We start from the raw sequence: 71,586 nt of genomic DNA, 5'->3' as shown, positions 1-71,586 counted from the left end.
CTAAAGCAACAGGGTACAACTATCATGCTTACATTTAAATCAAAATCACAATTTCCATTATATATGTGAACACATGAACCTACACATTAATCAATTTAACCAAAGCTATTTTGACTAGTTGCAAAAAATTATGCAAATGTAAAAATTCATAAAACTTTCCACACAGATATGCATGTAGCTCTTTCACAGTGATATCTGAGTAAATTCAAACTCGAAGAGTAGTTGTTAATTTATGCAGTAAATAAATGTAGCTATTTTCAACACAAATATCAGGCTATACAGAAATAATTCAAGCAGATTTATGCAGTCAGTTGGAAAATTTGCATAAAATCTGTTTGGGATCATACTAATTGCATTTGTGTTATGTAAATGCCATTTTAGTACCTGGCAGGTTCACAGTTTGAAGAGAAAGGCGAGAGGGCTGGGAGAGGTCCGAGGCCAAGCTCAGATTCTGTCCCGTCAGGAGTCAAGTGTTCACAGTCTGAGCCTCCATCCAGAGGCGGGCTCTTGCGGAGTTCTGGAAGCCCATTGGGTGTCTTTCCCATGGGCTGTAACGATGGCCAGGCATCTTTATTGATATTATTGGAACTATGGACCAAAACAGAGAAATGGCATGAGAACTGGTATGTTAGGAAGTAGATGAAAGACAATTGAAAAATAAATGTGGACAAAACCACACTAACTGTACCGAACATCATTCTACCAATCAGTACTGTTAAACTGAGCTTAAAAGAAAAACCTTTAGGGATTAATACACAAACAGTATCTTGTATATTCTAACAGTACTCTGCTGTTAAGATAGATGATCTAGATCAAATAACTAGCTCAAACCTCTGTACAGAGCCTGATTTGCTTTTTGTCTTTTCCCCAGTCCCAGTGGATGTCTGTAGGAAATTCGGGTTCATTTTGTAGAGCTCTTGTAAAAGTTTCTGTTCGTATTCTTGATGCTTTCCTGCCTGTAATTAACAAACAGTCCACTTTAGATTTGAGTTTCTTTTTAAAAATCCAGAGGTTTAAAAAAAAAAAAAAAAAAAAAAAAGGTACAAACATTACCTGCATCTCCTCTTTTGTGAAACTGGCTGCCTCGTCACCTAGCTCATGTAGATACATGCAGTCTGGTTTGGGACACTGCATGCTTTTTAGAAAGTAACTGCAGTACTTTGTTGTACCTAAAGATGCCTGCATTGTAAATGACAGGTCAGTTTCTTAGAACAATCTAATAAAACTAGACTTTTAATGATATAAATCACCAAGTAGCATTATGTAATTTGTTACCTTAAGAGTTCTGCCGTCTACTACTACGTTGTTGACGCATTGTATAGCTCTAAGGGCATCTTCTGACCGAATATAAGTGACATAGGCACTAGCGCTAGGACCCTGAAGGAGATGGGGCAAAATAAAATGGCAAAATCAGCAAGTTATTCAGTTTGGAGGAAACTGCTTTTATAACATAAAATGAGAAATTAATCCTGCCATAAAAGATCACTGGCACTCATTTGATTTATTTAGCTTGAGAATAAACAACAGTAATGATCACCTGTGAGCCAGCATATGAGGTGCTGTTGTTGATGACCACTTTATGGATCTTCCCAAACTTCCCAAAATATTCCGGCCTCTTTAAGACCTGTGGGATGTGAAGAAATCATGCTAGTTTACACAGTTTGGCAGAAACAAAAAAATAAAGTCTTAAATGGGAGTCTAAACTGAGCTGACCCTCAAGCGACACACCAAAAAAACGACAAAATTATTTGCCATATTGTCAGGCATATCCAAGTTCAAAACCTGATGACACGGATGCCAGAGGCATCCACGTTGGGAAATCAAGAAACAAATCCTCTCTGGGTGGGAGAGATGTTCATGCACTGGCCCATCAATTAGCATGATGCTAGCCAATTGTAGGCATCTGCGAACTCATTTACATGCAACCTATTAGCACGTTTCGGAGTGTTTTCTGAAAACGATGCGGTTGCTGGCTTCACATACATAACAAAAGCACAGCCTAGACATTGTGTGAAAAGAAGGAGGGGCTGTAGTCCTTTTCTGTGTGGAGAATAAAATAAACACTGAAGCACTACAAGAAACAAAACCACTGGGTGAGCTCTGGAGGTATCGATTCTATTAGAGGTCCCTTGTGTTTGAGTGTCATTTTATGAACACTGGAGGAACCTTGTTGTTGAGGATGTTTCTTTGTGGCTCTTGTTCACTCAAAGCTGATCCCTTCTTTACCAACTCCACCACCAAACATCTCAAAATGTGAAGAAAACAACAAAATTGACACAACAAGAAAGCAAAACTCAAATAATAAAAAAAAACATTAGGTTAACTCTAAAATTGCAAATGAAAGTGAAGATAGAACTGGAAATGTAATTAAAAGTAAAATAAAATGTACTTCTTTCATATGGAGAATACATACTGCTGTAGCTTCAGAGAGCCAAGAATGTATCTGAATTTATAAGCCAGTGCATAAAAATATTCTGTTTGGGGGGAAGACAGCTTTTGTTTGGGACGTGTTATCAGTCAAGACACATTAGCATATGAACCCATCAGTTTTTATATCTCTTCTGTGCTTTCTTAGGCAGCAGGGCATTTTTTTTTTTTTGCTGTATTTGCTTTGAGGGGTTTTGCGCTGAGGTCTGAGTAAAATGTGTCGAGCTTTTTCAAGCAGAAATGCACAGTGCAGTTTTAAGGCTAAACTACAAAACCACAAAAACATTGCTCTGGTCTGAATTCTTTCCAAGCTCTTAATCTCATTCAGACAGTCTACATACAAGCAGACATGTTCGCACTCTGCCCTTCCATTTCTCACTCTGCATAATTTGTTCTGTGTGCTGGAAGCTATTCATGGTGCATGATGTCAGTGGTGATGACAATCGGGAGACAGAATGAAAGAACATGCAAGAGAGAGTAAGAAAGAGAGAAGGGGGGGGGAGATGTGTTCCGTGGGCATGAAGCAGACTGACAGCGGAGGCTGAGTGAAGCTACAAAATGTTCTTGTTATGAAATATATGACAAATCTCTATAAATCTATCTCCAAGAAGGCTCTTGCTAAAATCTCTCCCAGCAACTGAGTGATAAATATTCAAATTTCACAAACATAACCCTGCTCAAAGACAAGTGGCTAAAGCAGCAACAGGAAATCCACTATATTAATTCCTCTGTCCAAATATAATTACAAAAAAAAAAAAACAACAACAAAAAAACCCAGTATTATTAAAATACTATACATTGTATTGCAAATAATTCAGATAGCAATTATTAACACGGCGTGTAACAAAGCTTTGTTGAAGTGGATGATGACTAAGGTCATTTTTATAAAGATTGCTTAAAACTTGCATTATCCACTGTTATGTCTCTAAACAACACTTTTTACATAAAAATGTATAGCTTATTTTCCTAGATTAGATGTGGTGTGTGTGTGTGTGTGTGTGTGTGTGTGTGTGTGTGTGTGTGTGTGTGTGTGTGTGTGTGAGAGAGAGAGAAAAAAAACAAAACAAAACAAATAAATAAAATCACCTCTGGGTCAGCAAGCCTCTGCGAAAGCCCCACAACAAACACCAAGTTCCTCTGGACAACACGCACACTGGCTAGGTGTTTGCGGTTCTCTGTGATCTTCTGCTTGCGCTCATTCTGCTTCTGCTTTTTCTCGTTCTTTATCCTCTGCAGCTCTTCCTGAGACAGGGGTTTGTATACAGCTGGGTCTTCTGGATAGGGCTAGAGCACGAGGAACACACAGTTACACTCACTTAACCAACAGCATTCAATCTGACTGCACTTTATTTGTATAGAATAATAGAATGATTACATCACTTCACTAACTGGTAAAAAGCTCAAAGTTTGGTGTCCAACTATTCTCTAGACCAGAGGTCGGCAACCTTAAACACTCAAAGAGCCATTCGGACCCGTTTCCCACAGAAAAAAAAAACACGGGGAGCCACAAAACCCATTTGACATCTAAAATGTAGATAACACTGCATATATAATTTTTTACCTTTATGGAAAGTATAGAAAAAACTGTAGTGTGTTGCATTTATGAAATCAATGACCTGCTACCGAGTAAACGAAATTTTATTTCTGCGGGGAAACAAAAATATTTTGAACTGTTTGAACTAACCTTAACAAAAAAGATGCTGGGTTGAAGGTTACTTTCAAATAAAATGTTCAATGTCTAATTGAGTCCTCTTCGGCTCTCAAGTTTCAAAGACAGGCAAGCGTGACATCTCCAACCCCCCCCGCAACCCCAATTGTTTTTATTGGTTGTTGCGTTAAATCTTACGCAGATAGTGCTATAGTCTGATTGGCTATTGTGTAGCATCTTTTTTGATTGGCTGATAAGTGTCAGGCTCGACTAAGAACTGAGACGCGCTTGATTCCTGCCCTGTTCCATATAGATAGCAGTGCGGACTGATACATTTTGGGTGCTGCGACATATTAAATATATGATTGTCAAAACGTTTTTCTGCGTGAGAAATACGATGTGTGGCAGGAGAGCGTGAGAAAAGACCGAAATGTGTGACTGTCACTCTCAATGTGTGAAACTTGTCAGCCCTGCATGACATCAAAATTTTAACTTGCCGGCTGCAGCAAACCAAACCTGCGTCCGCTTCTGTGTGTCGGATTTCGCAAGTCGGCAGTGATGACGCATATTTTGAGCGACAAAAAATTAAACACGGTTTATTTTAATGTTACAAAAGCATCATAACCTTAGAATTTAGAATTACATTTTTTTTAAAAACTAACTAAAATAAAATAAATTTAAATGAAATATTTATTTTCCAAATCTACAGGGAGCCGCAGCAGAGGGATGAAAGAGAAACCTGCGGCTCCGGAGCCGCGGGTTGCCGACAGCTTGGTCTAGAAAAACCTTATGTTCAGAATAAATTGAGATTTTAACATGTAGACACTCTGGGAACATCATTTGATAATTGCTGGATTTTTGCAGAGAGAATGTTGGAACTCTGGTTTTCTTGCAACCTTTTCCTAGAGAGCTTCAGAGCAATGAAATACAGTAATCTCTCATGCATTCGCATTTCAGGATTCGCAAAATTTTCCATTGAACCTAACTAATTTGCATTCGCGATTTTTCACACATCTGTGAAATTTGCGAAATCCTTGAAAAACCCTGTTGTTTTTAACTTTGTGAGTGCAAAAGAAAATGGCAGCCAATGAGTTAGTATACTGTAGGGTAACATTAGTATACCATACTGTAAATGTGTGGCAAATAGCCGATACTGTTCTCTATTTTTACGTCAACCATTTTTTTAAGGGTAATGTATTAAGCTAACTTTTAAATGAAATTAAAGTGCTTTGGGAGCATGTTTTGGGTCATATTTAGAGGGTTAGACTCCAGAAATAAGCATTTTTAGTGACTTGTACCAAACATTTGCGATTCCTCCTGCGATGGGTTCTGGAACCAAACCTTGCAAGGTATTACTGCAACGCAATCACTGTAAGCCCGAGGCAACAGAGCACAAACAAATCTATATACCAGCTATCAGAAATCTACATACCACCTATCAGAGAACACTTTTCTAGACCAACCCCTGTGGAGCGCTTCCCTAAAAAGTGCTATATACAGAAAACCCTCTTACGGAGAGATCTTCCCTAAAAAGTGATATACAGAAAACATTTATGGAGTTCCTGATGCTAGATAAATATTAAGGCTTTATTAAGGCAAAATAAATAAATAAATAAATAAATCTATATCTAAAAGCTATAGCTTTATATATATATATATATATATAAAAATGCACCACATTCCATCCTGCCTCCAATTTAGACAGCATAATTAGCCATTTCTCCCCACTAATAAAGATTTTTTTTTTTGAGCTACAATCAAGCTTCCTAATTTTAACCCTGTTGGGAGAAGGCCCTCCAAACTCTAAGTTAACAAGGAGCCGTACCTTCCTGCAAGCAGGACAGAGGCCGTTTTCGTCTGTGCGGATGCGGTGCCAGCAGAAACGGCAGATTTGGTAGCCGCAGGTGCAAGGAAAGAAGTTAACGTCATCGATCTCCAGGGGCTCCATGCAGAGAGGGCACTCCATTGGATCGTCTTTCACCTCAGGGCTACGGGACATCCTATGGCACGATGTGGCAAGCAGCGGGGGTGTTTCACTGCAGAGGAAAAACCGAGTGGGACACTGAAGAGAAAGACAAATGCAAGAAGCAAGATGAAAAGCATTACATTACCGTTAACAGAAAGAATTATTGAGATGACCCGATAAACACAATACACTAATGATGTAATGACATGAGGCTCTGAACTAAAATGGTTGTTAATTTGAATTCATTTGTATTTTCTGAAAGCTTCAAACAAGCACGATTACAATGCGTGTAGGAGACATTACTCATGAGGTCTACAATTGTTTTTCTGTGGTCAAAACTAAGATTCAGGCCTACATTCACCCACAATACACAGATCCTCAAGTTTAACAAATTTTTGTTAATTTGTGTCCTTGGTTCTAAATCTCGTTTTGGTGTTTGATGAGGTTGGTCTAATTACAGCCCCATGACATTCATCACTCTTCAACTGACATTATTGAATTTCTTTTGCTATAGTCTCTTTCTCAAAGACAACTTGTGAAGACCTGGACCTAGCGCTGCCTAACTACTTCATCCTACAATGAAATGTAATCTTTGGAGTTAATAAGCCTCATTAATGAATTGTTTCAGCCTGTGCCTTTTGGGGACAGATTTTCTGAGAGCCAGCTTTAGTGCTGATTGAATAAAAAGGTTACTTTCTGGTTTTTATTTTAGCTAACCGTATTTACATTAGCTCCAACATCACCTCCTAACGACAGCAGTCATTTCACGTTTTGAAAATGCCATTTCAGAGAAACAACAAAACCACCGTTTAGTACAGAACATGGCAAGCACAATTAGCCAGTGAAGAGGTTTCTCTTAGTCAGACTGCTTCCTGTATTAGCAATAACACTGACACAGCCTCGCCAAAGTGCTGATAAATAAGCTGTCTGACAGACTCCAGGTCACTTTGACTGGCATATCAACATGACATTTGGACCTACTCATCATTGCCTCCTCCAGCATAATATGTGCATTTACTACACTTTGCTATAATCAGTGTAAGGTGCGCTAGTGTGACAGCAGGACGAAGAGAATGAGTGGAGGCGGGACAGAGAAAAGGCAGCTAAAAATATCAAATGCACACCAGCTGTTGAAGCCAGTGGCAGCGCCTCTGGTCTCTTTAAAAGGTCAGCAAAGATTGAGAGCTGGGAAAGACGATTACAGCTCCTCCCCTCACCCTGCCACGATACATGTAGGGTCATCAGTGCTTCCTTCAGCCAACAAGGTCCCAAGCAGTCAATGGCTCAAACACACCATGTCCAGAACATGCCTGAATGGAATTAGCAACACTGACTAGGGTTGGGGTTTTTACCCCATTCAGATGTCCATGATTTCACATCCCAAGATTCAAGCCTCCAAGACAACCTCTTATAAATGAAACAAACTTGCCACAGATACACGCATGTAAATGTATAGAAAGATTTTTACTGTTAAACGTAACGCAAAGCAGAATTGAGTCCAAAACAAAACCATTCTTTAATCGCTTGACTTTAGCAAACAGGAATAAAGTTTACTGACCTTGATCGTGTTGCAACAGCAGCATGTGAGAAAAAGAGTGTACGCTTTTCAAAATAAATTAGTAAGATAACTAAGGGGGATGAGAACAATGAGATGTTTTTGTTTACATGCACAAGAAATTTTGAACTATCAATGCCAGAATATGCACAAAGCAGGAAAAGAGAAAAAGTCATATATACACATATATACACACACATGAAAGCTTTTAAATCAGCTAGAAAAGACTGAGGCTCGATCTCCCTCGCTGTGTTCTATATTCACTGTTCCACACTCTATTAGCGCTGGTGTAGCATTTTGGTCCACCACTTACTTGCCTTCCAGATTATAACTCCCCAGGAAAAGTGCTCCCTTACCCCACACAATAAGGATTTGGTTGAATTTTCCAGTTTTTGCTTGCTGCTGACCGTAGCCATTACCGTTTCCCAGAGATAATACGATGAAACATTTTGTACAATTGTGTGACAAATTAAGGACGAAATGGTGGCTCTTATTCTGCAGGAGGCATTTTTGCTGGCATGCTTTGGGTCCAATTGTCCCCTTAGAGTGAAAAAGTCACTAAGAATCGATATACATTTCTATCCTGATTGGAGTGGTCCCTTTCAAAATTACTCTGCTTCCATTCATGGGGTACAAGGGATCACTGAACAATTTGGGGAGTATAAAAAAGATGTAAAACATATCCTATGGCCTTCCCAGACAGTAACTCTCTAGCCAGGGAAATGATGAGAAATTTTAGAACAACATGCCCTATATGACCATCAACACATCATTTGGAGGAATATAATTTGGAAAACAATGATTATTAGGGTACAGCTCTAGAAACATGACTCTAGAATCTGGGTCAAGTTGCACTTAATGTTTTCGAAGCTCATGGTGGCGCAAGACATTCATGTTGGATTTTCACTAGGCAAAGCAAAGTATCAACATATCCAAATGTAATCTTATTCCTCATTCGAATAAGTATTACTCACGTCAATCTGATACTGAATAAGCGGTTCACCTCAGCATTATTTACACAATAAGATTATAATAAATAAAAAATAATACACTATCATTACACACTCTGGAACCATTTCACATTCACTGTGTTTCATGTATTATTATCCCATACAAACACGTACCTGTTTTCATTCACACTCTCCTAGCTCAGTATAAGAATAAAATGATATTTTACCCAAAGATGACAGAGTCTCGGAAGAAAACACTTTATGGCACAGATACGGTTTCTGATAAGACTATGCACTGTATAAACCAAGAGAAAGCACTTCTGCTATCTGGAATGCCTGCATGAGAAAATGTTATTTTTATTAGATAAAAACTGCTCTGAGAACAAACAGCTACACAATGAGAGATATTTACTCTTTCAAATAGGAATATATACATATTTAAACTCACATTTCACAGCACAGGCAAACATTCACTGCTGACTCCGGTGCTGAAACAGCATATTACCAGCTTTTACCTCAACATGATCATAAACAGCTGGCGAATTATTAACTGAACAATTGATTTGGGTTGATTTTGCATCAAATCACCTAACAAATATGAATGTTTTGCTGTTGTTTATGATGTATGTGAATAACAGATCATTAGGAATGCCTGTACACCTGCTCATTTGTGCAATCATCCATTCAGCCGACTGAAGCAGTGGCACATGTCAAGCTTAACTAAGGCTCTTGAATTGTATAATGTTCAAATCAAACAACCGAATGCGGAAAATGTGGTTATGAAAAACGAGAACCATCCGGTGAGCAGGAGTTGTGCCAGCAAAAACGCCTTGTTCATGAGAGAGAGCAGAGGAGAATGAACAGGAAGGCTACAGTAAGTCATATAACCGCTGATTACAACTACGAGAAAAAGCTCTCAAAATCCAGGACACTTCAATCCTTGAGGTGAATCAGCTACAACGTCAGAACACAACAGGTTACACGCCTTACAGCCAAAAAGCAGAGATTTGAAACTACGGACACCACAGGCTCGATAAGTCTAAAAGACTGGAAATATATCCATGAAGAATCGAGGTTGAGTTCACTGTACCAGTATAGTGTTGGATGTTGTGCCTAAGTAGGAGTCCTAATGTACATGATGCTCTAATAAAATTTAATGTCTTTCCTCTCACCTCTGCTTCTTGGATGCATGATTATGCTCAGGAATAAGTCTCATATCACTTCATTTCCAGTGCACGAACCAGCATTCTTCAATAATAGTGTGATCATGAGTATCTCACAAGGAGCAGAGAGACACAGTGGAGTCAAGCTGACTCGAAATGAGATTTGGTGTTAGCTGTACATGTTTCTGAAAGGCAGATATCTCAAATATGCAAACTACAAAGTCACTGCAGACCATCAGAGCCTAAAACCCAGACAAAACACAGAGGCAAACATGCAAGTAATAAGACAAGCCTAACTAAGTATGCATGGAGAATGGAAATAAAAGGCTTGTGTACAAAGAATACTGCAGCCACTGCAACTTCTCATTTTTTCTTAATGTGTAAACAAAGAGGAAGTGCCACATGTCACATACACAACAAAAGAGTCATGTTATAACATGATGTAAGTTAGCAGTCTGCTTTGATTGGCAGTGCACTGTCTGGACAGTCTATAGGAAGACAGAAATAAACAAACCAAAGATTCTGTGCTTTACCGTGCAATCTGTATCTAGTTTCCTAAGGTCAAACAGCTACTGCATTAACTGGTTCGATTTTTCAGCAGAGTTTTCAGTAACTGAAATCCTGCACCTTTACACATTGTAGTTCTTCAGTTGTTGTTCTTTTGCTCATTTTGTGTGCAACATTAGCACAACACAATAATGGAGAATATAGTGTCCCAGACAAGCAGGTTTTATGACAAAAGACTTCATCATGGGGAAAGTGGAAGGCTTTAGACTTGTCAAGCCTAGACATCACCAGACCTTAATGCAATTCATTCAGGGTGAACTGAATGAATATGGTCTGAGCACCGTGAGAAGACTCTCAAATCACTCTGATTCTTTAACAATGAACTAAAAAATACCAATATTATTTAAGGTGGCATTATTTTTTAATAGTATGTATAGTAGTAAATTTAATCATTATTTCATAATTAAAATAACATAGGGCATTTCTCAATCTTCCTATTAAAAACCAAATGGCTAATCAAATTATGCATTATCAGTAAACCTACACACACCAAGAGTGACAACAGACCGCAAGTAGCTCTACTCAAACAAGCATGACAAGACTTAGCATACTTGTTTTTATACAAAGGGCCTCCTTTAGACAACTACAAACTGCACTGTTTGAGAACGGTCACACATTATAATTGATCCTTGTTGTGATGATTAACCTTGTATCCACCGTGAGCCAGAACCAGAGCGGCCACAGCATGTGTTCATATGGGGCTAAGGACATTTCTGCACCTTTCTAATGCCTTCCCCTGATATCAGTTAAACATCTTAAACTTTCCCTCCCTGCCAAGCTATAACCTTTTAGATGGATATAAAGATCGTGCAGTAATTGATATTAGTAATAGGATATTTGAAACAGTCCATGGATCTATACAATTCAGCAAGTCCAACAAATAAATATAAATTTCCATTAAAGGTTGATTCCACTTAAACTCTCACAAACACATTGTAATAACATTGTACACAGCTTTTCCAGGAGTGCCAATAATTTCAGAGCCATCTGTATAATGAATATGCATACTTCCACCACGGGGGAGTACTTTACCAAGGGCACTATATTAAATCTGCGAGAAGAAAAGATATAAAAAGAAATCTAAAATCAGCCTACTGCTAGAATACGTCTCCATCAGCGTACTTCTCTCTCAGAGAGCTCGCTGATCATATCCGCTTTAACACAAGGTTCTTTCACAAATGTACGTTTATAATGTTTACATTTACAAATTTATAGACACTGCTGTCAATCAATATTCTGTTGTGGCCACGTGGAACGTTTTTCCACATTGCCTGCATGAGGAAATCTAAGTTCCATTGTTGACTGCAGCTGAAATCACAGCTGAGCATCTTCCACGTACATAGATGATAAATAATCACCTGTCACCTGCTAGTTTTCCAGTTTAGCGAAAAATGGCAGCATTTTACAGGCCCTGACAAACAGGGATTCATTTGAGTCTCTATATTCCACTCATACTTAAGCCAAGTTGAGACAGAACGAACTTTTAGCATCATTTCGTCCCAGGATGTGAGACAAAATCCCCCACAAAATCTTGTCTGATGTTATAACCTGAGCTATTTTATCCTATTATACCACAAAGATCCTCTAAAGATAGTCTGGTGATTAAACAAAATTACTATTTTGTGCATCACTACCTTTTTTCCACCGTTTTCAATACTGTAGTCACGGTCATCCTGAGTTACACACAAAACTTTGCCACAGTCCTCCTTTTAAGAGACTTACAAAGGAGTGCTGTAGTTCTGAGATTTTAACAATATTTCAACAACAGTGTGGTTTTACTCTTTGTAGTGGTTTAAAATTATTACTTGTAACACTATCCAAGATGATAAAAAATTATTTTATAACAGCCTGTGCAAAACCTTGTTCTTCATATCAGATTGCACAATGAAGACAGTTACTGCAGTGTGCCATACTGGGTGTGCAGTGACGCAGCACAGGTTTGGAGCTCCTCAACTGGTAAGAATAAAAACAGTTTCATACTGTAATAACATCAAATAAACTCTAATGCTAATGTGCTAGCTACACATCTGGAAGGAGTAATTCCCCATCTATGTCTTTTTCTGATATGACTAATGAGGCATTATAGAGATATTCTCTTTGCTGTTGCGAATCAACAAATCTCAAATGTATTTTAAGCTCTCCTCTGAGCTCGTTGCAATCCTATGAGCAACGTTTTATTGGTGGATTGCAGATTAACGGTGTGACACTTTTCTATCAACACTTTCTGACACTGAGAACTTTGGCTGTCTTCGGTCACAGTGGCACTAAATCAACAGTCTGTGAGTTTTTCATCACTCTTTCGAAGGACACCAAACTCAACTCAATCACAAATTCAGCTGCAGGGTCAATCCTCGATAAAGAACTCAGAAAAGCAATAAAAATAAAATCAAGCTAACCAAGAAGATAGACAGCCTCAACCAAACCTTGGTAAACAGACAGACAGTCTGGACCTGCAAACACTGCGAAGTCGTGTCTGTATTTTATTCTTGACTGCACACTGAAAAGTCTGAAATCATATTTATTTTTAAATCAAATCATATTTAATTTGTTTCTCAGGCAAAAAGCTATAGCGTTTCGTGAAGGCACATTGACAGATGGCTAAGCACAACAGCTCAAAGGCGATTCACAATTAAACCACTAATGAAAAAACACACACACTCCCTATCAAATATTAATATCCGCTCTAATTTTGATAAAGCAAAGAGCGTTGTGTTGAAGCTATCGTTACAGACAAGGTTGGGTGGGGGTGTTAGCCCGCTAGTTAGCTAGCAAGCTATCCATTACAAGGGCTGGAAGACAACAATCACAAAATATTCTACTATTATATCACACATAATTGGTAATAGTGAGTAAGGACGTATAAATATAATAAAGGACTTTTTGTGTTGTCAAACATACCGGTGAAGGCTAGTTGCGAGTTAGCTAATGCTAACTGATACGGGTGTAGCAGCTGACAGTTAGCCTGCTAGCTAGATTGTTGACAGTACAGCAACACCGCCAAGTACACGTCTACATAGCAAAAATAATAATGAATATATTATTAAAACGTGTATAAGAAAGAGAACAAAAAGAAAGAAAACAGAAGTAAACTAAAAAAAACGACTAAAGTCAAATAAATTAGTAGGTGGTTAAACTAGTAGGTATTTTAGCCATTTTAGCATCGAGGCCTGTATGCTGTTCCGGTAAAGCCCGAATACAGCCAAGTAAATTCCTCTGAAAAGCACAATAAAATTAGTTCGAAATAGAAGAACACTCGGTTCATCACACAGGATAAGTGGGGTGTTTTGTTTAGTTTGGTTTACAGCAAATTCTTGCATAAAAGTGTACACTAAAACTTTTGTCGTTGCTCTGTCTACGGTTGCTGGCGAGCAGTCTGCTAGCTAATGCAGCTAGCTTTAGGGATACTCACCCTGTCTAAAACTGTTCTTCTCAAGATTTATTCACAGCAGTTGGGAAGGTGATCTAAGGAATCTTTCTGAGCTCCGGAATTTTAAACTGGGACCACGGATTTTTTTTTTTGGGAATCACTTCTACGCGCTTAGCTAAATGAAAACACCAAGGCGTTTTGATAGCCTCTATAACCATGTACAGCGGCTGCACCTTCAAACCTCCATCTTACGTGAAATGGGAGGAGGGAGTGAGGAGGGGTCGAGTTATAACTTACTGAGCATGCGTCAGTTCAAACGATTCATGGGTAATGTAGTTCTTTTCATGTAGTAAACATAGACATTGATATTGTTTCCTGAAATTAAGCTCGTTTCTCGTAATGAGCATCATTTTCTACACAACAGAACCAGTACAGTAAAACAACTTACTCAAAACCCGTGATTCATTTGCTGAAAAGGTTCGCACTGAAGACTTATTATTAAAACTACACAACAAGTGAAACGGCAGCGCCTGGCTCATATATGCGACTCGACACAGAACGACTCAAAGAACCGACTCTTTATCGTAATGTAGTTAATTAAAACATTATCCGTGAGCTTACCATGAACAGTGAGTAAGTTTTGTTTTAAATTGGAAGAATTACAAGGGACAATTTTGTTCAAAGCACATTCATAAATAATTAGTCAGTTTTTAAATAAAAAATGAATGAATAAATAAATAATATAATATAATATAAAATATTTAGTTCACATTTAATGTTTATATTATGACTTAACACACCAGCTCATATATGGAACGTGTAGCTGACTGCTGGTGTTGTGTATTTTGTATGTTTGTAATTAGACAAAAAAACAACAACATACATATATATATATATATGTACAGTGGTGTAATATTTAATATTTAAGTAATATTTAATTTAAATATTAGTCAAAGATAACACAAGTAATCACAACATGCAGTTTGTAAATTAAGGTTTTTATTATGAGGAGAAAACAAAATCCAAACCTGCAAATAAAAAAATCATGAAAGGGCAAACACTTTTTTACACCACTGTATATATATATATATATATATATATATATATATATATATATATATATATATATATATATATATATATAGATAGATAGATAGATAGATAGATAGAACCATTTGCATATCAGCATTTTTGGACAAAAATACATTCTGTCCCACTTTGATGGCAGTAAGTAAGGCAGTAAATGTCCTAGTTTTGGACAAATTTGAAATCTTCTTCTCATAGAGCAATCTCTTAATTCTGGTTCTGGTTATTTTAACCTTTTTAGGGGGGGACTTGTCAGAAAGAACTAATGCTCCAATACCACATCACACAATAATAATCATGAACAAAGTCATGTGTCTTCATATGGCTAGTCATAGGCTACCAGCACATGTTTGGGATTGTTATGTCATAACATCAACTGTGGGGGACACGGTGGCTTAGTAGTTAGCACGTTCGCCTCACACCTGCATGGTTGGGGGTTCGTTTCCCACCTCTGCCTTGTATGTGTGGAGTTTGCATGTTCTCCCCGTGCCTCGGGGGTTTCCTCAGGGTACTCCGGTTTCCTCCCCCAGTCCAAAGACATGCATGGTAGGTTGATTGGCATACCTGGAAAATTGTCCGTAGTGTGTGAATGAATGAGAGTGTGTGTGCCCTGTGATGGGTTGGCACTCTGTCCATGGTGTATCCTGCCTCGATGCCTGATGACACCTGAGATAAAGCGGTAGAAAATGAATGAACATCAACTGTCACTCAATATGGTTTGATAAGCAAATAATTAGTTTTTATTAAAACAACAACATAAAATATTGTGTCAACATCATATGTGGTACTCTTATATGGGCCTTTCATAACGCTCGTGCAGGTGATCAGATCATCACAAACATATTTCATAACATGTTTTTAGTTCATGAACCAAAATCGATGTATTCACTAATAAAGACTTCATAAGCACGTCTCTGGATGAGGTCATCAGCCAAATGGTGTAAATATATATCTAAATATGTTTTATTACAAAATGGAAACCCACATTGGGAATTCAAATAGATATGAGGATTGCAATGTTTTGAACAATAACCTAAAAATACCAACACACAAGTCAATATATATATAGATAACCTGTTCAATACTAAATCATGAAATAAATACACTGTTATGTTAAATGTCAATTAATCTCTTCCACTTTAGAATTAGACAATTAAATAAGATAGTATTTTATGCTGTTATCATCTAACAAATATTACTTATTGTTTTGTCCCAATCTGATTTTTGTTTCATTGATTCATAAGAATTATTTTAGGAATATCCTAAAAACAAATTCAAGAACACACCTAAAGTTTTAGCCATAACAAAGCTGACATAAATGCTTGCTACATAATACACCAGAATATAGTCACATATTAACTGTATCACGTGTAGTACATATTGGTTCCCAGGCAAAATTATTTTGGTATAAACTTAAACATTACAGATGTGAGGGACTCAGATTTTCATTAACAATCTGTAACAGTTGCCTAGTGGTTAGCACATTCGCCTCACACCTCGAGGGTCGGGTTCGATTCCCGCCTCCGCCTTGTGTGTGCGGAGTTTGCATGTTCTCCCCGTGCCTCAGGGGTTTCCTCTGGGTACTCCAGTTTTCTCCCCTGGTCCAAAAGACATGCATGGTTGATTGGCATCTCTGGAAAATTGTCTGTAGTGAATCTGAGTGTGTGTGTGTGGGTTGGCACTCCATCCAGGGTGTATCCTGCCTTGATGCCCGATGACACCTGAGATACTGTAGGCACAGGCTCCCTGTGACCCAAGAAGTTCGGACTGTAAGCGGTAGAAAATGTGAGAGTGAGTGTTAATAAAACAAAAATATTTTTGATTATGGTGATTATTTGGTCTATATAATTTTAGTCTGTAAGGATTTTTGTCAGGTTTCTTGTGGTTTGCTTTGGATTTTTTTCCCCTGAGGTTCTCTTTTTTTTTTGTTTGTTTGTTTTTTCTTCCACTTTTTGGTTGTGTCTTTAAAGGAACCTACAACAAAGGTTTTTGTGAACTTTCATGGACACATGTGATACTCATCAGAGTTAGCTGGCTAACTTGTTGCTAACAAAAGATGAACAATGAGGTGTTCATATCTTTTTGTTCTGACCTGGATAATTGCCACTTAAGAATAAATTGTCGTTAACTATGTGCAAGTGAATACAAGATGGCCGTTGCACATTTAGTGTGTGCTCTGTCTACCATTTACAGCATGTGAGCATTGAGTGGTGGCTTGGTGACCCTAGGGTTGAAGCTCATGACCTTCTGACCATACCATCCACACTGAGCTCTCTGACCCTCAGGACATCTACAGCACGCGGTGCCGGACCAGGGCCAGGAAGATTGTAAAGGATCTCAACCATCCCAACAATGGACTCTTTTCTTTGTTGTGTTCAGTTTCTGCACACCTTTTTTGAACTGACACGTTAACTTTAACTCTGGACTGTCACTTTAACTCTGGACTTGCACAGCACAGTGTCACTTTACACACCTTATACACACCATACTGCACATAGACACTTTAAGGACAATCATTAAAAACCATACACATTTATGTATATGTAAATAAATAAATAAATAATAGATTTTTCACATATATTTTCATATTTTCACATTTTATATAGTTTTTATATAGTTTATACATTTTATTTATCTATCTCCTTTTGGTTTTGGTTTTATTTTTTATCTTTAATTACATTAATTTTATGCTTGAATACCGGACAAAGCATTTCATTGCATGTCGTACCCTGCATGTATGTGTATGTGACAAAGCAGTAAGCAGTATTGCACCATGTGTCCACTTTATCCCCATCTAAATAAAAAAACTAATATCTCCAATAAAACTAATGTTTCCAATAGTATATTAAATTGCTAAACTTGAATTGAACAATTTAGTATATTTAAAGTGTTTTGGGCTCTGTAGTGCCCTCTAGTGGAAGCTGATTTTAATGCTTCAGATGTACATTAACACTGTGCTAGAGATCCCTTTGTAAGCTCGGTGTAGTGTATTACTATATAACGAAAATACAACGCTAACCGGCAGATTTGCAACATAATTACTAAACACACCACAAATATTTCTGTATAAACATACATAAACATATATACTGCGACTTTTCATATTGTTTATATAATAGCGCTCGATCGCCCTCTAGTGGAGTTCCGAAGCAGTGAATGTTCGGCTTCGGTTTTCCGGAAATGGCCGAAGCGGATTTCGGGCTCGCCGGAAGATCCGGGTGCTGCTGGTATCGAACATAAACAGCAATGGCGGAGGCAGCGGCGGCGGCAGCGTCTACCGCGGCTCCGGTAACAACAACAGGAGGCTGGACGAAACACGTAACCTGCAGGTCAGTTTAAACGAATCGAAGCCGTGTTTTAAAACGGCTTATTGTTTTTGTGTCGTCTTGTGGCCGTTATAAAGCAGCAACGAGCGTCAGAAGTAACCGTTAACGTTTGCTCGATGTGTTTGTTGTGATACTTGATATCTAGAAACGCTTCGAGAGTAAACAAGACTTATCGCGGTTTGACTCGACAAATTAAACCACTTTCCTCTAGTTTTGGACGGAAATGCAGTCGGACATGTTTACTTTCACTATCAGTTTGAGCGACAGACGTGTATAAAGGGATTATATCGGGTTATAAACCGGTTTGGTGGTCGGCGTTAGTTCATTTTAACTCACTGACCCTTGCTAAGTTTATTACAGCATTTAGCAAGACGCCATTGTTAAGAGTCGGACAACAATGAACTAGATGAGGATTTAAAGCTCCTTGTTATGAGGAAACGTTTAATTGTTTATCTACATAAAGTATACTCATGATTCTAGTCATTATTGCTGAGGCTAATTATGGTTGTGACCAGGACTCACTCACTAAGTCCTCCTTTGTTCTGTGTAGCATCAGGAGAACATAGAACCTACACAGAACAAAGACAATCGTAATGTGCAACCAATTGACCAAACCACATCACAAAGTGACCCTAGAGTGAACACACTGGTGATACTTGACTTGTAGCAAGTACTTGACAGTGTGACTTGACAGTGTGTATGTGATGTATTTGTTCAATCGATTTGCACGTTCAAATGGTTTAAAAATGAAACATAAATAAATGTAAATGTGTAAACAATCATGAGTTCAGTGCTGTGTCCTTGACTCGTTTACATTTATGGCATTTAGCGGACACATTTATCCAGAATGACTTACATTTTGTTTCAATTTATACAACTGAGCAATTGAGGGTTAAGGGCCTTGCTCAGGGGCCCAGCAGTGGTGGCTTGATGGAGAGGGTTTCTAAAAAATCAAAATCAATTCTTTTTTTTTTGGAAAAACAGTTTTTACTGATTTAACATTTGCAACTGATTTGCATTTCTTGGCTGATGGTTTTCGGCTGTCTGTGCTACAAAATCAGCTATTGGATAAAATTGGGTTACTTGAAACTTGCAGGACTGTTCTAAACAAAGTATTGGTATATGACAAGGCATAAGCGCATACACACATACATATATAATTTTCTGGAGGAACCTAGACACCTAGACCATGCTGACACGAGGGCATAATTAAAACTTTTCTTTAGAATCTTTTGTGTTCTATCTTCACTGTCTAATCTGACATGGAGAATGAATTCTGGAATCAGAATCAGTGTACCCTCATCGAATACAGCATCTCAAACGCACCGTCTCTTCATTTGTTTCAAGGTATTTCATGCATGGTCTTTGCAAAGAGGGGGACAACTGTCGATACTCGCATGACCAAAGTAGCAGCAAGCCAGCCATGATCTGTAAGTTCTTTCAGAAAGGATGCTGTGCATTTGGAGACCGGTGCAGGTAAGAAAATATTTAGCTCTTCCACGTCTAGTGCTAGATCAAGACTGTTACATTTGTAAATGTGTTTTTAGCATGTACTGTTTATCTCTTTGTATTGTTTACTCTGACTGAGTGAGACAAACCTCAGGAGCAAGTGTAAGCAAATGTGTTGCAGTTTCTGTTGCATTTTTAGAAGGGTTGGTTAGGTGTCTAGTTCTCTGACCTGTGATTTATAGTTTTTGCTCTTGGTGTGTATTTTAACTTGGTCATCAATCCTAGGGAACTGTTTTTTGCAAGGACATTGAATGGTGTTCATGTAGAATATCTTGGGGCTGAGTTTAAATATATAAAGTGTGGAAATCACAACACTCTTATTAAGGTACAAATCTTTTGGTTTGTAGAGTTATCCAGTTTGTATGTACACTATAGTTTAATTCAAATTGCTTGTTAATAACTTGGACCTTGTGTGATCTGCTATTTTATAGATAAACATGTATTCAGCTGCAATAAATCCCGTTGATTACTCTGATAGAAACTGCTAGTTTGTGTAGTAATTCTTGGTTACTTGTGTTTTTGTGTGTGTGTGTGTTTTATCAGTTTGTATGCCTCTTTAGCCCAGATGATTGCTTATGTCTTGGAATGTTCAGTGATTCTGGCCTTTGTTGTCGATAGTGTGGCACTTGGATACATTGTACACTGGCTGGTTATCATGTTAAAAGCAGCTCAACCTTGATGATGCAGATTGAGAAATGTCTAGACATGTGTCCACAGTGTAGCTTCTATCCGATGGCTGAGATGTACTGCACGTTCATTTTGCTTCCAAATGTTTGTCACACGACCGCGTTGAACCTGACAGTTGGTGTGTGAGAATATAGTCGCTAGCCAGACAGTGTCGGTTGTGTTTGAGTCGTATCTGTTTGCGGTCAAGTGCATCCCCATAGTAACTGCTGCAGCAAGGGAATGCCTTTGTGTGTGGCGGCCTGCTTGGTGACAGCGTCATGTGACGTCAACCCATTCTCTTTCTTGCTTATACGCCTGCCCCCCCCTTTTCTCCTCCTCCTTGAGGTCTTGGAGTTTGTATTTGGTCTCTGTGCAGAAAGCCGTGTCTGGATGTATGTAACAGGGCTTTGTTGTCATGGTAGGTAGGCAGGCATTTCTCCACCAGGCTGTGTGATCTGCACATGCAGTGGAATGGAGTCTTCTAGCTTTCATGAAAGGCCCAAAGAAACCTTGCATGCATTAGTTCATTATGGATGGTCTCTTTTTATATTGTCTCTTGTCTCGTTTTTTCCCCCGTCCATGTCTACAAAATCCAGGTTGTGTGTCTCCTCTCCCAACCCAGTGTGCCAGACAGAGCAGCGTATACTGCGGTCTGCATCACAATTACATAACCCTGATGTGTTAACGCATCTATTCAGTCTCCTTCTTCATGGTTCCCTCCCCTCTTCAGCTCACAGTTCAACACCAAATGATGCAGTAGCTTTTAAAACCGGCATGTTTTTTTTTTCTTTTTTCCTACCCTCCTTTATAACCATCAGTTAGCATTTCATAAAAAATTTAAGGGAAATGTTTTGTTCTATTAGGAAGCAACATGTGCTTGTGTTTTGTTGGTTAGGCTAGTGGTGGATGGTGTTATCAGCTTGCACATTTCATAATGTCAGTCCCTCTTAGTCTGCATTGACTTTATTGTTTCAAGAGCAAGAACCTTTTCTTTATATAACCAGCTTTCTCGGATTGCATTAAAGTTAACAGAGTTTAAGTACATGTTAATGATGCCCATCAATACCGATAAGCTGCTGAGCTTTTGTTTTATTGTCTTCGTTGTTGCAGAATCTTTCTTTGCTAAAGATCAACATTGACTATTCATCAAGAACAAGATACTGCTGTTCTTCTCCTCCTACGTCCACCAAGCTGCCACTGCTAAGCCCTGAACAAGGCCTTTAACCCTTGATTTCTCAGTTGTATAAAAATGAGATAAAATGTAAGTTGCTCTGGATAAGGGCATCTGCTTATGTAGAGTTGACCAGTTACTGTAGTAGCAGTATGATTTACATTTACAGCATAAGCAGAGGCCCTTATCCAGAGCCGTTATCCATTTTTGTACAACTGAGCAATTGGGGGTTAAGGGCCTTGCTCAGGGGCACAGCAGTGGCAACTTAATGGACGTAGGAATCAAACTCACAACCTTCCGATTGGTAACCACAATGGTACCATATCATAATCACATATTCCATGCAAGTTTAAGAACATCTCTTTCTCCAGCTCTTGTGCTGCTAAATTCAAACTTCTCTAATGGCAGTAAACAAAAGGGATCAGCACAGATTAAAAAAGGTCCACAGCAATCCAAGTCCAAACTCAAGGCTGTCTTGTAACATGTGTGCAAGCAGAAGGCACTTCTCTGGAGGTTAACATGTCATGTGCTAGACACAAGCACCGAAATCATGCTTGGTTGTAATACCCTTAAATGAAATCCGGTACATCTCGTTTGATGTTAACCAGTAAACGTGGGAGACGTGCACACCTAAACACAAGCGAGACAATACAAAATCTTTGAGTAAATGAGCAAGCCTTCACTTAATGCATGTCCACACACCCACCACATCCCAGTAAGCTATCATTTTAATCTTCAGTGAAAACACGAAGCCAGTGCACAAAGAAGTGCATTAATTATGAAGAAAAATATTCATCTACAGTTGAAGTTTTTACATTATGGAAGAGGTCACTATCTAAGGTGCTTGGATATAAGCATGGTGCCAAAGAAAGAGTATGGGAATCCATTTTGGTTTAATAAACAAGAATAGTAGGTTTTGCTTTAATCACATTAAGGAAATAATAAATGGCAATAGGAAAAATTTTCTGTTGTTGAGAAGAGACCTTTAGCTGTAGCACAAAGTTGTTTAAAACTGATCATGATTTTTTCTTCTTCTTTTTTTTCTCAATGAATAATAAAAAAAATCACTGAATATTTTTGTGCCAGAGACATTAAATCAGGACCAGTGATTGATAATTTTGGGCAGTTTCCTGCGTCATGATTTTGACATTTAAACAATAGGCATGCTCATGTTCATGCTTAATAGTTCTGACTCTTTTTAAGGCATGATGTTTGGATGTCTTGTTCCATGTATACTGAAATTGACTGTTAGTTATGATAACAGTAGCTATGTAGAAAACAAGACTGTTTGTTTTGTTTCCCTTTAGTAGCATGTAAGTAACATTAGTACACACTCCTGTGCCGGTGATAACAGATATGATCTTTCATCAGTTTTACCTTGTGTTCTGTATCATATTTCATGCTTGTTAAGGACATGCAAGCTTTAGACTGATGTTTATTTTACTTTATAATTGTTTTAGGTATGAACACACCAAACCAGACAAGCAAGAGGAACTTCCTGGCCCCATGCCGTCAGTGCCGCTTCCCGCTGCCTCCCTTACCCTTGCTGGTGACTCTGGGTCTGTGCCCAGTGAGCCAGCTGGCATGTCCAAAGCCGAGAGGCCCAACGTCTCTGGGGGAGTGGACTGGGTCAATGCAGCAGAGTTCGTGCCAGGTCAGCCTTACTGTGGAAGGGGTGAGTGGATCATTTTTGGTGAATTAATTAATCGATTGATTGATTAAGTAATTTTTTTAAATCACGATGGCGGTTAGTTTAACTTGAGTAAAGTTGAGTCATATGTAATTCCTGCTAAGACAATAGTCCCATGTGTTCAACTATGTTATGTTATTATGGAGATGACAAACAAATGGAGATATTGTGCCAACTTCAGACTGCATGTTATGTACATGGCAGCTGGGTGAACTCCAGATGAACATACTATGTAACTGCAAAAAAACGAATCTGCAAAGAACTGACAAGCTTGTAAACTTCTGAAAGTGGTTTTGGCTTCTGTCTGAGAGGACTTTTTTATTTTTAAACTCCGAGAAATCTACTTTGCATAATTTTCCTTTGTTGACATAGTGCTAGTGAGTAATGGTTTGAAAATGATCTTGTCTACTCAGATGAGGAATGAGTTATGAGGCTTTCAGAATGACCATTATACCAAATAAGCTACAGTACCCTATGTTTTAGAAAAAGCTACTGATAACAAACAGCATTTAGATGAATTGTTTTATTTAATAACTTGCAATTATGGCCAAGATTTGGTTCTGTGCAACAAATTTTGTAAATCTTAAAAGATTTCTAGAATCCTAGGTTAGTATTTGATTGCTGGATTGACATGGTCACTGATGGCTCTGATTTAATGGCCATTGAGATCAGTTTTTTCCTCTGATTAAATTCTGGAAGTGTCAGAAGTTTTCAGACACTTACCTACAGTGTGAAAGTGTGAGTGGCAAACCAAGAACCAATAGGAGCGCCGACTCAGATGATGCACTTGGTGCAACAACTTCTAACCACTTCAGGGAAAATTGTGTTGTTTTTTTCCTTCTGTTTTAATTACCAAGGATTGTAATGAACAAAATGAAATTTGTTTGCTGGACAAGTCGTCTTGTGTGCGTCCGAGTTTGACGCGTCTTGGCTGTTGTACTGTCTTGACAGTGACACATGGGGATCACGTTCAGTTTGACAAGGGACAATTGTGAAGGATTATGAAAAATCGTAGCTTTAGTTATTACAATATTGAGCATCACCATATTCATGTCCATTATTTGTATGAGTGAATCAATGAAGAGAGAAAGAAAAATATGTTGTCATTAAAAGTATCCAACACAAGTGTGAGTGTATACATACATACATCTCAAGTATTTAGCTAATGTTTAGAATTTTAACAGATCAAGGTTTAGTAAATGTTTATTGGTCAAGATGAATTGCTTAGAATACCAATCTGGTGTAGTGGCAGTTCTTATACAGCTCTCTGTATGCCTCTTTTAAAACTACATCCACTTTTCACTAAAGCTCTCCAGTGTAAGTAAGTAACCCTAATATATCACACACTGCTGTGTTAGTTGCTGTAAGCAGTAGGCTTTCTTGTTCCAGCCTGGTTGCTGGATTTATGCCCCTCACGTAAAGTTATGGTCATTTCATTAAAGCATTTTATCATCAGATTGGTTTAAATAAATTTTGGTCTTTGGTATCCAAGCTAGTCTAAAAATGTCTTCTTTTTTTTTTCTTTATTATTAAATTCTTTTATTCTTTAATCTGGTTGGTCAAGGGGTGTTAAGAAATCCTCTGTACCAGCCACTCCAACTGTCCTCTGTCTGCAAGACAAATTGCAGGTTTCTATTAATGTGCTCATTCTAATGCACCATCGTGTCTGTAGTATCAACTTGCACAGTAATGGATTATAGCAGTTTTCAGACACAGGAAAGTTTTCCGGATGAAGAGCTTTGCACATTGCACTTTCTTGGTAACCTATCCAGCTGCAATTCTGTTTGTGGGGGACTGGGAGTTGTTGATTCTAAAAGTCTGGTGTATCTGCAGTAACACCGCTTGTCAGGCTTTTATTATTCCTTAATTATAGAATTGTACTATAGTAGTAGTATACAGTATTTCATAAAGTAAGTGTCTAATATTGTGATTATACTGCAGCAGACATGAAATTTTGAGTTGCTGGATATAAATAGTTACCTGTTTCACAAGGTCAACTTGTTTTTGGATGCTCTAACCCTGTTGTTGTTGGAATTAAATCTTGATACAAAAGAAACTGCCCTTATCCCCCCTCCCTTCCTTTAACATCCTCCTCCTTATTCTGCTCACTCGGTAGATCCTGTGATTGTGGATGGTCCAGGGCCTCTCATCGAGGACGAATATGAAAAGGAACAATCCAACAAGGAGCTGAAGAAGCAGCTGTGCCCATACGCAGCTGTTGGTGAATGTCGCTATGGCCTCAACTGTGCCTATCTGCACGGTGATGTGTGCGACATGTGCGGACTGCAGGCGCTCCATCCTTCAGACACCGCTCAGCGTTCTCAGCACATCAGAGTGAGTGTGGTGTTTTGGGGATTTTTAATCAATAACATTTAGAACCATATTTATGTCTTATGTCATGTGAAACAGTGGGCTTGGAATATAATGTGGTTCACACTGATGTGAAGTACCTCAGAGTTGTACTTATCACAAGCTACTCATTCCAAATCCCTCTGCCTTTCTGCACTACACGTTTCGGCTGAGACGTGGGCTGGCTGATGGTGTAGTGATTTTTACGAGGTTGTAGGGCTGTGGTAGCTCAGTGGTTAAAGGGTTGAACTACTGATCGGAAGGTCATGAGTTTAAATCCCAGGTCCAACAAGCTGCCACTGATGGGCACACAAGCAAGACCCTTAACCCCTTAAATGCTCAGCTGTAAAATATGAATTAAAATGTAAGCCACTCTAGATAATTGTCTGCTAAATGCCAGAAATGTAAATGAACTTGGCTGATTCATTAGTAGGTACATTTGACACCATGAGCTTTTCAGAAACAAGAAAGGTCGGAAAAATAACATTTTGCACAAAGCTGTCATTTAATAGCACATGCAGTCAGCCTGCTTTTAAACATGTTAAGAAAAAAAACACGTTTATCTTGGTTATGTTTTAGTCTGTATTAATCATTTAACAAGCTAGCACACTGTGTGCTGTTATTACATTATCTACAAACCTTATCCTTTGTAAGTTTGATTTTCAGGCAACTTAAACACATGAGCTTTTAATTGTCTGGATGGTTTGTAAGCAGTGCCTCCATTCAGTTTGAAGTTCATGCTGTGCTGTTGTGCATGACAGGCGTGCATTGAGGCCCACGAGAAGGACATGGAGATCTCGTTTGCCATCCAGCGTAGTAAGGACATGATGTGTGGTGTGTGCATGGAGGTGGTATTCGACAAGGCCAATCCCAGCGAGCGTCGCTTTGGCATCCTCTCCAACTGCAACCACTGCTACTGCCTCAAATGCATCCGCAAGTGGCGGAGTGCCAAGCAGTTTGAGAGCAAGATCATAAAGTATGTTTGGAAGTGAAGAGTACACATTGTCCTGATGTCTGTTTATGCTTTGTAATTGATATTGCATTGCTCTGCACTTGCTTATTTGTTCTCAAATACAATGCTGTTTCAGGTCCTGCCCAGAGTGTCGAATCACGTCCAACTTTGTCATCCCGAGCGAGTACTGGGTGGAGGACAAGGAGGAAAAGCAGAATCTCATTCAGAAATACAAGGATGGCATGGGGTACAGAGTTTATCAAGATCAATTTATCAAAATATATGTAGTTTGTTTGTTTGGTTTTTTAGATGATGTGTGTGTGTGTGTGTGTGTGTGTGTGTGTGTGTGTGTGTGTGTGTGTGTGTGTGTGTGTGTGTGTGTGTGTGTGTGTGTATATATATATATATATATATATATATATATATATATATATATATATATATACACACACACACACTTTATATATATATATATATATATACAGTGTGTGTGTGTTAGACGAGAGCCAAATTACAATAAAAGATATAACCAAATGACCAAATGCAACTACACTTCCATTGCCTTAGTGGCGTGTTTTTTTTTAATATCCCCCCCCCCCCCCATTTATTTTTCAATAAAGTTAGTTTTTATTTTTTGAAACTTAAACCCTGATTTCTGTCCATCCTCAGGACTAAACCCTGTAGATATTTCGACGAGGGCCGTGGAACTTGTCCATTTGGCGCTAATTGCTTTTACAAGCATGCGTTCCCTGATGGACGACTCGAGGAACCTCAGCCTCAGTCCCAAAAACAGCAAAGGCAGAATGGCTCCAATGCAAGGAACAGGGTAAGTTCTTTGGAGCAATGTGAAGGAAATTATTACACATTGAATTCTTTGCACAATTAAGGCTTCTTTATCTTTTTATGGGTTTCCTTCTAGCAGAAAAAGACAAACGACGTGAGAATGCTTTAGATAGTAAAATATTAACATTTTTTATGAGGGTTCTGAAAATTAGAGATTTTCTTGAACAGAAATTAGTGTCTTGTTTGCATGTCTTAATTGCAGTGTGTCAAATGTAGTTTTACCATTTTAAAGGCTGGTTAACTCAACAAAAATAAGTATACTTTTTATAAAGAAAAAAATACAATAGTTCCTCAAATATACCAACATTGGCTGACTGCAACAGTTATTTTTTTTATTTAAGTTGCACTTATTTAGAAAGAATGAAATGTAATTAAAATTAAATTTCATTCTAAATAAGTGCAAATTAAATAAATAAATTGAAAACTTTGAATAGTCTATAGGCTATGCAAACTTTTAAATTTATCGTTCATCCATTACCAAAGAACAAAAATATTAAGTGTGTAATTATTCTCTTATCTCTGTAATATCTTCGTTGGAATAATTTTATTTGATTTTAATGTTCTCCTGAACTGACACGTTAGTGTGAATTCCCTGCTTGTTTCTTTTATTCCCAAGTTAAACGATTATTTCATCCAATTTTAAAGGATTATAACCTTACAATGGGGAATAGATCACTTTTCTATCCATATCCATGTCTCTTACCACTGGTGGCATTTGAATCCAAACCTCGTTGTCGCTCTTTATTTATTTATGACTTGTCTGCCTATTTTACATTAGTAAGGACATAATCACTGTTGGATTCAATTGTTTATCGGAACAGTATGTTAGCATTCGTTTCTGTTTTGATTGATAGCTCGGGTGCATTGGGGATATTTTAATAGCTGATGTCTGTCCATATAATAAAACCATGTATGGATTCACTTTAATAATATTTCATGAAGCACTGTACTGTAGCACATTTGTTTCTTGCTCTTCTGTATTCCCACAAGATTTGTTGTTAAGAATAGAACATCTGCCAGGGAATAGGAACCTGTCATGAAATGTTGAACAGCATTATAAAGGGGGAAAAAAGAAGGTAAAATTGGTCCATCTAACTACCGCCAAATACATCATCTAATGTTTTGACGCACAATTTCACAGGGCTCGAGGCGCACGCCACTCTGGGATCTGTTTGACGAGCGGGAAAGCAGCGACTCCTTGGACAACGATGATGAAGAGATGGTAACGTTTGAACTGAGCGAGATGCTCCTTATGCTTCTGGCGGCAGGAACCGAAGATGATGTCACCGACTCTGAAGATGAGTGGGACTTGTTTCATGATGAGCTGGACGATTATTATGAGCTCTACCTATAGCAACAGTCATTACTCTGGTCTTTCCCTCTGTTCCTCACTAATCTTTCCTGCCACCATCAATTACTCCTCACTTACCTCTCCCCCTACTAGAAGCTAGACTGCGTGAGTGATGGACTATAGCTTATATTTCCCCCTGTGTTGTGGCAGTGCCTTTAAGCAGGCCGATAAACTTATAAATTCAGTTCAAAGTAAAATGAATTTACTATATATAAATCTATCTATATACAAATCAGATTTAAAAAAAAAAGGAAGAACAGGTCTGTGCACCCGTGCTAAAGCCTTTCTGGAAAACCTTCATTTCCATGAGTGTTTGTGTGTACATTATGTACTAAAGGAAAAATATAAACAGGAAAAAAAAAATTACAAAGCTTAAAAATGACAAAAAGACACTAAGTTATACATGTTAACAAATTGGAATGATATTGCTATTAAATATGAATGGTTTTATTCTGAAGTCTAGGTTTGACTTATCTACCCAGGTATAGTCCTGATTAAACGGGACTCGGAGCATACAGCAACTTTACAAGACTTTACTGTAACTGGTGGTGGCTGTGATGCTTTTCTGGAATATTCTCTTCTCTCATGCACTGATTCTGGGGGGTGGTGGTGAGCTTCCTTGATGTCAAATGCACACATGCACTCTTAACGTTTATAAATACAACGCGTGTCACTGAACATTGTTCACGCTCTCTCCCTTCTCTCTCTCTCTCTCTCTCTCTCTCTCTCTCTCTCTCTCTCTCTCTCTCTCTCTCTCTCTAATTCTCTCTAATTGGCCTAGTCAGGTCAGTTTTTAACCTACCTGAAGTGTACAGGTTATAACCACCTGTGGTATCAAATACAGTCTCTCCTATGAACTGAGTGTAGCGATACTTTTGTGAAATTGGACTCCCGAAAGCAGACTTAAATGCATTCAAATATGAAGCTGAGTGTTTCATCACTTTAACTGTCTAGTAATTGTAGTTTTATGTTTTGCTTCAGTATTGCATATTAAGCTCGGCTGTCAGTAGCCAATCCACAAACACCCAGTTGTTATTCGGTTCTTGTTGAACTTAATTAAAATTGCATATGTTTATACTGATATGTGCTTGTTTTCTATGGTCCAGAACCATCCAACATAACTTGAAAAATAAAATTTATTATCACAGTAGTAGTGTCTGTATTGCCTTGTTTTCATGTTTGGATGTATAGAATAACGTGTGTTCACAGTAGGGCTTGCACGATTTGGGGAAAATCTCATATTGCGATTATTGAGGTCAATATTGCGATTGCGATTTGCGATATAATAAACAAATGGTATCATGAGTCAACTTGCTTGGTTCTCAAGGAAAATGCACACACAGATTACTGATAATGCTGAGATTCGTATTTCTAAACTCAACAACAACAAACAAATGCAAAACGTTTTCAAATTAAAATATAAAATAACATTAATGCTGATATTGCATGTAATTGTTAAACTTGATTCCCTTACATATACATTTGCTTTTAAGCCTAATTATTAATTTTGATTATGATGTGATTGTGACAGGGGAAGAGGTTTCTGGTCGGGGGTAAAGAGTTTTTTCTGTCACCACTTTTGAATAAGAAACAATATCAAGGCAACAAAACTTGTCAACTCCGCGAATCACAAAAGTATCAGTGAGAAGTTGAGAACCCTCGTTTAAACAGTGCATACACTCGAACTTGACTGCACATCTCGTTTTTTACTTTATTGATACTGCTTTTAATCGTAATGTAAAGACCGGTTATCGGTACATAAGCTGTCATGTACAATAAAAGCGCCTGCACAGCGACAGGAAATGTCATTTAACACAAAAAGCCACCTAGACGGTGGACTTGCGCTCAGGATTTTATTTCTTTTTTCTTTCTTTTTTTTTTTTTGAGTGGCGTGTGGACGAATTTTTTCTACGCACACACTATTTTATTTCTTGATAACAGACCGCTGCTAACTATAACACACCGATGCCATGTAAAACAGAGCGTTGCCATGGACACACAGGGTTCTAACCGTAGAGACGGAGCGCACTATGTTCTTTAGCGGAAGCAATACAATTAGGTGTATACAAACAGGCATGAGACCTGTAACGAGCAACAGCACGAAGCCGCAAACTCGTTCTGAATATTTTAAAGGCGTAACAGCTGATGAAAAAGCAGAGACAATTGTAGATGAAAATGAAGAGAGATTTTATCTTAGTTTTTATTTTATACAAAACATTTTTGTCTCGTCTTTTTTCGTCAACAATACATGTTAAATTAGTCTTAGTCAGCGTTTTGGACAGTGGTGCGGTCTTGTCATCGTCTCGTCTTATGAAAAAAAGGTTGTTGAACATATTTCGTCTCGTCTGACGAAATTACCACTACATATAACAGAGGGAGCATTTTTTCTGGCCACCAGTTCAGTGTCTGTCTGCTCGGCATCCATCTTCGCCCGTTCCGCGCTGCACACCGGAAAAAGTCACATGACCATACGCGCCACACCTGCCACTGCCTAAACTGAAACGCACTGGTCTTTTTTTTTTTTTTTTTAATTATCGGATAGCGGTGTAGCGTATGAATAGGCAAACAGCTTTCAGAGAGAATGGTTTGTCATGTCCACACATGCATTTATTTATTATTTATTTCATAAAATCACAGCATTTTGCGTCATATAATCGCACAGGCTAGATATCGCGATTGCGATTGAGATATGATTAATCGTGCAGCACTAGTTCACAGATTAAAGGCTGCAGTGCTGTAATTACACACACAACAAAATGACAATGCTTTACATTTACATTTTAGCTTTAGTTGTGGTCTAGTTTGTTCTCTGTAATAGTTTTCCTTAATGATGACAATTATTGCTGAATTGCTGCATTATTAATGTTGATTAATTTCTCATAACAGAACATCCCAAAAGTGTTTTTCATCTTGTAGCACAGTAACTTCGCCACATTTACTAAAAAAACTATGCATATTTTTGTAATCCCCCCTTTTTATAGTTTCTTATAACATGTGTATAATAAATATATAATTACACACACACGATTGGAAACATCCACAAAACAAGTGAATTTTTTGAATTTTTTTTAATTGTTTTGTATATCAGCTATAAACAACAGTTCCCTTACCAGCCTGTTTCTATCCACGTTAATAACCAACAAAACACAACTTGTGCAAAATGCCTCTGAATAAGCTTCCTAAACGCTAATATATTAGATTGAGTGTCATGAAGTGTTAACACTGCTGTTTAAAGTTATTCTGTATATAAAGTTATTATATATATAAACTATTTAAGGAAATTCTGATCAAGAAGACAATATGTGGTATATTTTAAAATTATAAACAAAAATGAGCAGATGGAATATCTTAATTATTGCTAATTATTAAAAAGTATATAACATTCAAAATGGTTCTTTTATGAATAAGTATATGGTAGGATATTTATGGCCCCCTTTCATTTCTAACTGCCTCCAACTTCCTTCACATTATGTTTTGGATCTTCTCTAATATTCCTTTACACCCTAAATTCTCAGGCAGCTTTTAAAATGATTGATTACATGGGTGATGGTTGATACTTTGCATGTTCTTTATTTGAGCAAGAAATCATGGTGAAGGTACTTTCTGTTTATTTTCTTGGATGATCAATTTTTTTTGTAGCAAAAATGAAAGGGAATTAAAATAAGAAAAACCTCACACCATTTTTAAACATCTGACCTGCAGAATATCTGACCTATTATCTCTGTAGTTCGAGCAATTGCTTTCCTTCAGATGCATTTTATATGTGAACATTAGCTCAATGTGTCCCAGACACTGTGCGTTTTACACAGATGTTGACTTCTGATATTAAAATTGCTGTAAATCTGAGTAAAGCTGTGAGCTAGGATTAACTCTGATGTGATGTTTTATATTCTTCAGTCAAGAACACAGGACTAGAAAACTCTGATATGTCAATCGAAGCGCGCGCACAATCCGTTCCAACGCGCTCCATAACGGGATTTCTGCGCCTTTGTGAGCGTCTGTGACTCTGCGCAGGGCCGCGGAGACGAAATCCGGCCGAGGACGCAGAACGGGCAGGAATACGATGATCGCGGACGTTCGTAAAGCGAACTCCGTGGCCAGCTGTGTTCGAGCTGAAGCAGCGATCTACCCAGACTCCCCCGTGTCCTCGGCACCCGAGAACGGCCAGCTTCTCCTCCGCAGCGGCGCGTGCACGAGGGGTACGAGCACGAGCGCATCCAGCGCCAACGCGGATCGAGGCAGCACGGACACCGAATCCGCGGCCGCTCGCGCCATGACCTCTGGGTGCGAATTCCCTCCGTCTGCACCGCCCTTCGTCCCTCGTTCCGCCAAAAATCTCTTCTACAAGGTGCTGTGCTTCGCCTTGCTCGTGCTGCAGGGCGGTATCCTGGACTTCTACCTCATAGCGTTCACCGACCTGTACTGGTGCTCATGGATTGCCACGGACCTTGTGGTGGTCTCTGGCTGGGCCATCTTCTTCGTCCGCAACGCTAGAAGCAAGCGCGAGCGAGCATGCGGCTTCCGTCAAAAGAGCTCGCTCTTTGGCTGTCACCTGGGCGAGTTCGCATTCGCGCACCTCGCATGGCTCGTCTACGTGATCGCGTGCGCGCCAAAGGTGGCGCTAGTGCTGCAGACGTCCATCCTGGAGCTTGTGGCACGTGAAGTGCCTTTGGGCGCCGCCGGTTTTGAGGCCACCGCGCTGCTCGCAGCACCGCTGCTCTTCTGCCTCATTAACTCTCTAGTGGAAGATCCGCACGGAGCTCCGCGCTACCACTCGCAGAGCTGCTTCGTGAACATGTGTGTAGATGTGCTGGACAGCTTCACGCTCGTAGATTTGCTGCTTGTGCAAAACGAGATCCCCAACAACACATACCTGAAGTACGGTGTGATGGCGGCGTATTTCGTGGCGCTGGTTGTGCCGGTGCTTTGGCTCTACGAGCTTTCCGCTGCGTCGCGGATGCGCTGTCGCTGGATGTGCGCGCGTTTCCTAAGCGGCGTGCTGCTGGACGCGCCTCTGCTCGCCGTCAGATGCTTGCTCGTGTTCCTTTACGACATGCCCGTGTCACTTTTTATGTTCAAGAACGTTTTTTTCTTGGCGTGCAAGTGCCTGGAGTTACTGGAGCAGTGCGCCAGCCTGAGGAGTGTGCGCAGACTAGCGCGCGGTGGAGACCCGGCCCAGTTCTCCCACTGCGTCTCGGAGAACGACATGTGCCCGCGCGGATACGTTAACACGCTGGCTGTTAACACTCAGCCCTAGATGCTGCTGCGCATCTACATAAACTGGGACGCGCATTTACAGAATATTCCCAAGAACTTACCATATAACCAGCCTTATGAAACGCCGTCGCAAGACCAACGTCCCTAACAGGTGCTACAACCAAAACAAATCGACGTGCCAGTGAAAAAGGCAGAATCTCAAATGGCCGCTACTTATGTGGTACAAGTGTTTACTTGCGGTATGAAATAATGGCTTTTCCACATCCTAATGCGTTATACAGAAACACATCACGGTCTGTCTGCAGGTCACAGAAGGCGTGTATTTGAGTCCATTACTGGAATGTAAACACCTGCGAATGGGCTTGGCTTTAAGCCAGGAATCTTGGCACTGACGTTGCTAGCCAGTAACCTAAACTGACAGGATTCCTAAATCAGGACCTTAGATCAGGTTCAGGTAAAACTCCACCCTGAAACTACTACTAATAAAAATAAAAATAATAATAATAATAATAATAATAATAATAATAATAATAATAATAATAATAATAAATAGGTCATATGCAATCTCAAACATAAGTGATAGTCAGATTTTGCGGTTAAAACAAAAGAGCAAAAGCTTTTCTCCTGCAGCATTTTCCAGGATGTTGTGCATCTCATATAATGATAAATTCAACGTAGAATTAAAGCAGACCACACCGCTGGACTCAAAATTCCAGAATGCTATGCAGAGTAATGCCTGAGACTCATCTGACATTTGCCAGATAGCTGACATAAGTTAACATAAGCTGACCTGACAGGATCCCTTAAGGGCAAATCTGCACTGTAAACGCTAATTAGTTAGCTGACATGCACTACCCTTATAGGATCATTGATGGGATTTAGTAATATTTGTAATAAGTGTAGTATTTATAGTTTTCACTGCCAGTGCTAGCTGGACAGGATGTTTGACTGAAGAAATCATAAATATTCCTAAGTCTTTTTGTGCATGCATGTGAGCTAATGTATAGCTCTAGAGACATGTCCGCTGTTCTGAGATTTGCAGACAGATCCTGCTCTCTAGCCGTGCCACAGAGATGGTTGATATCGGATTTTTGATATTCCGCACAGGAGTCAGCATAATACATAATTTATCTGTTTTGTTAAAAACAAAAAAATTTTTTTTTTTTACTTTTAAGATCTTTTGACCTACATTCCACCTACATACCATGACATACAATTCTAAATCCACTGTAAAGGGTGTACAGGATATTATATATCTATATACACTGTCCACTTTCATAATTTTTCTGTTTATTTACACAGCCGTTCAGCCAGCCGATCATGTGACAGCAGCACGATGCATAAAAACTCTGTGTAAAGTAGTAGTAATGTAGTAGTTTCTGAAAGACAAACACATCTGTCTGTAACAACCATGCCACGGTCAAAGGCATTAAGAATTTATCTTCATTCAGATGTTTGTGAACATTAACTGAAGCTCTTGAACTGAATCTGCATGATTTTATGCATTGTGCTGCAGGTGTAGGTGAAGGTGTTTCTATTAAAATGGACAGTGTATATATACAATATATGTGTATATATTTTTACGTTATGATAATAATTCTAGTGCCAAGTTGAGTTTTTGTCTGATGGGAATGCACTGTTCAGATCTTTATTTATTTATTTGTTTTAAAAACCAAATGGAAAATAGTATATGTACAATTTGTTGTTTGGTTTGTTTATCATTTTACATTGCAAATTAGCAGTACAGTATTTTATAGTAGCTATGTATACTCACCAGGGACACCAACTACTTCCTTTAACTTTTATTTTCTTCGTAATCCCTCTTTACGCATTTAAGGGCAGGTTGTATATACAAAAGAATAGGTTGAAACCATGATTAACCATGTAAACAAGCTTTTTTCATCTTTGTGCATCAAATTATAATAGGAACTAGGTAGAAACATTAGATCACACATAGTAGGACTGGTCTGAATAATCATTTGAGCCAGGTATTTGGATTTGAGGCTTTACAGACTGGAATATATTTCTAATCCGGTATAGAAAGGAGAAAATCAAAACTTTAAATATTGGTTGTTTACGGAAAGCTATTATAAACTACATTGCATTTTATATGGTTTTAACATTGTAAGCCACACAATATTGAAAAGTTGAAATGAATTGAAATTGAATTCAGTCTAAAGTCTTATTAAGTAAAGATTAAGTAAAGCCTTTTTAATTTCTTCAACTTTTTAGTCATTATATAGAACGTGGTGAAGTTGGTGTCACTGACTTTTTGCTGTGGAAATGAAACATCTAATATTAAGCTAACGTCATGTCTTTAGCCAAGTCCAATAGGAAGCTATATTCTCTTCTTCCTATGACTTCAGTGATCGTAAACCCTCACTCGTGTGTGTTCATGATCCCGATGGTCATTAGTGATCCGTGATTCGTGGTGTCTTTGGTTTGCACTTGTATTGTGAGGCACTTTAATGAAACTGTTGAGAATTTTACGAAAATCAATAATGGAATGTCACACGTGTGCTGTTAAAAAGCATAAAATGCACCTATTACCGGCACAACACTTCTGACAGGGTAGTACAGTAAATACTGAGTTAAACACGTGTAGCTCTATCTTTCTGTATGTGAAAACATGAACTTCCTCTGTTTGTCATGAGAGTTAAGACAAAACACTACAGCAACAATTCTTTGCAAGGTATTCTTACAGAATTCTTATAGAATAAAATATGAGTAATGTTTCTATGCCTAATACTAATTGCAGTTGTAAATATTTCACTGTGGAAACACTTTTTTACTAAGATTTAATCAAGAGAAAACAGTACACTTCTTGATTAAAATAGCTTTTTTTTATAACACCAACAATAATTAGCATTTTGGGAAATTTCTCTTTCTTTCTAATTTGAGATAGGAAAGAACTTGAATGAATGCAGTTCATTTATTAGCTGAGATTTTTTGGTTGTATATGCAGAAACAAATGGTATGCTGTAGTCATTGTGGCCTATTGGGTTTATAAGGCCTTTATCAGTCACATTATCAGGTTTAAGGTAACATGGCCATGTGCAGATAAAAACTGTGAATTAAACAAATAATTAATACATATTAAGAGAATGTTGTGTATATATTTTAGCCCAAAAATTAGAAAATTGTTTTCTGTGGCCAAAATGTCAGGTTATTTCTACCTGTAGTGTCTTGCCTTAATTTTAGTCAGTTTAGAGGAAGTCCTGTTTTTACCAGTGCAAAATTGCAGATTAGTAAAAGCATGAACTGAAATTAAAACCTTTAGAGACCTATAAGACTTTAGAGATATGATGCTCAAAACACAGGCCAAGTTGGTCAAAACCTTTGCCTAATGTTAAGAGTTTGTAGAAATCAAACAGTTTCCCAATTACCTCTATTAATGCTTCTTCATAGACAGGGTATTGTAAACATTTGATCAATTTAATTGTGTAAGAAAGAAAGTAGAAAATAACTGAACAGCTGGCAAAGATGACTACCTGCTTAATCTGTATTTTGGCAGCTTGTTAACAGGAGTTTATCTTTGGATGGACTTAAAAACTAAAACCATGTGTATATTCGGTTAGAAAGTAGGTTGAGCACCTTTCTCTGATCCATGGCAAGAGTCTATAATAAGATCACATGGTTTAAAAATTAATCTAAGCTATGAATTTAGTCATTATGTCTGTTATCAGTGTCAAAACATAGCACAACTCGCTGGTGCTTAAATAAAAGTGTCGGTAATACGTGCAATGCAATTAGTTGTTATATTCTAAAAATATATACCATGTAATAGACATCAATCTGAAGTAATGTGAAGTAAATATTGTCTCCCAGTCGTCAAGCAGTCAGACACGTTGTCTGTGGATGTATTTAAATGCACTTGTCAAAAAGGTGTAAAATGTTATATATCAAGTGAAAACGATGTATTCTTTTTGTTTAAAATGTCCATGGAAAATATGTTATGGCAGCAGTTGTGAAAGAAATACCACATTAATTGTGTACAGCATGAGCTTTGGAATGATCGCTAATACCTTTGGTCATAACCACATACTTAAGATGGTACTGTATTCACAAAGTGAGGAAATATGTAGCCCATGTTTAGACCTCATTTACTCGAAAGATCAGCCTCGGAGCAGAAGCTGTGTCTCATTAGTCTCCACACAGCGCTAGGCTACCTCTCAGCACAACAACATGCTGACAACATAGTTCAAAATGTTCAGTTCAAGATGTACCATAATAGGTCAGAGACAGGAAATATGAGTAGGTCTGATGAAAGAAATGGAAAACCCCATGTTTTCAAACTCTTTTCATCCTACTCAAATGCACTGCTTTAAAAACCTGCTAGACTAGTCTACAGGTTTAATTAGAAATTAGATAGCAAGCATTTCAATAAGGAAGTGTATTAGTTGGTAAACACAAACGGTGAGGAAAGCTTACTGTAGGAGCGTAAAAACCTTAAAGGAACGTTAAATATGCAGGCCGAAAGTGCATTATCAAAAATGGTATTTCTGTGCCTCACCGTGCAGTGTCAATATGTTTATAATACAAATGTATTCCATGTTTGGATATGTGTATGCCAGCAAAATAATACGCATGTAAACTGTTTATGCCGACTTCTACTTTTGCATATGCCTTCCAATGTTCTACTCTCACACGTCCCTTTCACAAGAGTCTTTATGGGTCTTTTTTTGCACTATAAAATCCTGACATTACCTTGTTGGAAAATAAAATGGCAGAACTTTATTAGCAAATCTTTAAAACCTGGAATAAGGGTACAGAACCACGATTTAGTTTGATATGTTTACAGTAAATTCCAGTAAAAAAAAAAAGAAAAAGCACACAACGACGACAACCAAAGAATGCAGATTTTAATTTATAGCTATTAATAATGTACTATTATAGTATTACATTTAATGCCCCATCTGACGGAGATCCATTAATCTGATTATACAAATCTACCCGCGAGAAGACCGAGAAACAAATCATCTTCGTGATATGTATGTTTTTACATGAAAAGTTGCTTATAGTGCAATGCATGCAAAAGTATATTGTAAATTACAGCTTGTAGATTTCCTGTAATGAAAACCCATTTTAACCAAAAAGGTTATGTGCAATATTAAATGTAGAACCTGTTTAAATGGAAAGAAATAGACAGTTGTCCATATGTCTGTTAATTATGTCGTCAAAAATGTTACATGATTTTTTGCATTATCAAGCTCATGTAAGCTCTGCAAACAACAGTTCACAGGTTAATTGTCACTTGTTATATACATAAGAATACAATAAAAACACCTGCAGAATATGTGGCTTTATCATTGTTTTTTTCTTTGACAACCTGAGGACATTTTTGTTTGGTATGTAGAGTGTACTGGAAATCTCTTTGCCTATCATATTAATATCAGCTCTCCATTGTCTCTGTGCAGAATCCGGATGAGATGGGACTGTTTAGGTATAGGGCTTCCTGCAATTTAGCCAGTGCAACAAGAGAAGATGGAGGAGGATCCTCCCTTACCATAGAGTCTCTTGAGCTATAGCCTTGATCAGACCATCTAGATTGTCTCCTTCCTGAGGCATCTTCCACCTGACTCTCATCCATCTCCACTGGCTGTGATGAGTGCACATCCCAAGATGTCTGGAACTCATCATCCACCGAGGGTGGAGGAGCTGTAATATCAACAGATACCAGTGAGACCTGGAGGTTCAGTAGTTTTTTAAGGGCCTCCTCTTTATCAGTAGCAGAAGAGTCCTCGAGAAGTGGCCCCCTGTTCACAAATACCTCGTTCCTACTCAATGGTAAAGGCTCCTGTAGTGCAGGTTCAATTAAAAGGCAGGGATGGTTCTCTGAATTTGCATGGCACACTCCAGCTTGGTGGATACCAAGTGGGGTTTCCACAGCTGGATGGAGGGAATATACCTGGCATGCTGGTTGGACATCTTGAACAAATGATTCCTCAAAGTCTAGGTTAAGATGTGGTATTTCAGTGGACCAGACACTATGGGTCTGGTCCGCACGGTGTACCTCCACCTTACACTCACATACAGAGGGTCCAAAGTTGAGCACAGGATCACACTTAAGAACCTGTGGGGGACACTCAGTAAGAAAAGGGCTTATCTCAGTTCCTGGAACCTCATCTTCACTGTCTAAGCACTCCTTTTCAAACCAGTCTGGATTCTCCAGCTGGTAAGCCTGGAAGGTTTCAATGGCATCTCTCAAAGCTTTGCCTGATGGGCTTTCGATATAGTCATCAATGCCAATGCCCTTGATTGCGTTCACCTTCCCCTTCTGATATTTTTCCAGATCCAGGATGCGAAAGAATAGCTCTTCAAAGTGCTTCATTAATTTGTATTTAACCGCCAAGTCAAACATGGAGGGCACGTCACGTTCACCACTTATATCTTCAAAATACGCCACCAGGTACTTGCCATAAGAGGCTGGCCGCTGCATGTCAGGTGTGATAAGCTGCAGGGCGAGTGTCAGCATGTCCCCCATTGGTGAGCAAACATCCTCATGTAAGAGGACTTGAGGTCCACCACACATGGCTCCCCACTTGGCCTGCACTCCTCGTGAGCAGAGGACCAGCACTTTGGCAGAAGATTGCTCTATACGACGCATCTGTAGTTCCATCCATTGCAGGCGGCCCATGGCTCCTATAGAGGCCGTGTCCAGGAGGTCCAAGTAAACCTCTGTGCCGCACTTGGCCCTCAAGAAGGCACAGAGCTTCAGCACTATATCGGTGTATTTTGGGTGATCTCTTGAGTAGATGATTAACACGGAATGCTCAGCATCTGGTAGATTATCTGGAGTAGGGTGCCCATGCAGGGGTATTGCTGGACCTGTAATACAAATAAAGTAAGACGTGTCTGTCAGGGATTTTTTTTCTCTATAAATAGGTAGTTCATAATAAGCAGATTTCCGAAAAGCTTCCCGGAGTTATTGAAAATAAAATAATCTTGTGTTACTTACCCTTCTGCTGCTTCCTGTAGCGTAAACAAATGGCACAAATGGCACAAAGTCCACAGAATACGACAAACAACCCAGTAAAAACCTTCCACAAACCATCTGCACTGTTTGCTGTCTGAGGTGGGTCTCCTTAACAAAAATGAACACAACCATTATAGCCAGGAACAGTCAACTTCTTATTCTGATAATGACAAAAGATAAGAAAACTGGATGACTATTAAGTTCGTACCTGGGCATATATTAAAACTTCTTTTCTTCCGTAAGCAGTCATTTCCACACTTAAAGAATGGCTGGATCTACAAGAAGAAACATTTATATTATGTATAATATGTATACTAACATTTCAGATAAATTTTTAATCTGTATATAATAATCGGAGGTATACAGTTTATATGTTACGTTGCAAAACTATTGGAAAAATACCTCCACAGTGAAACAGCAGCATGTGTGTGGCCAAGCTTCTAGGTCAAATGTGACATTTAGGGAGGACCTGTTTTCCTGTGCATAAAATATACATTGTAAATTCACCTTAAATTTAGGTTTGTATAAATGAGTGTTAGATGTGTTTCACTTTATATCTTTCCACATTCAAAATAATTCCTAGCTCATCCAAAAAAACAATAATTGAAAAATATGTCCAGATGAATTCCTTACCTTACTGAGATTTTGGGTTTCTTTGTGTTGTTTGCACTTCACATGGACTTTATAAGTTTCAGAATGCTCATCAGTGTCAAAAGCAATAAAAAGTGTCCTGTCCTGAGGCCCTGATCTCACCATGGAGATGTTGGGATTCCAGTTGTCTCCTATGACACAAGGAAATCCATTCATAGAACAATGTTATAAAAGTTATCTACAAGCAGGATAAAAAATAATAAAAGGTTCATGTTTGCTAGTTTTTGTTTTCCTAAGGCAAATAAAGACAGATGTTCACTCACCCCTTTCGATGCAGATCTGAGTCTTCTGCATAGCAGGACTTTTACAACCTGTTGTAAAAGTTAAATTTTTTTGACAGCATTCGTAAATAAATACAAAACTATATGAGGCTTTTAGCAAGTGCACATTTAGGAGGATGTAACAAAATCTACAAAACAATGCATGTTAGATATTTCTTGGCAACAGAAGTAAATTATCTGGTAATATAGTACATCAACGTACATTCTTTTGCCAAGTCTAATACACAAAATGATTTCCTGAAGTTTAAGACTGAAGTGATTTTAGGTGAGTTTGTGACAAACACCAGTGTATTCGAACTCTCCCAGTGTTGTTTTGTCAGTGGTAGAATAAATCACAGCTTTGTCATGATTTGTTCATTGCTGTTCAGATAATAAAGATAATGATAGCTACGACTAAGATAATGAATAATGAAAATGATGGAAATTCAAATGTATCATTAAATAGTTTCTTTTTCATTTTCATGTGACTTAGAAAAAGAAGTCTGTACTATGCTGTGAAGGAAAATACAAGAGTACAAATGTTTTAGAGACACGCGATGATCTGCCTCTTGGTTAAACTTTTAAACATTAACTTGCATTAACTTACCTGATACTTTGACAGTTTTGTTAATGTTGTAACTGGTGTGTGCGATGTTTGGCTTGGGAAGGTTGGAGACTGACACCAAATACGTCTCATCTGGATCGACAATCACTTTGTCCAAAGTAAAAGACCACTGCAAGGCAAAATACCGCATTACAAATATATTAATAATAATTAGAGAAAAAGGGTAAGGTATAAAGTGTTGTTCTGTGTTGTCTCACCTGTTCATCAAATTTATTTCTCATTGTAGTAATCTTCTGAAGAAAAATGTAATGAACACAGATGTTCTCACCGTTGCCCTGCTTTGTCACTTGAACCTCTGTTCCAGTCAAATGTATAATGCTCCCTGAAAGAAACGGCTCCTTTACACATGAACAGTTCTAATTCAAAATCCAGTGAAAATAAGAACACTATGCAAATTAGTTAATTAGATGTTGACTTTCATGGACCTTTTTTCCCCTTCTTTCTTTTTAACGCATTTTTAAAAAACATATTTAATGGCAATCAGATACTTTCTGATTTCAGAAAATTCTATTGTCTATAATCAGCAGGATCTGTTTATATAATTCATATATTAAATATTTATCTTCAACAAAGGCTTAGTGCTAAAGAAAATCCATATAATTTAGCTGGAACACATTATTGAACACCTCTATTTCCTACATCAAAACAGCATTGAGTTCACATACTAACCATCATCCCTTGCTTTCCATTCTGCCACAATTACAGGCACCAAGTATCCTCTCTCATCCGTTGTGACGTCTACATTAACCTTTAGATCTACTGGACCGGTTGGAGTGAAATCCTGTGGTTTCAGCCATTCTTTATATATACAGTGACCTGTAACTGATAAATAAATAAACTCAGATTTTGAGCTCAAATGGTAAAAGGCTTTAAGGGATTATTAGTTTTAATTAATGTATTATTGACAGTTTAGGGATATGTGTAGGGACATTCTGATATTTAATTAATAATAATTAACAAAATCAACAACAACAACAATATAAAAGACAAAAGAAGTTCTTTTAAAATGTCACCAGAAGGATAATCGTGCGTGTGTGTGTGTGTGTGTGTGTGTGTGTGTGTGTGTGTGTGTGTGTGTGTGTGTGTGTGTGTGTGTGTGCCCGTGCGTGCGTACAAAAAACACTTATATTACTCACTTATATTAATTTCACATGGCACCTTTAAAGAAAAGAACAAAAGGACAAAATCATTTATGGAAATATAATCAACAGCATGATCAAATATTACTAAAGTTCAGGAAACTTGCCAAGTTTACGTCTTTTAAAGGTGCTTTACTACTTCTCATGATTGGAAAAAAAGCCGTATTCGATGTCAGACAGATGTAAATCAAGCTTAAATACAGAATATAAACCTATATAAATACCATTGTATTTGTATTAAGTCTAAAAGAAAAACAAACAAACAAACAAACAAACAAACACAAAACTAAAGACCTGCCATCTTCAAACTTAAAAAGATTCCCTTAATCATTTCAACAGATAGATTAATTCTGATAGATTATATATATATATATATATATATGATCTACCTACTCACCATTTGGTCGCAGGTCAGAGAGGATCTGTTTGTGATGCGTAGACCAGACACTTCAGATGTCCAGAAGAAAAATAAAACAGCTGATAAACACTTCAGAGCCATGGTGCTCTCATGCTACAGCAATAAACCTTGAGTTATAATTTCAGACTGTTTTTATTATTAGTATTATTATTGTAGTCAAGCTGAACGAAGCTGCGGTGTGAAAGTAAGTGAGACAAACTTCCTGGACTTTATGGAAATGTGACACACACACACACACCTGCCTTTACTGGAAAGAACTGCCTACGTTTTCTAAGAAGAGCTGAAAGCGGAAGTAGGCTGTTTTTACCTGCCCTTAGAACTTTTTCTAATGTGAGATTCTAGTATGTAAGTTATTAAAAAGAAACACATATAGGAATAAAAATAAATACACAATTAAAAAAAGTCTTAGTCTGTGTAATAGTTCAATTGTTTTGGAATTACTCATGAATTTACAATTGGATTGATCCTAAATCCGCCCCTGCTCCCTATAGAGGGGCACTAAAAAAAGAACACTACCGAGTGCACTACCGAGGATTTAGGATACGGCCGCTAGTCGCTGCTATTTTTTTTCTGCACACCTTATGGAGGCGTTTTTTAAACCGTCCACAAGAGGGCAGCATTTGTTCTCTTTTTCTGCGCGCGTTAGCCTTGATAGCATAGCTTTTAGTTTTAAATCACCATAATTTGTTTTAAAACGAGTGCTTTATGTCATTACAAATACAATTGGAATAAATCTTTAGAATATCATAATCTCATAACATCCTCATGCAGTTAGCATGGATGTTAGTTAGCAACATTTTGCTAATTATTTGCTTTAAAACCCTGTTAATTTCAACCCTTTTACTAATTTAAGCAACCTGTCTGCAAAGAAACCTTGTAAAATGATGGACTGTTGCCTGAGTGCTTAAATAAACATTTAAATACATATTTTCTTTGCTTTGCTCTAAAGAAAGCATGTTTTACTGTTATAATGTCTTTATTATGAAGTTTTTTTTATTTTAATTTAATTTTTTTTACGAACAAGTACGTTTTTACACACAAGGGATTTGGTACCAGATGTCGGTGGCCCTCAAAAGTACAGACATAAAGTAACAGACATAAATAATGACACTACAGACGATGCTATGCAGATTAAATAAAGGCCACAATATACAGAGTATGTGACACGCATGGTATAAGTGTGAGAGTGTGTAGTAGTGCAAATAACAGTAGTGTGCATCACATATGATGACTGTTTGTACAATACACAATATACGGTACAGAATGTGTGAACAGTGCAAGCAGTAACAGTGTGTGTAACATTTCGGGGTGAAGTGATGAGTGACTGTTCTGACAGTATGTGTAGATATGAAGTGGAGTGTAACAGAGCATGTTTTGTAAAGAGTATGTTTGTGCTTTGAAAAGGCATTGAGTAAAAGTAATAATTTTAAGGTAAAAGCCCAAATTTTGATATTAATAATTATAAGAAAAAATTCTAAGATATGTAATTACATTGATCAATTGTTATGTAATTAAAATACAAATCTGCAACTTAAATTACATATAATGTTGTTTGCCTACCTACTGAATGGAAGGATTTAGCTTTTTTTTCTTCGCTGGCTAAAGAGAGCAATGTTATAGTGCTTTAGCTGTGCACTTTTGTTTTTACATCGCATGTGTTTGAGTGTTGAAAATTATTCTCTTTTTTGCCCCAGCAATGGCAAGTCCCTGGCCTGTGATATATGCATAGGAGACAAAACACCTACTTTTCATGGTTATAATCAGAACAAAACAACCAACCAACACAAATTACTTGTGTTTGAATGAAACCATGAAGGATTTTAAGTAAATGTGTATTTTTACTTCCCAAAAATGACAACATTGTAATTCAAGCCCAATTTGCCCAAGCAGGGGCTTGTCCATCCACCCTGGGGCTCCTTGTTGTCAGTCTACAGGGCTGCAGCTAAATCAGAGATTTAAAACCATCATCAAATCACATTTCCTACACCAGTCATGCACAATATTAATGGCATATTTTATATACAATGTGCTTATGTACTTGACAGCAGAGCTGTTTCACTCTCTGTACATCTGCACAAAGATTATGAGAGAAGCACCAGTGAACTGAAACATTACAGAGCACTCAGCCATGTGTGAAAACAGTAATAGTCATGGGTTACTTATGTTCAGCACAGTGTGATCAAACCAAAGGCTATGAGGAAAAAATACCACACAGGCCTGATATCAAAACCCTGAGATTAGCCATGTGAATAGGATCAGGGCTACCCACACCTAGCACAGGTGTTCATTCTCATGTTTTTATACACTACACAATAGAGGGATTGAGCAAGGGATCTGAATTTTGCATCCTCTCTTTAAAGTGTATTGTTCAGTCTATTCAGGCAGGGTGTGGAAATATAGTTTTTATGATAAAATCAAAGACTTCAGATGTGTCAAATCCAGCTGAAATGGTTCCATGTTCTAGTGTTCTTCATACATCTTAGTGTGAGACTTATGAGACTTTATAGTGTTAAAACATCAGCATTAACTAGGTCAAACCAGGTTGTCAGTTAAATATTGCACAGCATGTAGCATTGCTGACTCACAGCTCCAGAGCTTGAGCCTTAGCCTATGTTATTGTCTGTGTGGAGTTTTTCTGCATGTTCTCACTGTGTCTGTGTGGATTTCCTCTGGGTTCTATGGTTTCCTCCCACCTCCGGCTAATAGGTAGAATAGTAACTCTAAATTGCTAAGTGTGGAATGTTTGTGGCTCTGTGCAATTGTCCCATCCTATGTGTATTCCCACCTGACACCCAATGTTCCTTGTATAGGCTCCAGATCCACTGATACCACGAGTACAATAAAGCATTTAATGAAATTAGTTAGTCATTTAATGAAATGAAGTTAGTCATGATCATTTTATCTGTCATACTCACAACTTTCATTTTCAGTGTAAATATACAGTAGTATGAAAAAGTGTTTGCCCCTTCTTGATTTTTTTTTTGCATGTTTGTCACACTTTAATGTTTCAGATCATCAAACAAAGTTAAATATTAGTCAAAGATAACACAAGTAAACACAACCTGCAGTTTTTAAATGAAGGTTTTTATTATTAAGGGAAAACAAAATCCAAACCCACATGGCCCTGTGTGAAAAAGTGTTTGCCCCCTATAAAAGATAACATAACTGTGGTTTATCACACCTGAGTTTAATTTCTCTAGCCACACCCAGGCCTGATTACTGCCACACCTGTTCACAATCAAGAAATCACTTAAATTAGACCTGAGTGACAAAGTGAAGTAGACCAAAAGGTCCTCAAAAGCTACACAGCATGCCGAGATCCAAAGAAATTCAGGAACAAATGAGAAAGTAATTGCGATCTATCAGTAAAATTACCCCAAGAGCACAATGACAACTCATACAATATGGCACAAAAGACCCCACAACTTAGTTAAGGTCAGTGTTCATGACTCCACCATAAGAAAGCAACTGGCCAAAAATGTTCCAAGTTCCAATGAGTTCCAAGACAGAAAATGCTGCTGAGCAAAAAGAACATAAAGGCTTGTCTCAGATTTGCCAGAAAAAGAACATCATACCAACAGTAAAATATTGTGGTGGTAGTGTGATGGTCTGGGTCTGTTTTGCTGCTTCAGGACCTGGAAGACTTTCTGAGATAAATGGAACCATGAATTCTGGTGTTTAGCAAAAAAATCTTGAAGTACAATGTGTGGCCATTTGTTAGTGACCTCAAGCTGAAGCGAACTTGGGTTTTGCAGCAGGACAATGATCCAAAACACATCAGCAAATCCACCTTCGAATGGCTGAAAAAAACCCAAAATGAAGACTGTGGCCAGGTCTAGTCCTGAATCCTATTTAGATGCTGTAGCATGACCTTAAAAAGGCAGTTCGTGTTCAAAAACCCTGAGGCATGCAGTCAATTTTTGTCTAAGAATCACATATCATTCACCTGGATTTGTGCAATCACACAATTTGCACTACATGACACTACCGATATATGTAACATTCTCTATTCATATACAGATCTAATCACTGCATCCAGCTAATGTTGTTGTCCTCTCAGCTGTTCCCTGTTTGGAGTCGCCACAGCAGATCATCTGTTCCACACACTTGATCTGGCACAGGCTTTTATAATACTTTTCTATATTTATTTTTTATTACAATTTTCCACCATGTTTCCTCTATATGGCATATGTTGCAAATATTAAAAAAATTAAAAAAAATAATTTGATTTCTTCTTAGTGATTGTTTAACAGGCTGTTCAAAGATCTCATCAGTGATCCTTTTATTTCACCTACAGCTAAAGTCTGATTGCGAAAACAATGGTGTTGTAGGCTTTGGATAATAAGTAGCAAAGAAGAACATTGCAATATTGAGTGGGTGTGCCTTGATAAAAGACCCAATGGACAAGGAAATCTCCCTGGATCAATTTTTCAGCTAGTTGCATGTATGTAACACATTTTGGAACTAAATCTGGAAGTGAGCCTGTGTGTATGGATATATAAAGCCCTACTGTGTGGTTTATTTTTCTCTCAGTAAGACACTCAAAAGCACACAGCTTCCTATGAACTGAATTCCTCATATATAATATATTCAGTTTGGCAGAACGATTTGTGATACACCCAATTTACAGGGTTTTTATAGCAGGACTTTTAGATTAAGACTGTGATCTTATCGACCTTTATGACAAACAGTATGTGTCAGTCAATTATACTTTTTTTTTTTGTTTGTTTGTCTTTTTTGTCTTGTTACTGGAATAAGAAGATAGGCATCAGAAAAGAATGTTTGCGTGAATTGATCCTGCAAGTCAAGGTGATAGTATCACTCACAGTCCAGATGCCACAGCAAAGAAATTTAGATTAAAGAAATGGATTTCTGAAAGCTTTAGAAATTGCATATTGATTAAGCTATTGATTAAGAAACCACTAATTTTATCAGACTGTACTGGACTAAACACCTGATCTCAAACTGATCTTATTGTTTTAAAAGGCTTAAACAATTTGCTTCAAGAAGTAATGTGTTTGTGGTATTTTTGATGGAGTGAGTAATAATGAATGGTGTGTGTATGTGTGGGTGAGGTGGCATGTGCTGGTGGGTTTTGTGTGCCATTTTACACAATTAGCACCTGCTTCTCAAAAAATGTTTTTTTTTTAAACCAGAGAAATTGTTTAATGTCTGTAGGTGTTTCCTTGCTTTATTTCAGCAATCCTGATTTTTAAAACAAATGAAAGAAATGACTTTATTATGGAAAAAAGAACAGAATTGCTCTACCCCAGTGCATCAAAGTGAGGTGTCTTACGGATATCATATGAGATCTGCTATTTTTAAATTGTCCATGAACTGAAAGGGTCTAATCCAAAACTAGTAGAGCTACATACAATACAATGTTAATGTGTTTATTTATTTATTTATTTACTTACTTACTTACTTACTTACTTACTTACTTACTTACTTACTTATTTAATAAACAAATCGGCACTGAGAGTGTTTATTAAGTAGGGGTTAATAACTACAAAAGATTTTACATATATATGCATATGCATGGTGAAGATATATCGATACTAAAGTATAACACTTAATCCCAAGCAGGTGGGAGAATTCTGCAGAAATCCAGCAGTCCTCAGCAGTGCCAGATGTGCACTTAGGCTGTTTGCTTTGATGTAATTCACTAGTATTCTTGTAATAAACACAAAGCCCTGAATGTAGTCCAGTAAGACAGCATAACGAAGATATATGAACAACATTGGTTGTTACCTTTTGGTACCTTTTGGTTACAGAACAGCTTTAGTCCTTTTTGGATTATTGTCATATACTGTAACACCTGAATAGTTTGCGGTGGAACATTTGACTGTTAGTCAAGATGAAAATCTTTGAGGGATGAAGGAAGTAGATATCTTCACAGTTTGAAATCCACAACTTTCCATAAAGGGTTAGACTTGTTTGCATATGGTGATTTTGGAGCCCATAGAATGCAACTGCACCCTACTTAGCCACTTTGTCACTTTAAAATTGCCTGATATTTATTGGCTGATATTGGACCACTCAAAGCAATCATTACACCCAATTATTTCCAAAATATGAATGCCTAACTCATTATAGATCCCACCCACACTTGATTTAACATTTTCCAGCATGTATTTTGGGTTAAAAGAACCCTTTGGCTTTCTTCAAACATATGTTAGGAAGTAGGAGACATGTTCTTTTTTACCCTTTATTGTTCACTTTACACCATTGACCATTTACACCGGGTGCCGGCAGCATAAATGGCTGCCTACTGCTCTGGGAGTTTTCACGTGTTCACGGTGTGTGTGTGTTCACTTCTGTGTGTGTGCACTTTGGATGGGTCAAATGCAGAGAACGAATTCTGAGTATGGGTCACCGTACGTAGCCGTATGTCACATCACATCACATTTATGCATCTTTGTGGATTGGCATGTGACAGACAGGATTTCTGAATGAATGCTTTGCCATGGTTCCAGCATTGTAAATCTAAGGACATACCATTTTTGTTGAGACAGGATCATACAGGTGCAATTTTGTGGTTCTTTTTTGTGGCTGCATTTTTGTGGCACTTAAAGCAAAGTGTCCATCAACTTCATCAGTATGGTCCTTGATACTATTTGTCTGTTTGATTTATGTTGCCATGGCTTTTTAGAAGGTTCTCTATGAACCATTTCTGTCTGATGCACCTGCAATTTGACCGACTGTCTGGCTTCTTTAGAACTTTGCTAGTTGTATCGTGTAGCATTGAAACTGTCTGAATTTTTAGATCTGCTATTATTTTATTAATCGATTTAATCTACTATATTTCCTCTGTGCAGCTGTGTTTGTAATTGTGATTTAGTCACTTTAGATTGTTTTCTCGTGGTGTTTCTTTATTTGGTGCACTGTACGTTTGCTATTTCCATTTCCATATTATTCTAAGATCTGACATTCATTTATACTTTCACCATCAGTATCCACTTTATCCAGCTCTGAGATACAGTAAATTCAGATCCTGTACTAGGAACACTGGCTATCAGTGGCCGTGGGGCAAAAATACACTCTGTGTGGCATAGCAGAAGATCTGTCATTTTCATTTAAATTAATGAATGAATCAAAATTTTTTCCAAAATTCAAACATGCAAATAATACACTCTTTGGCTGGTTCATCTGAGTAAAAATTCTCTAAGAATTCAGTGTAGAACACTACTACAACTCATTTTCCTTTTTAAATAAACCATTGAGAAGCCCTCTAAACGGCTTGCATTTACGTAGAAACCACTTACTAGTATTGCAAATTATATTATATTATACACCGTAATCAAGACAATGTGCATTCCAAAACACAGAACCTTGTATTCTGCCTTCTATAGTTGTACTTTTCATGTTCATGTTCTTTAATCTTTTAGCAATTTGCCAAACAAAGATAAACTGATGGTAATGTTTCCACAAGCCGTGAGCCAAGATTCACACAAAACGTATTTAAAGTAATAATACTATACACTCTGTACACTGCGTTTTGAGAGATACAGCACCTCCAGGAACAGCCTCTGGGTGTGCCGTTAGATTTGAATCAGTTCTCTACAACAGAGGTCACGGTCTTGTTTATGTCACTGACTCACTGTACAGTCACTCTGCCAGGCAAACAGCTTTTTGGCATGGGAAGTTCCCAAATGTTTTTTAGATATAAAGAAAAAAGTAAGCTGAAGCAATTAATTGGTTGCTTAAGTCACCCATATTCTGGCATGACTGCCATTGTGTTCTCTATATTTAGTTGAATCAATTGGTTTTGAATCTATGTGAAGCACAATTACTCATCACAATCTCCTGTGTTCATCCACTGGCCTCTTCGGGCAAGCAAAGCTGTCCTGTCTGCCTGCCGTTGTTGTTTGCTTACTCATTGTATCAAGGAATGGTGGTCAAATATTTTCTTGATGGCTGTAATCTGTGTTATTTGCCCCCTCCCTTCTTCTTTTACCTCTGTGAAGAATAGATCCCCACAACGTCTCCTGAAAGTAAACTTTGTCTCCTGGAGGAGAGTTGGCAAGACCGACAGAATCGGATAGCACAGCACTTTAGTCCAATGAGCACCGTGCCTGCTTCAACACACACACACACACACACACACACACACACACACACACACACACACACACACACACACACACACACACACACACACACACACACACACACACACACACACACCTGCACACTTATATAACCTGGCCTGGTATGATTATTGCTCCTATTTTCCTTGATACTCTAGCTGAATTCTAACTAGAATAATAGTGAAGAATTAGGTTAGGAGAAACAGTTTAGAAAAATAGGCCACTAGCTAAAGCTGTGTTTATGAAAACTGCAGAAATAAGGTTAGGGCAATAAATCTAAGAATTCCTTCTCACTTTGGCCAACTCATTGAATCAATCCTTTCTTTTCCTTTTCTGGTCATCTTCGGGATTTTAAAGAGATTCCACACCATCGCTCAGAGCGATTATTTTTGCCACATAAAACACAATGTTCTCAGAAATTGTAAGTGTTTCTTAAAGGTCAGGAACATGCACATACTCCACAGTGATTATTCGGAATGCTCTTGGTAATTTATGCTTTTGAGTTACATCTTGCAAACTCTTTCATCAGACTTCTTCATCTCCACCTGCTATTGTGACGCTTTTAGATAAAGTGGTAAACATTGGACATCATGCCCACAAACCATTTGCTGAATGTCTGATGCATTTGGTACAGAAGATCAAAAACACTTGAATTTTGAAGTCTCTATCTGATTAATTGGATTATACAGGATTTCAAATGTGAAGTTCACAGTATAAACTCATTAATTTGCACGCTTTCCTTAAATGAGCGATCTATAGTTGGGCAAAGTTTTTTAGGGCAATTGACTTTACATCTTCATACCCCTAAGTATGATGCTGTAGAAAACAAACTGTGTTTTGTTGCCTTCCATGTCAGTCATATGCACTCTTGGGCAGTTCTTGGCCAACAAAAGCTGCTATGGAGTCAAGACCTTTTGCAGTCTGTCTGAATGTCTGGCTAACAACCAATACATTGTATAACTATATTTTTTGTTGTTTTTCTTCTTCTTTTGTACGGTGACCTTGAGTGTTAGAAAGGCACCTTTAAATAAAATGTATTATTATTATTATTATTGCAGCTTCAGGGTCTGTGGGGTAATTCTGTGTTTGTGTTTCTGCGCATGGTGCCCTGCAATTGGACAGTCCTTCCATTTCACTTGCAAAGTAAAGGTTATTCTACATTGTGATATGTTATGGTGTAACACAGTAGTTTTTATGTTTGCATTCTGGTTTTCTTGCACAGAAATTCAAATTAGACATTATAAAAGGTGGAAAGACCAAGACTAATACCTCTACTTTTTTCTCTTCTTTCATCCATGCCATGTCCTACATGCCCCTGACTAGTCTGTGACTGTCCCTCTAGCCTCCATCAGTACACTACAGATGGGAAACTTTCCTCAGACCTAATCCTGATGTCTTAGATTCCTAACCCTACTTGTCCTTGCACATTCCGAGCATAGCAGCAGTGAGCAAACGGAGTGAAGCGAGAGCCACTGTGCCTTATCTCAGCGTAAATACCTGCACTTTTCCCCAGTATGTTCCGCGTCAGTTGAGACGCAGTAGGCTATCAGCTCTATCTCTGTGCTTGGTTCCCGTCAGTGAGGCAGTGAGAGTGCCAGGTGCCGGGTTCTGCTGTTTCATTAAGGTGCTCTGAAACACACTGGGTGACTTGCCTCCCTAGGAGAGCTGCAGTAGGTGGTCTGTGTCTGTGTGATCACTAGTCCCTTCTCTGTATTTCTTTTTTTTTGTTCAGGAGAAATAGCAGCGATGCACAATTCTTCTATGAAGTAAAACTCAGTCATGCTTTTTGTATAGTTTTTGGGCTTGTAAAATGAAAGTTAAACACCATTTAAGATCAGGAACTTAGCTATGTTGGCATGCAATAGACTCCTCTGTATACTGCGTACTATTAAAAAAAACACATGCAATGTGATACGTCTTACTCAAGTGGAATGGCACGTACATACACAGTGCTCTGAGTTTAGAGGATATCATACAGGAAAGGAGGACCCCCTGATAGCTTTAGATATGGTCCAACTGTTACTGTAACAGTCACAATTAGTACTTTAGCCCTGTTGGAAACATTAAAGCAGTCCAGACACGCAAACTTTCACCATTTCCTGCTGTCTTAAAGGAATCCATTAGTGTGACGACATCGGACGTTCAAAGGAGTCATCGTCCAAGACTTGAACGCAAAAAGACAACACAGATCTGGGCTAATCTGTGTAGATGAGATGACGTCAGGACTTTAGGTCCTAACCATAATCCCTAGTGGTGTAATTACTCCTATTTACTGACAGAGTGAGTCACTGGAAACCTCAGGATTAATGTCGTAGTCACGTCTCACACTCGGTGGTGCAGTCGACTCCAAAGTGAGAGTCTTTTTTACCCAGATCAAACATGGCAAAGACTTAAACAGACTTGTTCTTAAAAAAGTAAAAGAACTTTTTCTGATCTTTTCCCCCCTTGTGGTTCTATGCACTCCTGATATACGAATAATCAACACACACCAACTTCTTACCATTTCAAATTCAGGAGACAATTATTGGCACCCTTTCAAAAAAAGGGTAGTATCCATTAAAAAAAATATATAAGCTGTATTAAGTAATTCACGTTTTTATTTAATCTAGGCTGGACTACTGTAACTCGCTTTATTTTGGGATCAGCCAGACCCCGCTTGCAGCTTGTCCAAAATGCTGTGGCTCGACTCTTGTGTGGGGTAAAAAAGAGGGAGCATATTACTCCTATTTTACACTCAGTACATTGCTTGCCTGTTTGTTTTAGAATGGATTTTAAAATTTTACTCCTTGTTTATAAATCTCTGAATGGTTTAGCCCCCCCTTATCTCAGTGAGTTACTGACTGATTATCAACCCACAAGATCCCTTCAGTCTTCCAACCAGGATGTATTGTTTACCCCAAAGTCAAGGCTTAAGTGCAGGGGAGATTGTACTTTCTCTATTACTGCCCCCAGGCACTGGAACGCCTTGCCACTGTCCATTAGACAAGCCTCTTTTCTTAATATTTTTAAGTTCAGGCTAAAGACATTTTGATTTTCAAAAGCGTTTGGCTGATGGGATATTTGTACGATTTTATAATTTTTCTGTTTTTGTTGTATGTATTTCTATGTTTGTTGTATGCACATTGTTCGACGGAAGTTGGAATTACTTGTGCTATATAAATAAATTGTCATTGTCATTGTGTTTTTTCCTGTAAAACACTGGTTTAAGAATTATTGGCACCCCTTCAATTACTACTTGGTGAGGAGAGAAAAACAACATAAAGTCACCCTACATACTGACACCAGAAAACACCAGAATCTTGTGCCAGTCCTTAATGTAAAACATTTTTAAAAAACCTTTCTTTTCAAATATTAGTGTATTTGGACTGCCATTTTTTGTAAGTACAATTTGATTTGTTGCAAATATTCCACAGGAGTGTGTAATTCCATAGGAGAATGTAATCTTGCCACACATGTTTTATAGGAAGAGAGAAGGTTTATAGGAAATGGATTTGTTAGAGGAAATGTAAGTAGTTTTGCCAGTGTAGTGGAAAATTTTGATTATTTAATATAATAATAAGGTGCCAATACTTATTGGACTGTTTAACCTAATATGTATTATATGTAACAGCCACTTTACATTACTGTGGTAAATTATCGCTTCCATTTCCTGGGAATTTAGAAACTAGCAGTTCTACAATGTTTGAAAACTATTTATCAAACTATCCTGATAAGGATTTTTAGCAGGATATTAGCAGTGAAAAATCAGGCCCATATGTTGGTTTCAATGACACCCTAAAAAAACATTATTCCCCACATCTTCACCACTGGTATGAATCTACTCTTACTGTATGTTCTACATACAGTGATCTCACAGGGTGAGGGCACAGAAGTGATATCACAGTGGCAGCGCATGCTGGGACAGTAACCGAATCTCAGCCTTTTGCTCTGGCATTGTTCTCTTTTTCTGTTTTCCAGTCATGCACACACTCTCACAGGTATTGGCCTACTTTTTTGGGTCTTACATGGATGGTCTCAGTTGTCCTCATTAACAGCTGAGCAGTGGTCCATTTCTTTTTCATTTGCATCTCTGGCAAACAGTTAATGAGACATATTAGTGCCTGTGTCCCTTTGTGGAAATGATTCACTATGCCAGTAATTCAGCTGCCTGCTGTGACCAAACAATGTGGAAATATAGGTATATTTACTTTCAGGCTGCATCAAAAAAAAAAAAAAAAAATCGATTCTACAGCTACAGGAACAGTTTTGCTTCCTAAATCACTCAATGTATTTATTAAGAAAATTAATTGGAACAGTTCCAAATAGCTATTTTTGTGCAAGGTCATTCAAGTACAACACAAAAACTGAAAACAGCAAACCTGTACTAAGCAAAGAATACTGTCTTATATAGGTATTAACCAGCTTGAACTTTTCCACATTCTGCAGTGTTACAACCTGGGATTGATCTGATATGTACTTCAGTGTAATTATATGTCACTAATCTAATTAAAATCTAAACAAAATAGTTACTATCATTGAATTGGGGGTAACAGGTATTTAGGCTAGCCTCACTTCACAAGCAGGGTTGTTAGGCTAATCTCACTTTGCTAGCCAACTATCTCTAGAGAAGTATGATTTTTGCACTAATGTAGCAAGAATGTTAGGTTAATCTCTCCACACTAGCGATAATTTACGGTTAATCTCAGTATTGTAGTAAGAATGTTAGGCTAATCTCATTACACTAACAATATATTTGGCCTAATCTTACTACACTAGTAACATGACTTTTGAAATTTGCATAAAACCTTAGGAACTAAACTAAAAAAATATTTAATGAAGTTACCGTCTCAGCCTGTCTGTACTTGAGGGAACCATCTCCCTTTAAACCTTATTGAAACTTGACAACTGTTGTACGTGACCACCATATTGTACTGGACGTATATCCAGCAGAGTTGAAAGAAGAAAGTATGGTGATGTAAATCTGTCATCTCGCTGGGCAATGTTGCATCCACACACCTGTTCTAATCTCATATTAGTCTGCGTTTGAAGAAATGACACTCATTCATCTCTAACGTAAACATGTCATGCTGTGCTTAGGTAGTCTTGCATGAAAGTGTGAGGGTAGACCATTCTTGCTGTGATTGTTTAGGAGCCAGCATTTTGTCCAGCACAGCTGGAGATCCGTTCTGCCTGAGCTCACATCTGGAGCAGTACTTCATCGCTCCTTTATTACCGCACTAATCTGAGATTGTTTGCTTCATAAATGCGTTTCTCTTTATCTGGCAAGAAACAATAGATACACACATATGAATGCTCACTCATCCTCACTCATATTACTCAGACACACACCACAAGACCACTTTTTAGTGCTTTTCACACCTCCCTACTACATTGGATACAGTTTTTACCCGTACCTTCCTACGTGAGTGGGAAAGAGAGCAGGCACGAGAAAAAAGCTAAGTGGTATGAACAATATTATTCATTCTGTCTCATGCCCAGATATGGAAATGAGCTTTAGAGATGAGGATGACTCTGAGCATACATGATGGCCAGCTTTTGTTTTCAGTCTACTGCTAAACAAAGCAGCTATAAGCCAAAGTTAAATCCACATGAATAACAATGCAACACTGAGCTGTATTGTATTGATGACTGCTTTAATCAGTATGGTTAATTATATCAGTCCTCATATTATGCATATCCAAATTGAAATAATAAAGATTATTCTGAGGATATAGTTTCACAACAGATAAAGGAATTAGAAAGTTCTTGACATCATTTTACTTGATACAATGTCCTAAAAGCAGAACTGCTCCAACACTGGTCAGTATAATAATCTGTATCATGTTTTACCATATAGCCTAGGATTCATTTCAGTGTGAGTGACGCATTATGTTAAATAAATTCACTGCCTGGTCTGTACCCTTAAATTACTAAGTGTGACATGCTCTAACAGCTTGCTAAACACTAGCAGAACTGGCAGTGATGTTAATGAATGTTCCGGTAAAAATGATTAAAATAATGGAGCAGTTATATGCAGTAAATGACGATTCATCTTATAAAACCAGACCAGTCTTTTTCTCTTCCTGCATTAAACTTTAAGTATTTCATCATTGGCAGTAAAATCTGAATAAACAAACTAAAGGTTGGATTCGTTTGACATTGTAACATGAGGATTAGAATGAATTCTTGACCTTTTATAAACATTATAGTGCAATTACTACACAAAACATGCTATTTGACACAATTCATAACCCTGCTGTAATCAGCTTGTTTGGAATAAATCAAGTTTCAGTGTTTGCATGCTGAGATGCCACCGTCATTTTCACAAAATCATTTTGCAGATTTTTTCCATTTGAAGATTTTCTTTTCCATTTTGTTGTGAAGTGAAGCACTAACAGTCTTTTATTTACTGTTTTTTAAGAGTTTCAATCCAATTCAACTAAAAACTAACTCTGCTTTTTTACTGCTTTTCTTATATAGTGTTCTGACACCATCCACACACATGCACACTCACACCTTCTAGACGTTCTCAATTCAAACTGCTTATCAAATGATTACAAACATTTCTAGTAAATTATAATAAAAAAAATTATGATAAAAAAAATCTAATAAAACACAAGCTAGTTCCATTTTAGAAATGTCATTAATTCAATAACTGCTTTCTCCTTGTCAGGGTCTGCATAGTCTCTCCAAGGAAAAGTGGGCATGAAATACAGGCATGTTTTTGGAAGCAGGGAAGAAAACTGAAGAATGTTTAGAAAACATATGAGCAAAGCTATATATAAACAGAAACACAAGCTATGGATCCAAATAGAGACCCTGGAGAGAGACCCATGAGGTAATCCTACCCACTACTGAATTTATATGAACAAACATGCAACTATTGATTTTAACAAGCGACTAAATGTAAACACAAGCTTGACATCATGGATCAAACTTTAACCATTTTTGTCCAAACTCTCAAAATTGTTAGTTTGTGACACAAACCTTAAAAACATCTTAAAAAGATAGAAGGAAAGACCCACATGATAAAGACGTACTGTTTTTCTCCACATCACCCTCAAAATCAAAAGCCATACTTAAAAGCTCAAAAGCATTTTTTGTTTTATGTGTTTTATATTCTCAGAGCAGGTTGCTGGGACTTGAGCCGGAGATGGATGTTTGATGCTGGCCTGTAGATGTATCTGTAGACCAGTGACAGTTTAATGGTCTGTTCTAAAGGGCAAAGACAAATAGTCTTGGCCTTTTCAGCATGTCTCTGTGAGAGGCTTTTCTTAAAGATTAACCTTGCAGACTAATTTGTCATATTAATATAATCAATATGCCTGGGCAGGGTCTGATAGGTTTGGTGATTAATAAGATTTAGTATTGTTCTAAGTGGGATTAATGGTGCAAATATCAAAAATCGACCACTGCCTCGCTAATGACACAGCTATTCACTCTAATGCAAAAGTAATGGTTTATACCTCATTATGAGGAACACATGTATTTGTGGTATATTTGCATTAAAATGGGAACAAATATGAGCAACTTGGTGTTAATTAATGCATAAATAACCCACGGTGGCATAGTAACTACAGCAGGTACAAATGCTGCATCATAGCTCCCACAAATCAGTCTGGGTTTCCTCCAGGTTCTCCACCCACCTCCTTGTCTGGCTATCTTAAATGGCCCCTTGGTGTGAATGTGTGGTTGCATGGTGCTTTGAGATAGAGAGGCATCGCATCCAGGATGTATTGCTCAGCTTTCCGGTGACAGACTCCAGATTCATAACACTTCTGACAAGAATAAAGCAGTTACTGAAACCTAATGAAAGAACAAATAGGCAATTTTGGTCATCTCCATGCAAAACAAACCACAACAAATTGTGAAACAAAACAAAGCTATTTGCAATGTTTAAATCAGTAATGATAAAATCCCCAAAATGCAGATTTTCAGTTACTGTAATAAGCAAAAAAGAATATGTTATGAAACCCAGCTGATAATTTAAGGCCTGTCCTTTCAATCATATGTATCTGTTAAATTCTATTTGTAAATAAAATACAACTTTTGAACTCAAGAGATATTTTAGGCCCTAACAGCTATATTTGTCTACGAGATGTTCAGATATATATTTTTTTTTCATTTTGAACCTATCTGTTCTGTTGAATCACATGAATTGATTCACAAGTAGAAGCAGAGTTATTTTTAATCCAAACAAGCACAATCATATAAGATATATTTTGTGATGCTTTGTATATGCAGTTAGAGCATTTTTTACCATCTGATATGCTTTTTTAGTTTATAAAAACAGGCTAGTTTCCTTTTTGTCTCTTGTTCCAGCTTAGCTGTTAAATTGCAAGTGCAGAATATTGTCTCCTTCACACAGATATGCTCATATGTGCATGTCAACAAAGCAAAACCAATTGTGATTCCTTATTAAACCAAGCGATGTTTAGGGTTCAAAATTAAATTCATTTAGTCCACAAATTAAATTCATATATGAAGCCATTGTTATTTCATTATTAAATTAGTATTTATTAGTTATTTCATTATTAAATTACTGTTGGGTGAACAATTGGAGAAACATTCAGCATCTTTTTTACTCTTTAGCTCTTTAGTTCTGTGATGTCTTATGAAGCTCTGTGTCATTATGTAACACCAGGCTCCTGGAGGAACTGACTTGACTTAACAACGGCCTACTAAAGACAATTACAAACAACATTTAGTACCCAAATGTTAGTCATTAAGTGAATTTTGCCTCAACCCACTAAAGATTTTCAAGAGTAAATGTGCATCTTTTTATTCTTATAGACTTATCTTGCTATTTTGTTTTAATTAGCCTGCACAGTGCTGACTGATAAAGATAGTATGATTAAACAGAAAGCTTCTGAAAAAACTGAAACTGAAAAGTGACTTGGTCATTGGTTGGTTTTATTATTTTGATCTATAAAAAAATTAAAAAAAATAAAAAATTTGAGTGTAAAATTAGTAAAATTGATCAAATTATCATTACACAAAAAATAGGGAGCTTTTTTGTCTTAAGTTGATAATACTGGGTTTATGTCATGTCTGGAAAACACACAACCTATAATCATTTTGTTCACACCATTTGTGGGGAAAAAAGGATGACAGAGCACCATGTTCACCTTCCTTAACCTATATTTCACTGTGTTTACTGGCTTTTATGTCTTGATAACAAAACAAGATGAAAACTTTCACTGCATGAATCTACAGTCTGAGCTAGAAGAAAATCAGCCCCAACCTAACTCATCTATCTATCTATCTATCTATCTATCTATCTATCTATCTATCTATCTATCTATCTATCTATCTATCTATCTATCTATCTATCTATCTAGAGAGATTTTTTAAAATTTATATATTTTTTTGTTTATTTATTTATTTGGACATTTTTTGACCAAAAGCACTACTTAAAGTGAATAGGAGTCAAACCAAAGGTTTATATGTCATGGAAGATGTTAGAGTGAAAACCCAAAACAAACTGTAACCATTTTAAACACTTTTTTCCATGCCTGTTTTTCACAAAGGTCAGCAGTACATCCTTTATTTAATTAATTGACTTACTCACCCTGCTCTGCCCAGCAGTGTTTACTTCTAAAATTAGCTTAGTGAGGTTTATACACCAAAACAAGCCAAAGCAATCAAAACACTGCTGACTAGTTCGGACATGCAGAAAGAAGAGTCAATGTAGCACACGAGCACAAGAGCGAAGGTGAAAGCTATTTCACTTTATTCTATGAAGATGACAACAGTTCAATCAGAAAGAAAGGTTTACTGAAAGGCACTCAGAAATGTTTACATTCTAAAAAAAAAAGTTAAGTTTTTCAAAACTAGTTCCATTTTATATCCTGTTGAGTTTTACAGCTCAGACTTAATTTCTGTCATACCTGAAATTACGCTAGCATACTACAAACACCAAGCAGCAATTTTAATGCAAAGAGCATTTTTATACAATGGGACTATATAATGTGACCTCAGAATGATAAGAATGTGCCTGGAATTTTGGTGTTAAACGAGTAAACCTGATTAACGTCAAACTACTTAATTCTCCTACTGTTTATTTCCAAGCTCACAACGATTTTAGTAAGGTTCTATCTGCTAGCCAGTCATCACACAGAATGTACAAACACATGAAGCGAGGGCCGGGATATAACTATATTTTGGTTAAAATGTAATTTCAGGTTCAATCCTGAGCTCAGAATGCTGTGGAGTTTATGTGCATGTTCTCCCTGTGTCCATGTGGGCTTCCTCCGGCTTCTCCAGTTTCTATCCACTTCCAAAAAAAACCATGGTGATGGTAGAGTGGTGAGCTTAATATAAAATCCTATATGTTAATCAGTGTAAACATTGTGCATGCATGGTGCCATGTCATGAACTGATGTCCCATCAGGGGTATCCTCATACCCAGTTTTTCGCATGATCCCTCCTGATCTGGAGAAAGGGGCTAATGAATGCTGAATGAACGAATGAAGACATTTCAAGTCATTTATAGGAGCCCTCATCAAGGTACAAGCTCAAGACCTAAAAAGAAACTGCAACTTAATGTACAGACTTCTTGAGATGTAAATGATAATTAACGGCATATATACTTATGTCAGTTGTAATTAGAAACTCTAGAAGGCTAAACACTTAGCTCTTCAACCTTATAATACTAAGGCCACATCTTGCTTATAGTTCAACTCTCTCGTCATACTCATATGAAATGTATTATATTCGCCAGATTTATATTTTGTCCAACAGAGAAACATTTAGAGTGCACAGCTGGGACATTTATAGCAAACAGAGGAACATGTCAACCAAAAATGGTCACCTCAAAGCATGCTACTGCTACCACCTGAATGTGACACTTTAAAGATAATCGCATGCAGTAAGAGTAGCAGAAATAACCATTTTGATCATCTTTGATCCACTTTGCACTCCAGTAAGAAGCTAAGAGCATCCCTAAAGCTCATGGCACTGAAGCGTCCATACATGTCTCTTCTTCCACTGGAACTTACTCACACTGATTTCCGCCGCTTGCCGAACACATTGTTGATCAGTTTAGCCATGGACTTAGAGCCACTGGGTCGCCGCCGACGCTCTTTAGCTTTTCCGCTCAGGTTAGCATTGCGCACCAACTTTGTGAACATGAGCGCCACCTCCTGGAAGCACTCTGCAGCGGAGAGCTCAAAGAACTGGCAGCGGCCATCGGTCGCCAGCCTCTGACCTTCCTCCTTGCCCACCTCACGCATGTGGCACAGATCTTGTTTATTGCCCACCAAGAACACCACTGACTCGGACTCCCTGGGGGGGGGAGAAATCATTTACTGACTGAAGGTGACTTGTGTTACAAATGTTGTTTTGTCTGGATGTTGAAAGATAGATTAAGTGTTTTTATTACAGTACATCAGATTGGTGAAATTGTGTGAGAATTGTACTTTGTTTACAACTTTTCACACCGAATCCATGTACAAATAAGGTGGTCTATCTATCAAAGCTAAACTCAAATGAAACACTGGTTAGATTAAGGCAGATTTATCCTGATTGTAGTGTTTATATTTCTGCTTTACTTTGCCCGTTTTGGACAGTCCTTGGATTTCTTTTCTGTGATGACCAAACTAAACATTCCTGAATCCATCCTCATGAGGAGGAATCAGCTGATTAATTGCAAACAGGAAAGCATTTATTATTTGACATTCCGTCACAGCTTCACTGCCAATGCTTACAATGAATCGTAGATCCACTTAGCTATTTAAAAAGCCAAACAAGATGTGGGCTAAAAATGTAGGCAGCTTTAGCCATTGACAAAAATAAATGAGTAGGCCGAGCTGCCAGTCCTTGCGTTAACAAAGCGCCCACTCTGCCTCCTCAGGCAGCTCGAGTCTCTCTGCTCTTCTCTATAATAAAACCCCGAACTGGACTCCTGGTCAGCTATAGACTGCCTACACAGCAGAGGCACTTCAAGCACTTGTGAATGGAGAATTAAAAATAGCTCCATCCTCCAGGTCTTCATATGATTGTTTTAGACTCGTACCTTTTGGCTGCTCCCAGGTTGAGCTCTCGGATCAGGTGGATGATAGCTGTAGCTGTGATGAAAGAGGAGCGGTCACTGATGTCGTACACCACCACAAAGCCATCAGCCCAGTGCATCTGCTCATTCAGTGTGGACTTTCCCTCACAGGGCTGCAAAGACAGAAACAGAACATGTAGTTTCAGATTTATTTTACTGTATTTCTTGAATTGAAATACTGCTGTGGTGTGATAACAAACAGCAGCTAAAAAGAGGGACTCTAACATTGTAGACAAAATTTAATAACAAAGTCTCTAATATCCTTACACAAGCGCTACTTTTAATTAGAGAATTTAAACACCATATTGTAAAGTCTTATTTTCCTTCTATTAACCTTTATGAGGGTGTGATGTCGCATAACTTGTAGACGCTTATTTTATTGTAATCATTACTGCTGCTTTCACTGCTGTTGTAAACACATACCTGGGAACATGGGTCGTAAAGTTCCAGATTCAGCTGCCTTCCATCAACCGACATGCGTTTTCTGTATATACACTCTGAAAGCAAGAACAAATTTGCACAGAGTCATGCAAATGCATTTTGCTGCACCTAGCAATTTTCTGAATTTTATGATCACACTAAATAACTACGTATGGGTATTTGGCAGAGCACCCTTTTGGTTTGCAGTGTAAGTGCTTTTTAGTCCAAAGTATCAAGTTATCAGAAATGCGAATGGGGGGGGGGGTATACTGTTGCACGATGTATTCTCCCTGATATACTTTAGTATACTGTATGAAAAACATGTACATTTTATGAAGCCATGTCAGACAGCCATGTCTAGTTTTGAACACCCCTTCAATGGGGCATACCATTTCATTACACATACATTTGCTGTTACACGAAAAGCAATGAATTACTAGCTAGTGTATATTGAGTGTAAATAGAACTGCATTACCCAAAGCATGTGCATGAATTATTTAACACTGATCGGATCACAAGCCACTCTAGCACAAATGAGTACACACCATGGTGTGAGATATTCCATGACATTATATGATATATGTATTACTACTTTACTGTTTACTTTCAGGGTTCACAGCCTTGGTCCTGCACATAGTGTTTTGTCTTTACACATGCAATTAGTTGACAACTAATAAGTTACCAGCAAAAAATGACCAGCCTTTCCTTTGTTGAAACACTAATACTTTCTGAACTAAAACACTAACATTTCAGGACAAGTGTTACTCCTTAGCCAGGTTTGGGAACATGTGATGTTTGAGTATATCATAAAGACATAGAGTGTGATATGAAATGTATTATATAAAAATTACATAATGTATATCATGGAATTATACAACAGGGTATGTCATAGCCGTGTATATAAGCTTAGAGTGCGATATACTGTATTTTTCATGAAATATTATGCTCCTGTAACAAGTGCAGTGTATATATAAGGAGGATGAGCAGTATAAAAAAATACAATATGTGATATGTACATTTTATATGTGTGTGTGACATAAAATACATCTTGTACAGTAGACCATATCATATTAGAGTCTAATTTAGAGCATATTATAATTATGATATACTATACACTGTATACTGTAATGCAGCATTACTCTATGGCAACTTTACAGTAGAATTGTAATAAAACTAAACATGTGGCACTTTAATGTGAACAATTCTACAAGCACTTCACGGTATATGATATACATATACTCTCGAGCAATAGAAAGATGTGAAAATGATGTGAAATGAACTGAAATCATGTGAATCAGAAGGTGTGTAAGTAGGACTCAGTTAAGCCAGAGAGTGTACCTGATGATGAGGCGTATTCTCCGATAAACCTCCTGGTTAGGAAACGCACGACGAGCGCTGTCCATGCAAAACAATACGTGGGTGAACAGAAAAGCGTCACAAATCAAAACAGAGCAAAAATATTACTTAGTAAAATAAACATGTAATAGAACAGAACACCAACCTACCTGATTTCCCCACTCCTTCTCCTCCAAGAACAGCAACTTTAATATCATTCATCTTCTGTGCGTTTCTGTTTACTGTGCCTTCAGGTAAGTCAGGAAAACAGAAATCTATTATTATTATATATTCTGCTTTACATATATCCTAAGTGTTGTGATGTCAGCTAACATCCTGTGCTGCTGCCGCTCTCGCTCGTGCTCGTTTCTCTGAGATAAACCCGACGCAGTGCTCCGTCTCGTTCAGCTGTTCACCTCCTTGCTGCACAGGGTTGCCAGTTGATGTTTTATAAACTCCGTATTGTTTATAGTCAAGCCCTCCCAATTTCACCACAGCACACTCAATCTGAACTTTACGATAAACACTAATCTTCAGTAATGATTGAAACCGTCCGGAATAATAGAATAAGTATCGGCCATGTGTTTACACCCTAATATAACAAATTATACCAGTCTGTTTATGTAACACCAATCTGGCAACTCGTGTTAAGTGGGTTTATTATCGTACATAGAATTTCTTTTTTTTTTTTTAAGTTACAAACTAAGAAAATATGAACTAATTAATTACATTTAGTAGCTTTACAGAAGCATGAGAAAGAATAAAGAAATCCGTCCGTAGGTTTAGATCAACAAATGAAAAAACAAAAGAAACAAAAACATAACAAACAAACAAACATACAAAACAACAACAGATGTAACAGTGGAAAAGAAAATCATCAACAATTATAATATTTAACATTGATCATTGTACATGCATTGAAATGTTAATGATCTTTCCCACAGAGGAGAGCTCGGTCCACTAATGAGTACATTAACATCTGTTGCAATAGCCTCCACTGAAATTTATTCTCTAATTAATACAAAAAATAGGCTTTCTTTCATTGGTAACCTGTGCATTGTATGCTGGTTTCATTCTGTTTTGTAATTTCAAACTCATACACTTATACATTATTGTTTATGTCATGTACAAATTATGTTAAGTACAAACATTTATGCATTTCTTTAGTCTCCATGCATTGGGGAAATGAACACTTTAGCAATGCTTTAGCAACTTTATTTTAAAAAAAACAACATCCTCTATACAAAGAGTTGTCTACATTACATTAATTTAGCAGACACTATTTTCCAGAGTGACTTACAGTTCATTTCAATTTATGCAACTGAGTGTTAAGGGCAGGGGTCCAGCAAGCACAGATTGATGAACCTGGGATTTGAACTCATGACCGTCCATTCAGTAGTCTGCCTGAACCACTAGGCTACCACATCCCACACAAGTATCTCACCCACTCATAGTGAACTAGTCAACACATCTGGGGTTATGCATGTAATTGTTCTTTGAATGAATTTATTTAAATGAACTGTGTGCTGTATCTTAGAAAAAAAAAACATTGTATAGCTCTGATACAAAAAAGTTTGGAGCGATGGAAAAAATTGGCAGCATATTTTGCTAAAAAGTGTTAATTTTCCCAGTGTATAGAGATTTTTTGGACACCCTGTAGATTTAATTGGAACAGTGTCCCCATTCTTCTTATAATACCCTCCACTCTTCTAGGAAGGCTTTTTACTAGATTTTGGAGCTCGGTGTAAGCATTAGTGAGGTCAGGTACTGATATATACTGATACTGGTGTTGAGGTCACTACAAACTATTTATTTAGTGTAATGACTATTATTTTTGGCAATTTTCTTAATGGGCGCCAAAAGTATATTTAAACTAAAATAGATTTTATAGAGTCTTTGAACAAATATAACTATCAACTCCACCACAGCCATTAAGAGACTGTGTATATTGTTGCCAAAAATGTTACAGCAATTGAGTTCATATTCATGATTGGATTTAACAATATTCATACTATTGTGACTTAGCTGAAGCTCAAATTGCATTATAGTAGCCAAGAAGATATACAGATAGATCTAAAAAGGCTTACAAATGGATATCCTTTTTTTTCAACATCTGCAAACTTGCTAGAAGGAGGAACAGATGAGGCTGATATATATCTCTGGCATTTTTCCTCTCATACATACACCTGGCTTGAAATCAGTGCTTAGGTACATTCCCTATTTTGCTTTAGAGTTTTTCTTCAGGTGATTAGTCTTTGAGGCCAAGAGTTAGGTTGCCAAATCCTCTTCTTGCTGCTGGTGTTTTGCCCTGGATCCATTCATCATGGTGGATTATCTGACTTGTGTACTGTACACTGGGTTCTTTTTGGAGTGAGAGGTGGAAATCATTGAAACCATCAATTTGTACAATGTCTTCTGGGCTTTATCCATGCCATAAACATATGACAAAAGTGCTCAAATTTCACACCTTAATGAATAAAAACATTAACATATAGTTTTATAATGAACTAAAGAAGATAACATGTGAGGTTTTGACTGTATAACTTTGTTACTGTAAAGTCCCTACAGAGATTACAAGGGAATTTATTAAGAAGTTTCTATGATGAGCTGAAATATGATAAAAACCAGTGAAATTAAAAGGAAACTTTTCTATATTAACTAGATTATGGAAGTTAACAAATGATCGACGGTGTAACCAAAAATGAATACATTGAAATAACACTGAATGAATTCAATGAATGTGTTTGAAACATCGTGTTAGGTTGGGTTTTTATTTTTTGTTGAAATCATGCCATTAAGGACTGGGATCATGCCAAATGCAACAAAAAAAAAAAGCTTTGAATTTCATGCAATTGCTCATTTTTTTGTAAAAATATCATGTTCTGGTACCTTACAGTTAAGTTACAGTGGTCATTTATTAATTTCCTGTGCCTCTTATCCTACACAGAGGTGTGGGGAGCCTGGAGTCTGTCCCAGGGACTCTGATGGGGCAATGATGGGGAACACCCTAACTATGGACAATTTAGAGACCTATATCACATGGCTTTAGACTGGAAGAGGAAACCAGAGTACCCAGAGGAAACCCCCAACCTCGGAGGTGGAAGGCAAATGTGTTAACCTCAGTGGTCTTTTATTCACTGCCTGGTCCAAGTTATGGTGGTATAATTGAGACTATATCTAAATAGAACACTATTAAGCATAAATAAAAAAAAAAGTTATAACATAATGTGCACATGTATGAACAAAAAAAGAGGGAGTGGGATTAAAAAAAAGTACAATGAATTCTAAACTTAATCTGCTAACACATTTATTCAGCTATAAATGTTTTTTTGTTAGATGAAGCAGGTTTTCTGGAGCCTGTGTTTGTCTTGGCTGCCACTTTAAAGCTCACCTCTAAATGGAACATAGCTCAGAGAAAAATGACAACTCAAAGCACCAGAGACTTCTCAGCCCTACAATATCTCCCCAGCTAATCCACATAAATGGATATGGAGACAATGAGACTGGCAGTGAGGACATGTGAAGAATAGGATCTTATTTTCTCACTCTGCGCATCAGACAGATGTATCACTTTATCTCTGGCCAAAATATTCTCCCTCTAAAATCCATAACCTATTTTGCACACAAAGTTCCTATCCATAATAATCTGCCAGAAACACAGTGAGGCAGCCAATGATTGTTTTCCTTAATCACTGTAAATGAAGCTGTCTGCCAGTTCCACTCTGGACTGATCAGGTCATCCATTAAAAAAATGAAGTAGTATTAGAAAACATGAAGTGTATGCAAGACCAAACTCACTGATTCATGCCAAGAGACTAAAAGCCTTCCAAACATGTTTTGCTTCCGGGGCTAACCAGTCACGAAAATATACGCATCACACGATTAATATAGTTTGTAAAAAAACAAATGAATATACTGTTCAAAATGAAAACGTATAAATGTGTAGTTAAGGAGTTAACACCTGTGTTTAGACATATATCAAGTACCAAACATCCTTTTGTCCCAGTAGTCTAGTACAGTGAATATCCAAAGTAACAGGCTTATGGTCTATAAATGGCACTGAGCATTCATTATCTCTAACATTGTCCAGTTGGCCATAATTCTGGCACTAAATGCACCCTTAAAAGTGGATGTTGTCAAGATCAGCCACTGTCTCATCATTAAATATTTATGTCATTTAATATTTTCCCATTTTATGCCCATAGAAGTGGTGGAAAATATTACCAGTCCTCTTGTACACGGATAATCTATTTTTAATTCTCAGTTTATAAGAACTCATAGCATGAGTATAAATATTTTAAATGCAACTTTATAAAAATCTTGATTCGATTGTGTCTACCAAATTCTCTGAGGAGCAGATGAGATGTTTCCATCAAAAGTTGAAGAATTTAGGCCAAACATTCAATCTGCTTATAATTTTCCATAAAATCACTTGTAGTAGCCATTTACACATTTTTTAAGAAGTACTTCCATGTTTCCATGAAAACGGTTCCACTCTTGTTTACACTGGGTCTTTCAATCACAACAGTTCAAAGATAACAAGAAGTTTCATTCAAAGTTTCACTAACTTTCTACAAATTTATTCAAAGTAACAATAACGATAACATACGAACATGTCATGTCACTAGAAATTGCTGTATTGTGTAGTGTTGTTGATTCTGTAGTGTTGCCTGGAGGTGACTCTTGGTCTGTGTTAAACACATCTATCAGCTGGTTAATCTAGTCTAGTTCAGTCATCCTTAAGGTTGACTTTATTGAAGGTATATCCAACTCGATATTCAGTGTGTTTTAGTTGCTTTTGTTTACTATCTGATTGACTTGGTTGGATCTAGAGTCATGGTCACTAGAATGTTTGTATTGTGTAGTGTTGTTGATTTTGTTGTGTTGCTTGGAAGTGACATCTCCTACGTTACCTCCTATGTTACATCCAGAACTGTTTGTAAATGACTACCTGCGGATAGTGGTGACAGTGGGAATTAAATTTCACATCATCACCCCCTAGAGAGTGATACTGCAGAGCTTTAATACTTTACTTTGTCTCTTAGCATCTGTACATGCTGCTCAATCAGATACAGTTCCAAAGCTTCAACTTTCATGCTCCTACAGAACCACCATCAAGCTCAACTTCTACAAGGATTACTTATTAATAATAAGTCATTAAATGATGTTGGGTAACGATGAGTTTGCATTTTTAGTTATATACCAAAAATTAGATATACCAACAAAACTGAGCTTTATGGTGAATATTTGAGATTCTTAGATTCTGCCTCATGCAGAATGATTTCTGCATAAATTTCACTGCTGAAATAATAAATGTAAAAATGTTTTGTTGGCTATTATGAAGTCAGTTTATATACCCACCAGTACAAAATACTGTGCAACACAAAAACATGGGAGAAAAAAGATGTGATTTATTTATTTATTTACTTACTTACTTACTTACTTACTTACTTACTTACTTACTTACTTACTTACTTACTTACTTACTTACTTACTTACTTACTTAAAAACAAAAGCAGTCATGCACCCTCGGTCATGAACCACTCAAACATGCAAATCCGTTTGACTTTAATTAAAATAGCTGTATTTTTTGTCCTGTTGATCACTGAGGTTTAATACAGAAAAGGACAGAAACTAATCTGCACGCAAATCAAGGATGATGTAAAACACGCCATGATACCTGGCTTGCAGTTCACCAGAAAGTAACATGTAGATGAGAGGTATTACAGATATGAATTAATTCAACATTAGGTTTAAGCTGTGAATACAAATGCTAATCTAACATTGTTTACTCCATTTGTCTATTTATTCCTGGTAAATAGCGTTACAAAGCAAAGC

The 71,586-nt window shown here is 37.6% G+C and overlaps 5 protein-coding genes across 15 annotated transcripts in view; 2 read left to right on the top strand and 3 right to left on the bottom strand.

The window, feature by feature from the left end:
* cnot4b (CCR4-NOT transcription complex, subunit 4b) overlaps positions 1 to 14,206 on the bottom strand; it is a 25,278-nt gene extending 11,072 nt beyond the window's left edge. Inside the window, exons 1-9 of one of the 7 annotated variants that reach the window (XM_027151703.2) lie at positions 13,686 to 13,901; positions 13,175 to 13,285; positions 5,901 to 6,137; positions 3,514 to 3,711; positions 1,538 to 1,624; positions 1,276 to 1,377; positions 1,054 to 1,179; positions 832 to 956; positions 385 to 588 (exon numbers count right to left, since the gene is read on the bottom strand). In XM_027151703.2, the coding sequence (XP_027007504.2) occupies positions 385 to 588; positions 832 to 956; positions 1,054 to 1,179; positions 1,276 to 1,377; positions 1,538 to 1,624; positions 3,514 to 3,711; positions 5,901 to 6,074 (1,016 nt within the window). In that variant the 5' untranslated portion in view covers positions 6,075 to 6,137; positions 13,175 to 13,285; positions 13,686 to 13,901. Of the gene's footprint in view, positions 1 to 384; positions 589 to 831; positions 957 to 1,053; positions 1,180 to 1,275; positions 1,378 to 1,537; positions 1,625 to 3,513; positions 3,712 to 5,900; positions 6,138 to 13,174; positions 13,286 to 13,685; positions 13,902 to 14,091 lie in introns of those variants that run through there. The other 6 variants (XM_027151706.2, XM_027151707.2, XM_027151705.2 and 3 more) reach the window with 6 other exon arrangements.
* Positions 14,207 to 17,902: 3,696 nt separating this feature from the next.
* On the top strand, positions 17,903 to 29,736 carry mkrn1 (makorin, ring finger protein, 1). 2 transcript variants are annotated; one of them, XM_027151709.2, is made up of 8 exons: positions 17,903 to 18,058; positions 19,403 to 19,531; positions 22,862 to 23,076; positions 25,208 to 25,425; positions 26,202 to 26,416; positions 26,529 to 26,639; positions 27,062 to 27,218; positions 28,377 to 29,736. In XM_027151709.2, the coding sequence occupies exons 1-8, from the start codon at positions 17,976 to 17,978 to the stop codon at positions 28,587 to 28,589; spliced, it is 1,341 nt and encodes a 446-aa protein (XP_027007510.1). In that variant the 5' UTR covers positions 17,903 to 17,975; the 3' UTR covers positions 28,590 to 29,736. The 2 variants fall into 2 exon arrangements, with proteins under 2 accessions (XP_027007510.1, XP_027007511.1); XM_027151710.2 differs by lacking the exon at positions 19,403 to 19,531 and having other exon boundaries at positions 17,932 to 18,058.
* Positions 29,737 to 32,403: 2,667 nt separating this feature from the next.
* Positions 32,404 to 39,099, top strand: tmem121b (transmembrane protein 121B). Its single transcript, XM_027151711.2, has one exon. The coding sequence runs from the start codon at positions 32,650 to 32,652 to the stop codon at positions 33,841 to 33,843; it is 1,194 nt and encodes a 397-aa protein (XP_027007512.1). The 5' UTR covers positions 32,404 to 32,649; the 3' UTR covers positions 33,844 to 39,099.
* On the bottom strand, positions 38,649 to 44,128 carry il17ra1a (interleukin 17 receptor A1a). 4 transcript variants are annotated; one of them, XM_047803797.1, is made up of 11 exons: positions 43,852 to 44,128; positions 43,452 to 43,473; positions 42,985 to 43,137; positions 42,513 to 42,637; positions 42,298 to 42,424; positions 41,694 to 41,741; positions 41,413 to 41,561; positions 41,182 to 41,256; positions 40,988 to 41,054; positions 40,762 to 40,884; positions 38,649 to 40,631 (listed from the first exon to the last, which is right to left on the bottom strand). In XM_047803797.1, the coding sequence occupies exons 1-11, from the start codon at positions 43,951 to 43,953 to the stop codon at positions 39,196 to 39,198; spliced, it is 2,427 nt and encodes an 808-aa protein (XP_047659753.1). In that variant the 5' UTR covers positions 43,954 to 44,128; the 3' UTR covers positions 38,649 to 39,195. The 4 variants fall into 4 exon arrangements, with proteins under 4 accessions (XP_047659753.1, XP_047659754.1, XP_047659755.1 ...); XM_047803798.1 differs by having other exon boundaries at positions 40,762 to 40,887; positions 42,985 to 43,131; XM_047803799.1 differs by having other exon boundaries at positions 42,985 to 43,131.
* A 17,524-nt stretch (positions 44,129 to 61,652) lies between these two features.
* On the bottom strand, positions 61,653 to 66,175 carry rergla (RERG/RAS-like a). Its single transcript, XM_027151117.2, has 5 exons — positions 65,919 to 66,175; positions 65,752 to 65,808; positions 64,417 to 64,490; positions 63,958 to 64,106; positions 61,653 to 63,227 (listed from the first exon to the last, which is right to left on the bottom strand). The coding sequence occupies exons 1-5, from the start codon at positions 65,968 to 65,970 to the stop codon at positions 62,942 to 62,944; spliced, it is 618 nt and encodes a 205-aa protein (XP_027006918.1). The 5' UTR covers positions 65,971 to 66,175; the 3' UTR covers positions 61,653 to 62,941.
* Positions 66,176 to 71,586: the final 5,411 nt, after the last annotated feature.

The sequence above is a fragment of the Tachysurus fulvidraco genome, chromosome 19 (assembly GCF_022655615.1).
Source record: "Tachysurus fulvidraco isolate hzauxx_2018 chromosome 19, HZAU_PFXX_2.0, whole genome shotgun sequence".
NCBI classification, from domain to species: Eukaryota; Metazoa; Chordata; class Actinopteri; order Siluriformes; family Bagridae; genus Tachysurus; species Tachysurus fulvidraco.
The sequence above is the reverse complement of the archived record's forward strand: the minus strand, read 5'-3'. Positions and strand labels throughout refer to the sequence as shown.

Excerpts from the sequence above, each read along its gene's own strand:
- rergla (XM_027151117.2), bottom strand. The coding sequence starts at position 65,970 with ATGAATGATATTAAAGTTGCTGTTCTTGGAGGAGAAGGAGTGGGGAAA. Across the intron at positions 64,491-65,751 it reads AGAATACGCCTCATCATCAG|AGTGTATATACAGAAAACGC; the intron begins GTACACTCTCTG and ends TCTTGCTTTCAG. Across the intron at positions 63,228-63,957 it reads AACCTGGGAGCAGCCAAAAG|GGAGTCCGAGTCAGTGGTGT; the intron begins GTACGAGTCTAA and ends TCCCCCCCCCAG.
- mkrn1 (XM_027151709.2), top strand. The coding sequence starts at position 17,976 with ATGGCGGAGGCAGCGGCGGCGGCAGCGTCTACCGCGGCTCCGGTAACA. Across the intron at positions 19,532-22,861 it reads GCATTTGGAGACCGGTGCAG|GTATGAACACACCAAACCAG; the intron begins GTAAGAAAATAT and ends TAATTGTTTTAG. Across the intron at positions 23,077-25,207 it reads TCAGCCTTACTGTGGAAGGG|ATCCTGTGATTGTGGATGGT; the intron begins GTGAGTGGATCA and ends CTCACTCGGTAG.
- tmem121b (XM_027151711.2), top strand. The coding sequence starts at position 32,650 with ATGATCGCGGACGTTCGTAAAGCGAACTCCGTGGCCAGCTGTGTTCGA.
- il17ra1a (XM_027151708.2), bottom strand. The coding sequence starts at position 43,953 with ATGGCTCTGAAGTGTTTATCAGCTGTTTTATTTTTCTTCTGGACATCT. Across the intron at positions 42,425-42,512 it reads GAAATAAATTTGATGAACAG|TGGTCTTTTACTTTGGACAA; the intron begins GTGAGACAACAC and ends TTTGCCTTGCAG. Across the intron at positions 40,888-40,987 it reads AAGTTTTAATATATGCCCAG|GAGACCCACCTCAGACAGCA; the intron begins GTACGAACTTAA and ends ATTTTTGTTAAG.